Below are 72089 nucleotides of genomic sequence, written 5' to 3'. Positions count from 1 at the left end.
GTACCGAAGCCATCTTTGAAGTCACGTCTTCAGTCTTGAAGATGAAACCGTTTGTACAAGTGCCTAAGAAAACATAAGGAAAGTGCCATGTACTGAATCTACGAAGGAACACCGTAGAGAAACCATCTGGCATCTCACAGTCCTCTGTCATGAAAACGGAAGCTTGTGCAAATGTGTGTAAGAAAGAGACACATAAAGCTCCTGGAGCATGCAGGGGCGGCTGGCGGTGTTAGAAACACAGACAGAGAGACACTGGCCCTGTAGGTGAGAGCTGGGAAGCCAGGTGTGGGGCTCACATCCTGGACAGTGCAGGGTTGAGCAGCACCAACAGAAACAGAGTTAAAGTGGCCAGAACATCAGTGGAGAATGGTCCACAATCCATCTGTTCTGAGACAGAGGCTGAGATTCGGCCACTGCTGCTCTGACTCTCAGAAGAAGCACAGCAAACCACCAGGGAAAGCCGCCAGAGAAAAGAAGCCTGGAAAGACCGGCTCACAGTGTGCCCACCCCCATCCCCCTTCGCAGGGTACACAGAGACTCTACCCAAACAGGGTTGCCCAAGTATCGGCACGGCAGGCCCCTACGTCAGAAGGCAGGCTGAAAAATCAAGAAGCCCCCATACCTAAGATGCCTATAAAACAAGGGCGCACGGCCTGGGTCGTGGTCAATAATTTGGGCTCTGGACAACACCACAACCTCTCCTCATCTGAATGATGAGGAGAAGTCCCCCCCCCCCCCCAGCAAAGAAAAGACAATGAGTTTGTGGCCTCTGCCACAGAACTTATGGATATGGATATAACCAAATTATCAGAAATGGAATTCAGAGTAACAATGGTCAAGATGATTTGTAGACTTGAAAAAAATATTGACAAAATTGTTAATGAGAACATAGAATCTCTAAGGGCAGAAATGTGAGCGAATCTGGCAGAAATTAAAAATTCTAGGAGCCAAATGCAGTCAAAACTAGAGGCTCTGTTGGCCAGGGTGAATGAGGCAGAAGGACGTATCAGCGAATTGGAAAATGGGTTAGTAGAGGAAAAAGCTAAAAGAGAATCTGGACTCAAAAAAAATCCACACACAGGAATGTAGGTTACGGGAAATGACTGACTCAATAAAACGTTCCAGTGTCAGAATCATCGGCATTCCTGAGGACGTAGAGAAAAACAGAGGTCTAGAAGAGATATTTGAACAAATTGTAGCTGAAAACTTCCCTAATCTAGCAAGGGAAACAAACATTCGTGTCCAAGAGGCAGAGAGGACCCCTTCCAAGCTCAACCACGACAAACCCACGCCACGTCACGTCATAGTGCATTTCGCAAATATTAGATGCAAGGATACAGTATTGAAAGTGGCCAGGGCAAAGAAATTTCTCACGTACCAAGGCAAAGATATCAGAATTACGTCTGACCTCTCTACACAGACCTGGAATGAGATAAAGGGTTGGGGGGCATTTTTAAATCTCTTTCAGAGAAAAACATGCAGCCAAGGATCCTTTATCCAGCAAGGCTGTCATTCAGAATTCATGGAGAAATAAAGACCTTCCAGAATCGTGGTCATTGACCAATTTTTTTTAACCACAAAACCAGCCCTACAGGAGATATTAAGGGGGGGGGGGTTCTATAAAAGTAAAAAGGCCCCAGGAGTGATACAGAACATAAAGTCACAATCTATGGAAACAAAGACTTTACTGGCAATATGGCATCATTAAAATCACATCTCTCAATAATCCGTCTCAATGTAAATGGCCTAAATGCTCCCATAAAACACCACAGGGTTGCTGATTGGATAAAAAGACATGACCCATCCATTTGCTGTCTACAAACACTCATTTTGAACCTAAAGATACATTCAGACTAAAAGGATGGAATACCATCTTTCACGCCAATGGACCTGAAAAGAAAGCTGGGGTAGCAATTCTCATGTCAGACACATTGGATTTGAAACTAAAGACTATGGTTAGAGACACATAAGGGCACTATATTATTCTTAAAGGATGTATCCAACAAGTGGATATGACAATTATAAATATATATGCCCCCAACAGGGGAGCAGCAAGATACACAAGCCAACTCTTAACCAGAATAAAGAGATATATAGATAAAAATACATTAATAGTAGGAACCTCAACACTCCACTATCAGCAACAGACAGAGCACCGGAGCAGAAAACCAACATAGAAATAAGAGCTTTGAATGCCATGCTAGATGAGATAGACCTCATAGATATATATAGAACACTGTACCCCAGAACCAAAGAATACTCATTCTATTCTAATGCCCATGGAACATTCTCAAGAATAGACCACGTTCTGGGACACAAATCAGGTCTCAACTGATACCAAAAGATTGAAATTATCCCGTGCATATTCTCAGAGCACAACACTCTGAAATTGGAACTCAAAAACAAGGAAGATTTTGGAAAAAAACTCAAACACTTGGAAACTAAGAACCATCCTGCTCAGGAATGACCCAATGAACCAGGAAATCAAAAATATATTTAAACAATTTATGGAGACCAACGGGAATGAAAACACAATGGTCCAAAACCTATGGGATACTGCAAAGGCAGTCCTAATGGGGAAATACATAGCCATCCAAGCCAGTGAATAGATTGAGCCAGTGATAAACAACCTTCCAAATAACAAAACTCCAGGCCCGGACGGTTTTCCTGGGGAATTCTACCAATCATTCAAAGAAGAAATAATACCTATTCTCCTAAAGCTATTTCAAAAAATAGAAACAGAAGGAAAGCTACCAAACTCATTCTATGAGGCCAATATTACCTTGATCCGCAAAACAGGCAAAGACCCCCTCAAAAAGAAGAATTACAGACCAATTTCCCTAATGAATATAGATGCCAAAATCCTCAACCAGATTCTGGCTAATAGAATCCAACAGTACATTAAAACGATTATCCATCATGAACAAGTGGGATTCATCCCTGGGATGAAAGCGTGGTTCAATATTCGCAAATCGATCAGCGTGATACATCATATCAACAAGAAAAGACTCAGGAACCATATGATCCCCTCAACTGATCCAGAAAAAACATTTGACAAAATACAGCATCCTTTCCTGATTAAAACCCTTCAGAGTGTAGGAATAGAGGGTTCATTTCTCAATCTCATAAAAGCCATCTATGGAAAGGCTACAGAAAATATTCTCAATGGGGAAAAGCTGGAAGCCTTTCCCTTAAGATCAGGAACTCAACAAGGATGCCCACTCTCGCCACTATTATTCAACATAGTACTAGAAGTCCTTGCAACAGCAGACAACAAAAAGGGATAAAAGGTATCCAAATCAGCAAAGAAGTCAAAATGTCTCTCTTCACAGATGACATGATACTCTATATGGAAAACCCAATAGAATACACGCGCAAAATATGAGAAGTTATAGAGCAATTCAGTAATGGGGTGGGATAGAAAATCAATGCTCAGAAATCAGTTGCATTTCTATACACGAATAATGAGACTGAAGAAAGAGAAATTAGGGAATCCAGCCCATTTACAATAGCACCAAAAACCATATGTTACCTAGGAATTAACCAGAGACGTAAAGGACCTATATTCTAGAAACTATAAATCACTTTTGAAAGACATAGAGGAAGACACAAAGAGATGGAAAAATACTCCATGTTCATGGATCGGAAGAATTAACATAGTTAAAATGTCCATGCTACCCAGAGCAATCTACACTTTCAATGCTATCCCAATCAAAATACCGATGACATTTTTCAAAGAACTCGAAAACACAGCCCTTAAATTTGTATGGAACCAGAAAAGGCCCCGAATCGCCAAGGAATTGTTGAAAAGGAAAAACAAAGCTGGAGGCATCACAATGCCAGATTTCAAGCTGTACTACAAAGCTGTGATCACAAAGACAGCATGGTACTGGCACAAAAGCAGACACATAGACCAATGGAACAGAATAGAGAACCCAGAAATGGGCCCTCGACTCTGGGCAACTGATTTTTGACAAAGCAGGAAACAACATCCAGTGGAAAAAAGACAGTCTCTTCAATACATGGTGCTGGGGAAATTGGACAGCTACATGCAAAAGAATGAAATGTGACCACTCCCTAACACCATACACAAAGAGAAACTCTAAATGGATGAAAGACCTCAATGTGAGACAGAAATCCATCAAAATCCGAGAGAAGAGCATAGGCAGCAACCTCTATGACATCAGCCACAGCAACCTTTTTTATGACACATCTCCAAAGGCAAGAGAGACAAAAGATAAAATGAACTTGTGGGATTTCATCAATATAAAAACTGTTGCACAGCCAAGGAAACAGAAAACCAAAGAGGCAGCCCACGGAATGGGAGAATACATTTGCAAATGATACTACAGAGAAAAGACAGGTATCCAAGATCTACAAAGAAGTTCTCAAACTCAATACGTGAGAAACAAATAAACATCATAAAATGGGCAGAAGATATGAACTGACACTTTTCCAGTGAAGACATAGAAATGGCTAACAGACACTTTAAAAAATGTTCAAAATCATTAGCCATCAGGGAAATTCATATCAAAATCACACGGAGATACCAACTTAAGCCAGTTAGAATGACAAAAATTGACAAGGCAAGAAACAATTGTTAGAGAGGATGTGGAGAAAGGGGATCCCTCCTACATTGTTGGTGGGAATGCAAGTTGGTATTCTTTGGAAAAAGACTGGAGGTCCCTTAAAAGATTAAAAATAGAGCTACCCTGTGTCCAGCCATTGCACTACTGGGTATTTAAACCAAAGATACAGACGTAGTGAGGAGAAGGGCCATATGCACCCCAATGTTCATAGCAGGGCTGTTCACAATAGCTATATCGTGGAAGGAGCCAAGATGCCCTTCAACAGATGACTGGATTAAGAAGTTGTGGTCCAGGCAGGAGGGGTTAAGATGGCGGAGGAGTAGGGGACCCCTTTTTCAGCCGGTCCCCTGAGTCGAGCTGGATAGGTAACGGACCAGCCCAAATAACCACATTTTCAGCCGGAGACGCAGGAAGATATATCTGGATCTCTACAAATGAACATCTCCAGCGCTGAGTATTGAGGTACCAAGAGGGGAGCTGTAAACCGTGCACAGATATCGGAAGATAAATGGAAGGGGGAGGGAGCCGCCGCGTTTGGGCGCCGAAAAGCAGAAGCCACCTGCACGGGGGAGCGGGCGGACTCATGGAGGGCACCCGCGAGAGAGTGGACTGAGACCGGTGAACCGTGAACGCGCTCCACCAGGCATCTCCCGGAACACCGGAATCCCGGTGTGCTCACGGGATCCAGACTGAGACCGGGAGCTCCCGGAGCGCGCGCGGGGTGGCTGGCGGCTGGCAGGCCACCTGCACGGGGGAGCGGGCGGACTCGCGGTCGGCACCCGCGAAACAGCAGACTGAGACCCTGAACCGGGTGCGCGCGCCACCAGGCTTCTCACGAAACTCCGGAATCCTGGTGTGCTCACCGGGCATAGACTGAGACCAGGAGACCCGGGAGCGCCAGGGGCGGCCGGTGGCTGGCGGCATTAGAAACACAAAGGACAGAGATGCGCCGGCCCTGGAAGTGAGGGCAGGGACGCCGGGTTGGTGCGCACATCCCGGGACGCTGCAGGGTTGAGCAGCACCAACAGTAACAGAGATAAAGTGGCCAGAACATCAGTGGAGAACGGGCCGCAATCCCTCTGTTCTGTGACAATGCAGCCTCTGCTGCTCTGACTCTCAGAAGAGGCATAGCTGACCGCCAGGGAAAGCCGCCAGAGAACAAAAGCCTGGAAATACCAGCTCAGAGAGTGCCCATCCCCATCCCCCCTCGCGGGGGACACGGAGACTCTAACCAAACAGGGTTGCCTGAGTATGGGCGTGGCAGGTCCCTCCCCCAGAACACAGAAGGCAGGCTGAAAAATCAAGAAGCCCACAACCCCAGGCGCCTGGGTGGCGCAGTCATTGAGCGCCTGTCTCCGGCTTAGGGCGTGATCCCAGCGTTCCAGAAAGGAGTCCCTCATCCGGCTCCTCCGCTGGGAGCCTGCTTCTTCCTCTCTCACTCCCCTGCTTCTGTTCCGTTCTTGCTGACTGTCTGTCTCCCTCTCTCAGATAAGTAAATAAATAAAATCTTTAAAGAAGAAGCCCACATCTCTAAGATCCCTATAAAACAAGGGGCATGGCCTGGGACCCAGTCAATAATTTGGGCTCTGGAAAACCCCGCAACCTCTCCTCATCAGAATGACAAGAAGGAGAAGCCCCCCCCAACAAAGAAAAGACAGTGAGTCTCTGGCCTGTGCCACAGAAGTAACGGATATGGATGTAACCAAATTATCAGAAATGGAATTCAGAGTAACAATGGTCAAGATGAGTAGACTTGAAAAAAGTATTAAGGAAAATGTTACTGAGAATATAGAATCCCTAAGGGCATAAATGAGAGCGAATTTGACAGAAATTAAAAATTCTATGAGCCAAATGCAGGCAAAACTAGAGGCTCTGACGGCCAGGGTCACCAAAGCAGAGGAAAGGGTTAGTGAATTGGAGGATGGGTTAATAGAGGAAAAAATGAAAATAGAAGACGGTCTTAAAAAAATCCACGCCCACGAATGTTGGCTACGGGAGATTACTGACTCAACGAAACGATCCAATGTTAGAATCATCGGCATCCCCGAGGGGGTGGAGAAAAACAGAGGTCTAGAAGAGATATTTGAACAAATTGTAGCTGAAAACTTCCCTAATCTAGCAAGGGAAACAAACATTCGTGTCCAAGAGGCAGAGAGGACCCCTCCCAAGCTCAACCACGACAAACCTACGCCACGTCACGTCATAGTGCATTTCGCAAATATTAGATCCAAGGATATAGTATTGAAAGCGGCCAGGGCAAAGAAATTTCTCACGTACCAAGGCAAAGGCATCAGAATTACGTCAGACCTGTCTACACAGACCTGGAATGAGAGAAAGGGTTGGGGGAGCATTTTTAAAGCTCTTTCAGAGAAAAACATGCAGCCAAGGATCCTTTATCCAGCAAGGCTGTCATTCAGAATTGATGGAGAAATAAAGACATTTCAGAATCGACAGTCACTAACCAATTTCGTAACCACGAAACCAGCCCTACAGGAGATATTACGGGGGGTTCTATAAAAGTAAAAAGGCCCCAAGAGTGATACAAAACAGAAAGTCACAGCCAATACAAACAAAGACTTTACTGACAACATGGCAGCATTAAAAGCATATCTCTCAGTACTCAGTCTTAATATAAATGGTTTAAATTATTGCTTAAAGCGCCACAGGGTTGCAGATTGGCTAAAAAGAAATGACCCATCCATTTGCTGTCTACAAGAGACTCATTTCGAACCCAAAGATGCATTCAGACTGAGAGTAAGGGGATGGCGTACCATCTTTCTCGCAAATGGACCTCAAAAGAAAGCTGGGGTAGCAATTCTCATATCAGATAAACTGGATTTTAAACTACAGACTATAGTTAGAGACGCAGAAGGGCACTATATTATTCTTAAAGGAAGTATTCAACAAGTGGATATGACAATTATAAATATATATGCCCCCAACAGGGGAGCAGCAAGATACACAAGCCAACTCTTAACCAGAATAAAGAGACATATAAATAAAATACATTAATAGTAGGGGACCTCAACACTCCACTCTCAGAAATAGACAGAACACCCTGGGAAAAACTAAGCAAAGAATCAAAGGCTTTGAATGCCATACTCGACGAGTTGGACCTCTTAGATATATAGAGAACACTACACCCCAGAACCAAAGAATACTCATTCTATTCTAATGCCCATGGAACATTCTCAAGAATAGACCATGTTCTGGGACACAAAACAGGTCTCAGCCGATACCAAAAGATTGAAATTATCCCGTGCATATTCTCAGACCACAACGCTCTGAAATCGAAACTCAACCACAAGGAAAAATTTGGAAGAAACTCAAACACTTGGAGACTAAGAACCATTCTGCTCAGGAATGACTCGATAAACCAGGAAATCAAAAATCAAATTAAACAATTTATGGAGACCAATGAGAATGAAAATACAACAGTCCAAAACCTATGGGATACTACAAAGGCAGTCCTAAGGGGGAAATACATAGCCATCCAAGCCTCACTCAAAAGAATAGAAAAATCTAAAATGCAGTTTTTATATTCTCACCTCAAGAAGCTGGAACAGCAACAGAGGGACAGGCCTAATCCACGCACGAGGAAGCAGTTGACCAAAATTAGAGCTGAAATCAATCAAGCAGAAACCAGAAGTACAGTAGAGCAGATCAACAGGACTAGAAGCTGGTTCTTTGAGAGAATCAATAAAATTGACAGACCACTGGCAAGACTTATCCAAAAGAAAAGACAAAGGACGCAGATTATTAAAATTATGAATGAAAAAGGAGAGGTCACGATGAACACCATTGAAATTGGAAGGATTATTAGAAATTTTTATCAACAGCTATATGCCAATAAACTAAGCAATCTGGAAGAGATGGAATCCTTCCTGGAAACCTATAAACTACCAAGATTGAAACAGGAAGAAACTGATTTCTTAAACAGGCCAATTAATGATGAAGAAATTGAGTCAGTGATAAACAACCTTCCAAATAAGAAAACTCCAGGCCCGGACGGTTTTCCTGGGGAATTCTACCAACATTCAAAGAAGAAATAATACCTACTCTCCTAAAGCTATTTCAAAAAATAGAAACAGAAGGAAAGCTACCAAACTCATTCTATGAGACCAATATTACCTTGATCCCCAAACCAGGCAAAGACCCCCTCAAAAAGGAGAATTACAGACCGATTTCCCTAATGAATATGGACGCCAAAATCCTCAACAAGATACTTGCTAATAGAATCCAACAGTTCATTAAAAGGATTATCCACCACAATCAAGTGGGATTCATACCTGGGATGCAAGCGTGGTTCAATATTCGCAAATCAATCAGCGTGATTGATCGATATGGTGTATCAGCGTGATACATCATATCAACAAGAAAAGACTCAGGAACCATATGATCCTCTCAATCGATGCCGAAAAAGCATTTGACAAAATACAGCATCCTTTCCTGATTAAAACCCTTCAGAGTGTAGGAATAGAAGGTACATTTCTCAATCTCATAAAAGCCATCTATGAAAAGCCTACTGCAAATATTATTCTCAATGGGGAAAAGCTGGAAGCCTTTCCCTTAAGATCAGGAACACGACAAGGATGCCCACTCTCGCCACTATTATTCAACAAAGTACTAGAAGTCCTTGCAACAGCAATCAGACGACAAAAAGGGATCAAAGGTATTCAAATCGGCAAAGAAGAAGTCAAAATGTCTCTCTTTGCAGATGACATGATACTCTATATGGAAAACCCAAAAGAAGCCACTCCCAAACTATTAGAAGTTATAGAGCAATTCAGTAACGTGGCGGGATACAAAATCAATGCTCAGAAATCAGTTGCATTTCTGTACACGAATAACGAGAACGAAGAAAGAGAAATTAGGGAATCCATCCCATTTACAATAGCACCAAAAACCATACGTTACCTTGGAATTAACTTAACCAGAGACGTAAAGGACCTTTATTCTAGAAACTATAAATCATTCTTAAAAGACATTGAGGAAGACATAAAAAGATGGAAAGATATTCCATGCTCATGGATCGGAAGAATTAACATAGTTAAAATGTCCATGCTACCCAGAGCCATCTACACTTTCAATGCTATCCCGATCAAAATACTGAGGACATTTTTCAAAGAACTGGAACAAATAGTCCTTAAATTTGTATGGAACCAGAAAAGACCCCGAATCTCCAAGGAACTGATGAAAAGGAAAAACAAAGCTGGGGGCATCACAATGCCGGATTTCGAGCTGTACTACAAAGTTGTGATCACAAAGACAGCATGGTACTGGCACAAAAACAGACACATAGACCAATGAAACAGAATAGAGAGCCCAGAAAATGACCCTCGGCTCTTTGGGCAACTAATATTTGATAAAGCAGGAAAAAACATCCGGTGGGAAAAAGACAGTCTCTTCAATAAATGGTGCTGGGAAAATTGGACAGCTACATGCAAAAGAATGAAACTTGACCACTATCTCACACCATACACAAAAATAAACTCCAAATGGATGAAAGACCTCGATGTGAGACAGGAATCCATCAAAATCCTAGAGGAGAACATAGGCAGCAACCTCTACGACATCGGCCAAAGCAACCTTTTTCATGATACACCCCAAAAGGCAAGAGAAACAAAAGATACAATGAATTTATGGGACTTCATCAAGATTAAAAGTTTCTGCACAGCCAAGGAAACAGAAAAACTAAGAGGCAGCCCACGGAATGGGAGAATATATTTGCAAATGACACTACAGATAAAGGACTGGTATCCAAGATCTACAAAGAACTTCTCAAACTCAATACACGAGAAACAAATAAATCAAAAAATGGGCAGAAGATATGAACAGACACTTTTTCAATGAAGACATACAAATGGCTAACAGACACATGAAAAAATGTTCAAAATCATTAGCCATCAAGGAAATTCAAATCAAAACTTCACTGAGATACCACCTTACGCCAGTTAGAATGGCAAAAATAGACAAGGCAAGAAACAACAATTGTTGGAGAGGATGTGGAGAAAGGGGATCCCTCCTACATTGTTGGTGGGAATGCAAGTTGGTACAGCCACTCTGGAAAACAGTGTGGAGGTCCCTTAAAAAGTTAAAAATTGAGCTACCTTATGATCCAGCCATTGCACTACTGGGTGTTTACCCCAAAGATACAGACGTGGTGAAGAGAAGGGCCATATGCACCCCAATGTTCATAGCAGCAACGTCCACAATAGCTAAATCGTGGAAGGAGCCGAGATGCCCTTCAACAGATGACTGGATTAAGAAGTTGTGGTCCATATATACAATGGAATATTACTCAGCTATCAGAAAGAACGAGTTCTCAACATTTGCTACAACATGGACGGCACTGGAGGAGATAATGTTAAGTGAAATAAGTCAAGCAGAGAAAGACATCTATCATATGATTTCTCTCATCTATGGAACATAAGAACTAGAATGATCAGTAGGGGAAGAAAGGGATAAAGAAAGGGGGGGTAATCAGAAGGGGGAATGAAACATGAGAGACTATGGACTATGAGAAACAAACTGAGGACTTCAGAGGGGAGGGTGTGGGGGAATGGGATATGCCGGTGATGGGTAGTAAGGAGGGCACATATTGCATGGTGCACTGGGTGTTATACACAACTAATGAATCATCGAGCCTTACATCGAAAAGCGGGGATGTACTGTATGGTGACTAACATAATATAATAAAAAATCATTATAAAAAAAAAGTGTCTACGAATGCATAGGGAAAGGGTCACCTACTTTACTCAAGGAGAGAACACTCTATGTGAAAGCATCTTGCACCTCACATCTGGTGTCATGAAGTGGGAGCATTGTGCCAAACGGTGTCTGCAAGCATCAAGATAATGCCCTTCATTTAACGACGTAAGAACACTACACAGAAAGCATCTCTCAACTCACATCAGTCATGAGGAGGAAAGCCCTTCAAAAAGGTTGTGTGAAAACGAAAGGAAAGTGCCATCAGTCAATTCAGTGAACCATGTTTTTGTAGAGACAAGGCAACGTTGATCAGTGAAAACACCAGGGTTTACCAATACGTGTGTTGAAACTTAAGGAAACAGCCATAGACGTAATCTCAGGAAGAAGAGGGTATGGAAAGGGTTTTCCAAGTCCCATAAACTGTCGTGATGCAGGAAGCATGTGTCTGATTGGGAATAAAAGCATAAGGAAAGGGACGTGAACCAATCTTAGGAAAGAACATTGTACCAAAGCCATCTTTGAAGTCACGTCTTCGGTGGTGAAGATGAAACCATTTGTACAGGTGCCTAAGAAAACATAAGGAAAGTGCCATATACTGAATCAATGAAGGAACACCGTAGAGAAACCATCTGGCATCTCACAGTCCTCTGTCATGAAAATGGAAGCATGTGCAAAAGTGTGTAAGAAAGAGACACATAATGCTCCTGGAGCATTCAGGGGCCGCTGGTGGCTGGCGGTGTTAGAAACACAAAGGACAGAGACACACTGGCCCTGTAGGTGAGAGCTGGGATGCCAGGTGTGGGGCTCACATCCCGGACAGTGCAGGGCTGAGCAGCACCAACAGAAACAGAGTTAAAGTGGCTAGAACATCAGTGGAGAACTGTCCGCAATCCCTCTGAGACAGAGGATGAAATTTGGCCACTGTTGCTCTGGCTCTCAGCAGAGGCACAGCAAAACACCAGGGAAAGCCGCCAGAGAACAAAAGCCTGGAAATACCGAATTACTCTGTGCCCATCCCCATCCCCCCTTGCAGGGGACACAGAGACTATACCCAAACAGGGTTAACCTTAATATCGGCTTGGCAGGCCCCTCCCCCAGAAGGCAGGCTGAAAAATCAAGAAGCCCACATCCCTAAGATCCCCATAAAACAAGGGCTCATGGCCTGGGTCCCAGTCAATAATTTGGGCTCTGGACAAACCCACAACTTCTCATTAGAATGTCTAGAAGGAGAAATCCACCCCAGCAAAGAAAAGAAAATGAGTCTGTGGCTTCTGCCACAGAACTAATGGATATGGACATAACCAAATTATCAGAAATGGAATTCAGAGTAACAAAGGTGAAGATGGTGTGTAGACTTGAAAAAGTATTAACGAAAATATTGATGATAATATAGAATCTCTAAGGGCAGAAATGAGACCAAATCTGGCAGAAATTTAAGTAAAAAAATAACAAATAACGTACAGTATCTTTGCTCAGTGTAGAATTCCTATCGTAAGTGGTTGTGGCAACGTAAAGAACATGCCATAAACTAATCTGTAAGAAACAACAGTGTACAAGAACAAATTAGCCCTAACACCATCATTCGTGAACATGGAAGCATTAACGAAAATGGTCGTGGAAGCCTACGAAAGTGCAAAACACGTATCTCTGAGAGACAACACTATACAAGGAAAGACCAATGAACACCATCTTTCATGATTATGGAAGCATGAATGAAAAGGTTCTGGAATTACCAAGACTTTGCCCCATCCTTTAGGTAATAAACCACCGTGTACAGGAAAACACCTTCAACTCATATCAACCTCCTCAATAGTGATCCCAACTCAACACTGGGTGTGTTGGCCTAGGGAAATGTCCACATACTTAGAGATAAGAAACAACGGTGTCAGCATAATTCCCTTCAAGTCACATCAGACTTCCTGAAGATGGAAGGAGGAATCAAAGTGGTTATGGTACCGTTAGGAAAGGCCTTCGAACATAAAGCTGAGAAAAAACAGTGTACAGGAACCCTCTTACAACATACAGTATCTTTGGTTAATGTGGAATCTCTATCGTAAGTGGTTGTGGCATCGTAAAGAAAATCCTTAAGCTTTTTTATATGAAACAACAGTGTACAGGAACCCGCTTAGCCCTAACATCATCCTTCGTGAATATGGAAGCAGTAACCAAATTGGACGTGAAAGCCTGACTAAAGTGCCAAACACTTATCTCTGAGACACAACACTATACAAGGAAAGACCAATGAACATAATCCTTCACAAGTAAGGAAGAATTAATGAAAAGGTTCTGGAATCTCGGGGACTCTGCCCAATCCTTATTGCTAATGAACCACTGTGTACAGGAAGACACCTTCAACTCACATCAGCCTCCTCAACACTGATCCCGATTCAATTTTGGCTCTGTAGGCCTAGGTAAAGGTCCACATACTTATAGCTAAGAAACAATGGTGTCAGGATAATGCCCTTCAAGTTACATCAGCCTTCCTGAAGATGGAAGCAGGAATCTAGGTGGTTATAGTACCATTAGGAAAAGCCTACTGAAATATACCTGAGAAACCACAGTGTACAGGAAATATATTACAACGTACAATTTTTTGTAAGTGGTTCTGGCAACACAACTACAATGCCAAAAATTTATCTGTAAGAAACAACAGTGTACGGGAACCCACTTAGCCCTGACATCATTAATAATGAGTATGGAAGCATTCACCAACGTGGTCGTGGAGCCTTACGAAAGTGCCAAAAACTTATCTCTGAGACACAACAGTATACAAGGAAAGACCAATGATTTCTCAACATTTGCTGCAACATGGACGGTACTGGAGGAGGTAATGCTAAGTGAAATAAGTCAAGCAGAGAAAGACAATTATCATATTTTTTCTCTCAATTATGGAACATAAGAACTAGGAAGATCGGTAAGAGAAGAAAGGGATAAAAAGGGGGGGTAATGAGAAGGGGGAATAAAGCATGGCAGATAATGGACTCTGAGATAGAAACTGATTGTTTCAGAGGGGTGAGGGGTGAGGGAATGGGAGAGGCTGGTGATGGGCATTAAGGAGGGTACGTATTGTATGGTGCACTGGGTGTTATACGCAACTAATGAATCATTGAAATTTACATCAAAAACAAGGGATATACTGTATGGTGACTAACATAAAATAATTTAAAAAACACTAAAAAAAAGAAAATAGGGGGTTATGAATCACCAAAGGCACGCATACATATATCTAAGAAACAACAGTGTATAGGAAAGAACCCCTTACAATGGATATCAGCATTCACGCATATGGAAATATGATCCAAGGTGGAGGTGGAATTAGAGGGAAAGGACCACATACATATCCCAAGACAATACCACTTTAGAGAATAGCATTAACAATTAACATCATCTTTCATGAATATGGAAACATTAATGAAAAGTTTTTATTTTTTATTTTTATTTTTTAAAGATTTTATTTATTTATTTGACAGAGATAGAGACAACCAGCGAGAGAGGGAACACAAGTAGGGGGAGTGGGAGAGGAAGAAGCAAGCTCATAGCAGAGGAGCCTGATGTGGGGCTCGATCCCATAACGCCAGGATCACGCCCAGAGCCGAAGGCAGACGCTTAACCGCTGTGCTACCCAGGCGCCCCTAATGAAAAGTTTGTAAATCTTGAGGACCGTGCCCCAACCTTTTGGTAATATACCACCGTATACAGGAAAACACCTTCAACTAATATCAGCCTCCTCAACACTGATCCCTATTCAAGATTGGGTGTGTACGCCTAGGGAAAGGTCCACATAATTATAGCTAAGCAACAACAGTGTCAGGATAATGCCTTTCAAGTCACATCAGCCTTCCTAAAGACGAAAGCATCGGTCAAGGTCACTAGGGTACCCTCTGGTAAGGCCTACGAACATAAAGCTGAGAAACAACAGTGTACAGGAGCCATCTTACAACGTACAATATCTTTGGTTAATGTGGCATCCTTATCGTAAATGGTTGTGGCAATGTAATGAAAAGGCCATAAACTTATCTGTAAGAAACAACAGTGTACGGGAACCCACTTAGCCCTAATATCAAAATTCATGAATATGGAAGCATTAACCAAAATGGTTGTGGAAGCCTGACAAGAGTGCCAAAAACTTATCTCTGAGACGCAACACTATACAAGGAAAGACCAATGAACATCATCTTTCAAGAGTAAGGAAGATTTTACCATAGTGGTCTTGAAACATGAAATTTGTGCCCCATTCTTGTACGTAATAGATAGCAGTGTCTTTGAACCGTCCTCCAATTAAAGCAACCTCCTGCATAGGGATCCCTTCGCAAAATTGTGTTGCAGTCCTAGGGAAATGACCACACCCTTCTCTCTAGGAAACAACAGTGTCAGGATAATGTCTACCAATAATATCACTGATTAGAAATAGGGAAGCATGACTCAAAGTGGTTGTCGAAGCTTTAGGAAAGGTCTAAGTACATATCTGTAAGAAACAACAGTGTATAGGGACTGCCCTCAGCTAAAATCACCCTCATGATTATACAATCCTTCAGAAAATAGGGTGTGTATGAATCACCAAACCGCATACATATATCTAAGAAAAAACCGTGTAGAGGATAGAACCCCTTACAATGAACATCACCATTCACGAATATGGAAACATGAACCAAGGAGGAGGTAGAATCAGAAGAAAAGGACCACATACCTATCCCTTGACAACACCACTTTACAGAATAGCATTAACAATTAACAGCATCTTTCATGAATATGGAAGCATTAATGAACAGTTTCTTGAATCTTGAGGACTATTCCCCATCCTTATTGGTAATGAACCACCGTGTACAGGAAAACACCTTCAACTAACATCAGCCTAATCAATACTGATGCCTATTCAACATTGTGTGTGTAGGCCTAGGGAAATTTTCCCATACTTATAGCTAAGAAACAATGGTGTGAGGATAATGCCCTTCAAATCACATCAGCCTTCTGAAGATGGAAGCATGAATCAAGGTGGTTATGGTTCCATTGGGTAAGTCCTCCGAACATATAACTGAGAAACAACAGTGTACAGGAACCATCTTACAACATACAATATATTTGGTTAATGTGGACTCCCTATCATAAGTGATTGCAGCAACCTAACCAAAGTGCCATAAACTTATAGGTAAGAAAGAACATTGTACAGGAACCCACTTACCCATAATATCATCATTCATGAATATGGAAGCATTCATCAAATTGGTCACGGACGCCTGATGAAAATGAAAAACACTTATCTCTGAGACACAACACTATACAAGGAAAGACACAACACTATACATGGCTGCCATTTGGGACTCCAGAAAGCACTCTGAGACGGGGAAACCTCAGGGAACACCTGACCCAAGCCCAGACGAAACCAATTCCAGCAGATTCCTGGCCCCTAAACACTGTGCCAACAGTCTCCCCAACCCACTCTCCTCAGACCCGATAGGGTCGCAGAGCCAGCTGATTGAGATTTCCATCCTCCTAGGGCCTGACATTAACATTAGGTTGGGTTCTCAGGGTTTCACTCCTAGAGACACAGCACAAAGATATAGGTATTGGGGAAGCCTGAGCCCGATTGGGGCCAAAGCATGCCACACAGAAAGAAAGAGTGCCATCTGGGACTCTAGAGGCTATTAGGAGCAGGAGAAATCTGCATATCCCACACAGTCAATCCCGTCCAGCTCCCGCATTCAGGAGACCCTTGGATGAAAACCCTGAGCCTTCCTTTCTCCACAACCCACCTACTCAAATCAGGACACGGCAATGCTGAGTTCAAAACCAAGATATGGTCTTTCCCATGCTCCTGAGCCCTAAGCCAAATGCTCCGTTGGGTTCCCAGAGACCATTCCAAGAGCCAAGCACCAAACACACAGGGACTGGGGAAACCTGAGCCACATTGGTGAATCAGCATGCCACAGAGAGGGAAACCGTACCATTTGGACCTGCAGAGGAAGAGAAATAAGAATGCCTACCTGATCCAATCCCAGCGAGACACCACTTCCACAGACCCCCTGTGGGCAACTCCTGTGTCTGACATTCAACCCAAAGCACACCCTCCTCTTAGGCCCCTGGAATCTCACATCGGATGGCTCATCTGAACAGCCATACACCTAGACCCGTGCCCTTACTACACGTTGAGAAGTGTGAGGTCCATTCCGAGACATCTAGCTCCAAGGACCAGGGAATGGGGACTGCTGAGCAATGTCAGGACACAAAGCCTGCCACACAGAAGGAAAGGTTGTCATCTGGGACTCCAGAAAGCACTCTGAGAAGGAGAAACCTCAGGGAACACCTGACCAAAGCAAAGAGAAAATCACTTCCAGTGGATTCCTGACCCCTAAACACTGTGCCGACAGTCTCTCCAGCCCACTCTCCTGAGCCTCAACAGGGTGGCAGAGCCAGTCGATTGGGCTTTGCAGCCTCCTAGGGCGTGACACTCACCATAGCTTGGGTACTCAGGGGTCCACTCCTAGAGAGATGGCACAAAGATAGGGATTTGGGAAACCTGAGCCCTATCTGAGGCCTCAGCATGCCACACAGAAAGAAAACGTACCATCTGGGATGCAGAGGTATTCGGGGGCTGAAAAATCTGCATATCCCACTGAATCAATTCTAGCTGGCTCCCGCATTCAGGGTCCCCTTGGACCAAAACCCTGAGCCTTCCCTTCTCCACAACCCACCTACTCAAATCAGGACACAGCAATGGTGAGCTCAAAACCAGGAGATGGTCCCTCCCAGGCTCCTGAGCCCTAAGCCAAATGTTCCGTTGGCTTCCAAGAGGTCTTTCCAGGAGGCAAACACACAGCGACTGGGGAAACCTGAGTCATACCTGCAAATCAGCATGCCATGCAGATGGAAACTGTGCCATTTGGACCCACAGAAGGAATGCAGAGCAGAAGTTATGAATTCCCAGCTGTTCCAAACCCAACGAACCCCACATTCAAAGCCCCCCTGCCTGCAACTGCTGTGTTTCAGATGCAACCCAAATCATGCCCTACTCTTGGCCCCTGGAAGGTCGCATCTGCTGGCTGATCTTTAGGGTCATGCCCCTAGACCCACGCCTTAATTCTAGTTTGGGGTCTGTTAGGTTTATTCCCATACGCCTGACTCCAAAGCACAGGGATCAGGTACCACTGAGCAATGTTAGGCAGTAGCCTGCCACACAGAACTAAAATATGCCATTTGGGACTCCAGAAAGTTTTGCGAGAAGAAACCTAAGTGAACACCTGACCTAAGCCCAGCGAATCTCCACTTTCAGCGGAACTCTAGGCCCTCATCCGTGACACTGGCACTCTCCTCAGCCCCCAGGTCAGTTTGTTTAGAGCCGGTCAATCGGGCTTTCCATCCTCCCCTCCATGACAGTAATCATAGGTTGGATTCTGAGTAGTCCACTCCCAGAGGTCTGCCTCCAAAGATATGGAGATGAAGAAGCCTGAGTCATACCTAAGGCCTCAGTATGCCACCCAAAGCGAAACCGTTTTATTTGGGACTCCAGAAAGGAGGTCGAGGGGGAGAAATCCTAATTACTTCTGTACTTGATTACCTCGATCCCCCACATTCACTGGCTCATGGGCACAAACCCACTGCTTCACACTCACCCCAATCCATGCCATCAATCCCCGCCCCCACCGTGGAAATTCTGGACACATCCACCCTATTGGAACTCTCATTCTCCTATGCCTTACCCCTAACCCTAGATTTGGTGTGAGAGGTCCATTCTGAAAAGGCTGGAGTGGGAGACATGGATCCTGAGGGCGGACCTGTGGCCCCCCTCCAAGGCCGGGCATCATCCTTGCCTCACAGGGGATCCATGAAAGTGCTCTATCAGATGACTGATGGGGCTCCCTCCTGAAGAACTCAGACACAGAAAGGCAATTACAGATGCTCACATGTACATACAACATGGGGAAAGAAATTACTGAACACATAGATATGGAGAATAGATTTGTGGGTGCCTGATTCAGAGGAGGATGGGAAGGGTGAAGGTGGTCAAAGATACAGGTTTGTGTGTTAAAATCTGACAGCCATGGAATGTTCTGTGCAGCATGGAGACTAAAGTGAACCCCGCAGGATGGGGTACAGGTTCCCCAGCTCTTTGAAAGTACAGTACTCCTAGGAAACCTTTCAGAGCAGAAAGGGTGTAAAGAAGGAATGACCATTAATTAATATGGAAAAATTAGTGACCATGCTCAGACTCCTAAATTTACTTATTGTTGGCATTTCTCAGGACCCAGGACACAATTCCTAATGGATGCCGAAAATAAATGGAGAGAAAGCACAGCAGATGCTCACAAACAGAATTCAAAGCGCTGGTGGCTGGACACGGAGAGCGGTTTACAGGAAGGAGCTGGTTACGGTGCACACTGCGTCTGTCGTGCTTCTCCCCAAACAGATGCTGAATGCAAAGCTCACCGTTCAACTATTTTCATAAGGAACATCCTCTTCAGGTTTCTTCCCATTAGTGAAACCAGGTGATAACGGAGATCTTTCCAAAAAGCCAAGTGTCTTCCCATGAACTTTTAAAAAATGGGGAATACTTATACTTCACCGTTGCTGAGGGAGGAGATGTGAAAGCTTCTCCTGGAAACAAACCTCAGCAGATCCACCCAGAAAGGCACCTTCCTCAGCACGCCGAACGCGGACTACCTCCTACCCCCAGATACCTTCTCCTTCCCCTCGCTCAGGACAACCCACAACAGCTGGGAGCTACCCCAGTTCCTCCTTTCTCCCATCCTCAATATCTAAGCTGTCGGCAAATCCTGTGAGCTCCATCTTCAAGACGTACCCACCGTAGGACTCACCACTCCTTTCAAGGCCGCCTGTCTGGACCACACTGGAGCCCATCTCTTGCCTGAGTTCCTGGAAAAGAGTCATCATTGACCTCCCTTGCCCAACCTCAACCCTCTGTCATCTGCTCTCAACCCTGCAGCCAGGATGACCCAGTGAAACAGGGTCCCATGGGGTCACAGCCCTGCTATGGCTTTCTGTCACTCTGTCACCTTGATGATGCAAGTCCTAAGCTGTCGCCTGTGGTCACAGGGCCATCTTGTAGCTCATGGATGCACCTGGTATGCTCCTTCCCTGGGGCCTTTGCACATGCTTTCCATTCTGTTTAGAATGCTCTTCATGTGATATCACTGACCTTCCCTAGATCTTGACTCAAGCATCACCCTCCTAGTGAAGTACCACCTGACCCCTATGTGAATACCAAACACCATCCCCACCTTCCCTTCAGCACCCCCAGTCCTGTCTCCTCCTTTATATTTCCATAGCACTTATTTTAATCTCCAGTTCATCTTGGCAGGGAAGAAACTGAGGCATCAACTGATGGCTTCATCACCTACTGCTCCCAATTTCCTGGTCCAAAGTCCAGGGGAAAAGGTGCCCCAGGACTCTTACACAGCCAGGATGCCCGGGACGAGGGGGTCCATCCACCTCCTGCACCCTGAACACCATCAGGTAAGGGAGCCATATGAGGAATTCACCTGTACACGAAACCTGAAACCAGAAACCTTCCTCGATGACAGGTGAGCACACACATTCACTCCTCTTCCCTGAGGTGCTCATCCAAGAAACCTGAGCAGAGATGCTGCCCAGAGCCCAAATATCCCTCTGGCCAAAATCCTGGGAAACAGACATCTGATCTCAGCACCCTGCCAGGCTTGGATCCGCTCAGTGAGTCCTAAGACCCAGAGACTTCTTTCCACTCCAGCTTAATCCTTCTCACAGAGAAGCAAACTCCAGCCTCACAAACGTGCTCATCATTAGCTCTGGAATTCCCTGGGTTGTGTCTACACTGGCCCACACAGTGGTCCCATGCAGAACACTCCACAAATGTCCTAGGTTTACAAGCCACTTTCAAGCTGCCCTTAGAAAGGCAGAAACTGGCCCAATTAGGCAGACCAGCCAAGTGTCTCGATGTGCTGCAAACTCGGACAACATCCTCCCTGAACACCAATGCTTCCGAGTCCAAGCGTCCAAACTTCGCTCACTGGGCACTGAGAACCATGTAAGCATGAATACTGCTCTTTCGATTCACTGACCTCCCAGGCCTTCCAATCAGAACCAAGCTCCAGTCACCACTCTATTTTCCCTTCAGAGAGAGAGGTCAAATGATGGAATAAAACACTCCCTGTGTACAGCACACTTTTATCCACATAGAATTCCTTGGTCTTTCTCATTCGGGCAGCCCTACAAGACCCACACCAATGAGAGATACCACAAGTTCAATCATCACGTATATATTTGACCTTGTGTTCTTTCTTTTGATAATTTTATTTCAAAGTCAATGTCTCTCTTGCTTCTTAAAATAATAATAATAATTAATAATCATGATAATGATGATGATGATATGGTCACCTAAGGATTTGGATCTCCATTGCCCGATGGCATGGCTCTTGTCCAGATAAGGATGAAGACAAAACCTCAGCCCATAAAGCAAAGCCCACAACCTCAGGGATCCCAACACGCCTCATGGGTGAAGAGTTCCGATGCTACATGGACGTGTCTGAGTCCAAATGATACAGGCAAACTCCAGCATTCATTCTGTTTTCTTCATTAATTCCCCAGCTCAAGTCGCAAGTGACTCACCGGGTCAAGCTTCCAGAGCCCTGGATGGGTCTCCAGGTAAGCACCCCCACCCCGGGGGGGGGGGGACATGAACACCAACAAAGGATTCTTTTAATATTTCACAAGACTGTTTTCCCATTCTTTAATTAAACTGGGAAATAAAAACGCACAGATAGCCCCTTCTACTAGCCGGTCCGATTCACTTCACTGGTCGATATAAGAGCAGGAAATAAAAGAGTTACGGATTTTCTGAGGACCCATCATGTCCACCACTTCAGGTTTGAAACTTCACACACATGCAAGGAAAGAAGCTCCAGCAAACATCTCGGCCTGGCAACTCTGACTGCCTGAATTGGAGTGACAGGGACAAACGATGATTCCGTGTGTGCTGGCTGAGGCTGGTGGCCCTGAAGAAGGGACTCGGCCAGCTCTCCACCTGTGCCTCAACTGTCCTCAGCCAGGAACCAGCTCACAGCCCTCACCTGTCACAACGTTCACATGGGAGACCACAGCCACCCCAGGAGCGCGCCCTGCCCATACCCTGCTGCAGAATGCACTCAGCTCTCCTCTGGGACCCGTCACCTCTACCCAGACCTGGAACCCCCATCTGCTGCAAAGCTCCAGGATTCCCCCTCTTCTTCCACAATTACACTGGCCCAAGGCTTTCCTGAGAAAGGGAGAAGGCTACCTAATGAATGGTTCACACCTTCTTTCCCTTTCTTTCATATTTATCTCCACTTACCTTCCTACCTGTGCAAACTGTTAAGTGATGTATGCATGGAACATGAACGTGTTCTGAGATCTCAATCTTTCATTGCAGCCTTCTCAGGCCTCCTTATGCAATAAAATACCATATCCCTAGGACAGGGAGTTTTAAAATTATTATTTACAGAATAATAGAGCCCAAATCACCTCGTTTTTAGTTGCTCTTCAATAGGCAGAACAGTTTCTGTGTAAAAAGACTTTCCACAGATATGACCTCCCATCAATTTCTTTATTTTCTTTTTTAAATTTTTTTTTATTATGTTATGTTAGTCACCATACACTACATCCTTAGTTTTTGATGTAGTGTTCCATGATTCATTGTTTGCGTACAACACCCAGGGCTCCATGCAATACGTGCCCTCCTTAATACCCATCACCGGCCTATCCCAATCCCCCACCAAACCCCTCTGAAGCCCTCAGTTTGTTTCCCAGAGTCCATAGTCTGTCGTGGTTCATTCCCCCTTCTGTTTACCCCACCCTTCATTCTTCCCTTCCTTCTCCTACTGAGCTCCCTGCTATTTCTCCTGTTCCATGAATGAGTGAATCCGTATCAAAATTGCCTTTCTCTGCTTGACTTATTTCACCTTCCAGCAATCTCATAAGGAGGAAACAGAAACTCTGTGGGATAACCTGACTCACCGGCGTCAAGCAAGTAGTTCCAGAACTCAGCCCAGGGCTCCCGTCACCAGGCCCCTTGAAGCCACCAACATGACTCTATCCAAAAGAATTCCCAAAGACTCTCCTTCTGACTGCACCACCAAAGAAATGACAGAGAGAATATGGCACCTCAAAATATTGAGTTGATACATCTAGTAAAGCTAGATAGTCAAGCTTAACTTTTAAACAGGAAAAGGCTGCTTTAAATAATTTTGAATTTTCCCTCGACCCTCATTGTAATTCTTGGGATGAAAAGACTAATCAGTGATGAAACATCACCTTTGACAAATGACAAGACATCATCCATATCTGTATCTGACGACAAAAAGCCATCTAACCCTAAATGGTGGCCACTCACCCATATCGTAGGCCCAACTGAATAAACACTGTTAGATGTATATCTTAAAAATACACAAAGAGTAAATCTAACCTTCCCTTTCTAATGAAAGAGTGTTTCTAGGAAACAGCTGTTCAAAATACATTCATAAGCAGTCAATGAACAGAGAAAATGGGATCCCCTGCAAAGTGCTCTAAGTTCAGAAACTAAGTACCTCCTTCACCAAATTCAGAACACTGACACTATTACTAAAGTTTTACTTCATGGCTCAACTAGAGAAAAGAGAAAAGCCCAGGAGATAGTGGGTTAATGAGAGGTGTTACCTCCAGTCCTGACGTGGATATGACATTTCTCCAAATGGAACTGCCGCTTTCTCTGAATGCTGGTGTCCTGTGTCAAGCTGCCTCACTGACTCAGATGCAGACGTTCAAAACCTCGGGTCTCACGGAGCCAGAGAAGAGAAGTGTTGTCAGGTGGGGAGAAGGCGGCTCCTCGGACCTAAAGCCAGCATGCCTGCTGCAGTTTCTGGGAGAAGGGAAACACAGACTTGTCTTTTAGTAGTAATTATCTTCCAGCCCATTGCCACCATTCCCAGGGAACAGGCAGCACAATGCTGAAGTTGGGTAACGGCTCTGGGGTTTCCTAGTGCCACACATGTGCCTGAAGGAACAGGGAACACCCTGCTGAACTTGGGGACCTGCTCAAGGTCCATTACCTGCACTGTGTCAGGGGACAGGGGCACCGCACTGAAGTTGGGGACCGTGTGGTCCTTACTCTCGCTCTTGCTGGGGAACAAGTGAAACCCTGGAATGTCTGTGACCAATACCACAAAAGCTCTGCTGAGCAGGTGCCCTGGAGTCCATGGGTTTGCTATGTAAGGCCAGTTGACAGAGAGTAGGCAGAAGAGACTATCAAGGGAAAAAGAAAACTCAACTGAATCTCCAAATGAACTCCCTCCACATGCCCTTCCAGAACCCCACCTCTCACCTGGGGTGCCCCTACTCCCAGACCATGCCCCACACAGGCACACAGCATGCATTCACTCAGCCAGGAACTCCACACTTTGAATCTCTCAGAGCTCCCCTTCCCTGGTTCCCAGTCTGCATCTTAGGTCTGCTCTGGGTTTGCCCACAGAGACGTAGCTCCACCCCCATGGGGTGATTGGTTTGGGAGTGTGCGGTTTCCATCCCCTTGAATGCGGGGCAACCGGCCCCATGACTCACAACTCTGGGAGTGCAAGGGGTCCAAGACCTGCCTCCTTGGCTCAATGCCCAGCGCAGGCATGACTGTGATCACGGGCAGGGCCCCAAGCGCGCGCGCGCGCGCGCACACACACACACACACACACACACACACACACACACACACACACACACACTGCCCCTTCCGCGGACCCCTCTAGCTGCAGAACACCCTCAGAGCCCTGCCCCTTCCCTTCTGCACCAACCCTTCCTACAGGTGTGTGCCTGGATTCTGGCTAGGTCAGCTGCTCTCAGACTGTTCCAGCTTTGGGCTTTAGGAAATGGCAATGCTTTCATGCATGTCCAAGGCAATTTTAAGCCCCAAAAGGAATGCTCCAAGCGGGAATAGCTTTGCCTTCTTGTCTCACCCATGGAGTGGATAGTGCTTCTCAGACCTTCAAAGCATCCTTCTAGGATGAGCCCATTTGTGCTGGAATCTATATACACATGCTTGGTTCTGCAGGGTAGGGGCCAGGAGGAACAGCCGGCCTTCTGTGCTGTCACGGTTGTGAACCAGGAACATTTATTTTTCACTTGAAAAGAAAACATAGTGTTATTGTCAACACTAAAGGAAGGAACATTTTAAAACATTTTAGAGAGAAATGAAGAGAGTTTTATTCAAACCCAAGTCAGGTCAGATGCCTGGGAGACACAGTCTTCACAAAGAAGGGAGTGCTCCAGGGAAGGAACATTTAGGGCAGGGTTATATATTTGTTCTGTTTTGTGTTAGGTAAAGTTACCCATCACGATGAGGCAGAAGATTCCAGAAAGTGACAGACTTTTCTTATCTTTTCAGTATGTACAAGTCGGTATGACTTTAATCTTACGGGGGACAGAGAGGTTCTTTTGTGTTCTCACCTTGATGTTGGCAAGGGCATTTTTTTGTTCTCTTTTTTCTTTTTGAAACAGATGGACAATATGTGCTGGGGGCAGAAATAGGGCCCATGCTTTGAGGGTTTGCCCGGTCATTTTGAGCTGGGTGAAATGATAAAGGAGGGTTTCCCTAGGAGGTCAAGATCAGGGCCCACAGATGGTATGAGATAAAAATTACTCTTATCCTTATCACCACTACCAAATGGAGGAGCTTGAGATGAAAGCACCTTCCCCATAGCTCAGAGACATCAAAAGGACCCCTACAGAAGGTTACCTGCTCCATGGTCAACACAGGTAACAGAGGCGTTTACGGTCTCTGGACTCCTCCCTTGTCCTGCCCAAATCTCTGAAGCATAGAGATCATTTACAGTCAGAATTTTAGACATCTTAGAGATGTCTGGCACCATTCCCTTGGACTACAGAATACAACAGAATAGCTCACTGTCACAATACGAAAGTGCCCCTGGATACACTAAGTTCTTTCTCCGCAACTTTTGCCTCATGGAAATCGTAATCCTAACATAGAAACACTGCGATAGTTGGGAAGTAAATAATCAGAGGTAAGGGAATATTTTAGCAATCTTTAGAGGCATTGTCTCACTCTGTAGAAGAGGCTGAGTGTTTTCAAATAGTCTTTCCAACCTTTCCACCAAGAGCTTCCATCAATTAAAAAAGGATAGTTCTTTCAGGCACTTTAATATCAGAAAAATAGTATAGTATCTCTATTCTAAGGGATCTTTAAGTCTCTTACTCAAAGGTCCTCCACTGAGATAATTATCTTCATGGTCATGATGGGCAGAGGTGAAAAGGCAGCCGAATTCGTTCCATTTGGCCACACAACAAGAAAATCCTAATACTTCCTAGGTTTCCAGATCAACAAGACCAGAGGTAAGAGCGAAATGGTACCCTGTATGGAAGAACAAGGGTTTTGGAGTCAGTTTGGAGATCCCACTTAGGTTTCTGACACTAAAATCCTCTGTAATTCATATAATCTCTGAGCCCTTGTCTATCCATCTAGGAAATGGGACTCATTCTATATACACCCTAGTTGAGAAGTTTAAGAGGGAGAATGCTAAACAGAGCCACTATGCAATCTCCCAAGAGCAGGTGCTCAGGAGCCATAATTACCATTGGGTCTATTTCTTTTCCAGAGAAAAGAACACATGGTGAAACCGTTTTTTGAAAAGATGACTCACAAGATGATTTTTAAACCTTAAGGAAGGTCAAGAAGCTGCTATTGTGTCGTAATTCTCTCAGAAATCATGTTGATAGACTGGTGGGGACAATAGCACCATCATCACTAGGAGAGGGGAGCTCCCATCTCCATATGGCTATGTTGACTCCCTTAACTCAATGCCACCAAGAAGGAAAGCTGGAGGGAGGTGGTGGTGGGCCCAGGCCAAGGCTGTCAGGTGTGGCTGGCACATGCAGAACTCTGATAGGAGGCTTAACTCCTGTCTACGTTAGGATAGTCAGTGTTCTTCAGAGACAAAGGGCCATTGTGTGTGAGCCCTGATGTAGAAAAGGTGGCAAATATCCACTGCGATCCCCTCTCTGACCCTTAAGATATGCAGCAAAGTTACATTGAATTTTTAAACATAGAGGGACTGCCTGGTCTTCTTTTGATGAGGACTAGGGCTCTATTCCTTGGAGGCCTAAGAATAGAATCTAGTTATTTTCAGTATTTTAAAATGTAGACATGATTCATGGTCCAACATATCATCTGTTTGGGTAAATAGTCTATGACCGCTGGAAAATAATGTATTCTGCACTTATTATCGAATGTTCCATAGACGTCAATTAGGTCACATTTGTGACCGAGTTTTGTCTGCTCTATCAAATATTAAGAAAGGCATATTAAAATTTCCAAACAAAATTTCCAAAGAAAAGGAGGAAAGCCATTAGAAAAGGTTGTGTGAAAACGAAAAGAAAGTGCCATCAGTCAGTTCAGAGAACCAAGTTTGGGTAGAGAGACGGCAACATTGATCAGTGAAGAGAGCAGGGTTTCCCATTACATGTGTTGAACCTTAAGGGAACTGCCATAGATGTGAAAGAGCACCATCTAGAGACAACATTCCAAATCATATCTACGTTCATGAGGATGGGTGTATGTTCCAAAAGTGTGTATGAAAATGTAAGGAACATGCTGTATGCTCAGGTAAGGACACCCTTGGGAAAAGATCTTCCAATTCACATCTTCTGTAATGAAGAAGTACTTGCAGAAGTGCAAGTGAAAGCAGAAGGAGAGGTCCTATCTAAGTAGTTGTGAGAACCAACTCAGTGTTGATAGAAGGCAACATCAAACCAACATCAGGACCAATGAACACACCCAAGTTTTCCAAAAAGTGTGATGAACCTTAAGGGCAATTTTCACAAATCTCAGTCAGAACACCGAATAGACACCATTGTTCAAGTCAAATCTTCTCTTAGGAAGGTGGCAAGTTTTTCAAAAGTGTCCATGAATGCATAAGTAAGGTGTCACCTGCTTTACGCTAGGAGAGAACACTCTATATAAAAGCATCTTGCACCTCACATCTGGTGTCATGGATTGGGAGCATTGTGCAAAATGGGGTCTGCAAGCATCAAGATAATGCCCTTTGTTTAACTACTTAAGAACACTACACAGAAAGCATCTCTCAACTCACATCTGTCATGAGGAGGAAAGCCGTTTGAAAAGGTTTTGTGAAAAGGAAAAGAAAGTGCCATTATTTAATTCAGCGAACCAAGTTTGTGCAGGGACAGCAACATCGATTAGTGAAGGCACCAGTGTTTCCCAGTATGTGTGTTGAACATTAATTAAACTGCCATAGACGTAACTCTCAGTAAGAAGAGGGTATGGAAAGGGTCCTCCGAATCCTAACGTCTGTCACGATGATGGATGCATGTTTCCGAGTGGGAATAAAAGCATAAGGAAAGGGCCATTAACCAGTCTTTAAGAAAGAACAATGTGGCAGGATACAAAATCAATGCTCAGAAATCAGTTGCATTTCTATAAACAAATAATGCGACTGAAGAAAGAGAAATTAGGGAATCCATCCCATTTGCAAGAGCACCAAAAACCATATGTTACCTTTGCATTAAGTTAACCGAGACTTAAAGGATCTGTATTCTAAAACTACAAATCACTCTTGAAAGACATTGAGGAAGACAAGAAAAGATGGAATAATATTCCATGCTCATGGATCAGAAGAACTAACATAGTTAAAAAGTCCATGCTATCCAGAGCAATCTACACATTCAATGCTATCCTGATCAAAATACCGATGACATTTTTCAAAGAACTGGAACAAATAGTCCTTAAATTTGTATGGAACCAGAAAAGGCCCCAAATCTCCAAGGAACTGTTGATAAGGAAAAACAAAGCTGAGGGCATCATAATGCCGGATTTCGAGCTGTACTACAAAGCTGTGATCACAAAGACAGCATGTACAAGAACAGACACATAGACCAATGGAACAGAATAGAGAACCCAGAAATGGACCTTCAGCTCTTTGGGCAACTAATCTTTGATAAAGCAGGAAAAAAACATCCGGTGGGAAAAAGACAGTCTCTTCAATAAATGGCGCTGGGAAAATTGGACAGCTACATGCAAAAGAATGAAACATGACCACTCACTCACACCATACACAAAAATAAACTCCAAATGGATGAAAGACCTCGAAGTGAGACAGGAATCCATCAAAATCCTAGAGGAGAACATAGGCAGCAACCTCCACGACATCGGCCCAAGTAAACTTTTTCATGACACATATCCAAAGGCAAGAGAGACAGAAGATAAAACGAATTTGTGGGGCTTCATCAAGACAAAAAGCTTCTGCACTGCCAAGGAAACAGTAAAAAAAACTAAGCACCAGCCCACGGAATGGGAGAATTTATTTGTAAATGACATTATAGATAAAAGACTGGTATTCAAGATCTACAAAGAACTCCTCAAACTCAATACACAAGAAAAAAATAAGCAAATTATAATATGGGCAGAAGATGTGAACAGACACTTTTCCAATGAAGATGTACAAATGGCTAACAGACACATGAAAAAATGTTCAAAATCATTAGCCATCAGGGAAATTCAAATCAAAACCACACTGAGATAATACCTTATGCCAGTTAGAATGGCAAAAATTGACAAGGCAAGAAACAACAATTGTTGGAGAGGATGTGGAGAAAGGGGATCCCTCCCACTCTGTTGGTGGGAATGCAAGTTGGTATAGCCACTCTGGAAAACAGTGTGGAGGTCCCTTAAAAAGTTAAAAAGTGAGCTACCCTATGATCCAGCCATTGCACTACTGGGTATTTACCTCAAAGATACAGACGTGGTGAAGAGAAGGGCCATATGCACCCCAATGTTCATAGCAGCAATGTCCACAATAGCTAAATCGTGGAAGGAACCGACATGCCCTTCAAGAGATGACTGGAGTAAGAAGTTGTGGTCCATATATACAATGGCATATTACTCAGGTAACAGAAAGAAAGAGTTCTCAACATTTGCTGCAACATGGACGGCACTGGAGGAGATAACCCTAAGTGAAATAAGTCAAGCAGAGAAAGACAATTATCATATGATTTCTCTCATCTATGGAACATACGACCTCGGAAGATCGGTAGGGGAAGAAAGGGATAAAGAAAGGGGGGTAATCAGAAGGGGGAATGAAGCATGAGAGACCATGGACTCTGAGAAACAAACTGAGGGCTTCAGAGAGGATTGCGGTGGGGGATTGGGATAGACTGGTGATGGGTAGTAAGGAGGGCACGTATTGCATGGTGCCTTGGGTGTCATACGCAACTAATGAATCATCGAACTTTACATTGGAAACCCGGGATGTACTGTATGGTGACTAACATAATATTAAAAAAAAACTTAAAAAAAAATTGTATCAAAGCCATCTTTCAACTCATGTCTACGACTCACCCTGCCTCCCCACCGACATCGGGCCCGCTGGTGCGTCGCTGGTCATTCAGGGTGGGAGAACGGGCAGAGCCCTCAAGACTCCAGTGAATTTTGAAGGCCATCTGCGCCAAAACACTGGGGCCCACGCTGGAGCTTGCCAGCACCCTCACCTCGGCCCGCCCCTCCGCTCTGCGCTCTCCGCACAGCTGGCGGATCGGGCCTGCCAGCCTCCTGGGGGCTAACTCTAACCCTAGGTCGGCCCAAGAGAGGGGCCCCTCCAAAGGGGCCTGCTGCCACAACGCCAGGGATTGGGGACCCCCGAGCCACAGCACCAGACTCACCCTGCCGCACCGCTGGCACACGAGCCGCTAGGGGTACCGCCGTTCATTCAGGGCGGGAGAACGGGCAATGCTCACCATGCCCACGGCGACTTTCAAAGGCCCCCGGCACCAAAACGCTGGGGCCCACGCTCCGGTTTGCCAGCACGTTCACCTGGGCCTGTGCTCCACTTGGCGCACAGCCGGCGGTTCGGGCCTGCCAGCCTCCTGGGGGCTAACCCTGACCCTAGGTTGGCCCCCGAGAGGCCCCTCCCAAGGGGCCTGGCACCACAATGCCAGGGATTGGGGACCCCAGAGCCCCAGCGCGGGACTCACCCTGCTGCCCCTCCGCCACCCAAGCCACTAGGGGCGCCGCCGGTCATTCAGGGCGGGAGAAAGGGCAGGGCCCTCCGAGCCGCCCCCGACCTTCGAAGGCACCCGCACAAACAAGCTTGGGCTATTGCTCAGGCTCCCCAGCGCCCTCACCTCAGCCCAACACTCCGGGAGCCGCACAGCCGCGGATCGGGCCTGCTGGCCTCCTGGAGGCTAACCCTAACCCTAGGCCAGCCCCAGAGGGACCCATCCCAAGGAGCCTGGCGCTGCAACGCTGGGGATTGGGGACCCCCGAGCCCCAGCGCCGGACTCATCTTGCCGCCCCGCCATCACCCGGGCCGCTAGGGGCGCTGATCATTCATGGCGGGAGAACTGGCAGGGCCCTCCGAGGCCCGGCGACCTTCTAAGGCCCCCCCTGCCAAATGCTTGGGCCTACGCTTCCCTCGCCAGCGCCCTCACATCGGCTTGCCCCTCCGCTCGTGGAACAGCAGAGGGATCGGGCCTGCCGGCCTCCTGGGGGCTAAGCCTGACCCTAGGTCGGCCCCCAAGGGGCCCTTCCCAAGTGGCTTGGCGCCAAACGCAGGGGATTGGGGACCCCTGAGCTGCAGCGCCGGACTCACCCTGCCGCCAAGCCGACACCGGGCCTGCTGGGGCGTCGCCGGTCATTCACGGTGGGAGATCCGGCAGGGCCCTCAAGACTCCGGCGTCTTTCGAATGCCATCCGCGCCAAAACGCCGGGGCCGATGCTCACGCTCGACAGCGCCCTCAACTCGGCCCACCTCTCCGCTCACCGCACAGCCGGCGGATCGGGACTTCCGGCCTCCTGGGGGCTAACTCTAACCCTAGGTCGGCCCCAGAGGGTTCCCTCCAAGGGGCCTGGCGCCGCAACGCTGGGGATTGGGGATCCCCGAACCATAACGCCGGACTCACCCTGCTGCCCCGCTGCCACCCGGGCCGCTAGGGGCGCCGTCAGTCATTCAGGTCAGGAGAACGGGCAGGGCCCTCCGAGCCCCCAGTGACCTTCGAAGGCCCCCACAGCCAAAACGCTGGGGCCCACGCTCCTGCTCTCCAGCGACCTGACCTCGGCCCACCCCTCCACTCGCCGCACAGGCGGCGGATTGAGCCTGCCGCCTCCTGGAGGGTAACCCTAACCCTAGGTTTTCCCCCCGAGGGGCCCATCCTAGGGGCCTGGCGCCGCAACGCCTGGGATTGGGGATTCCGGAGCCACAGCGCTGGACTCACCATGCCGCCCCACCGCCACCTGGGCCCTTAGGGGCGCCACCGGTCATTCAGGGCAGGAGAACGGGTAAGGCCCAACTAGGCCCTGGAGACCTTCCAAGGCCCCCCATGCCAAAACGCTGGGTACTATGCTCCCGCTCGCCAGCGCTCTCACCTCAGCCCACTCCTCCGCTCGCTGCACAGCGGCAGATCGGGCCTGCTGGCTTCCTGGGTGCTAACACATACCCTAGGTCAGTCCCTGAGGGTCCACTCCCAAGGGGCGTGGCCCCGCAAGGCCTGGGATGGGGACCCCTGAGCCCCAGCAATGTACTCAACCTGCCGCTCCGCCACCACCCAGGCCACTTGGGGCGCCGCCGGTCATTTAGGGTGGGGGAACGGGCAGGGCCCTCCGAGCCCCCGGCGACGTTCGTAGGTCCCCCGCACCAAAACGCTGAGGCCCACGCTCCCGCTCTCCAGCGCCCTCACCTCCGCCCCCCCCCCCCCCCAGCTGCACAGCCGGCTGATCCAGCCTGCCAGGCTCCTCAGGGATAACCCTAACCCTAGGTGGGCCCCAGAGTGGCCTCTCCCAAGAGGCCTGGTGCCGCAACGCCAGGGATTGGGGACCCGCAAGCCGCAGCGCCGGGCTCACCCTGCCGCCCCGCCGCCACGCGGGCCGCTAGGGGCGCCGCCGGTCATTCCGGGCGGGATAACTGGTAGGGCCCTCCGAGCCCCTGGTGAAATACGAAGGCCCCCCACGCCAAAATGCTGGATACCACGCTACGGTTCGACTGCGCCCTACCACGGTCCATCCCTCCGCTCACCGCACAGCCGGCGGATCGGGTCTGCCGGCCTCCTGGGGGCTAACCTAACCTTAGGACAGTCCCCGAGGGGCCCCTCCCAAAGGGCCTGGCGCTGCAACGCTGGGGATTGGGGACCCCCGAGCCCCAGCGCCGGACTGACCCTGCCACCCCCGCCGCCACCCGGGGCGCTGGGGGCGTCGCCGGTCCTTCATGGCGGGAGAACGGGCAGGGCCCTCCGAGCCCCCTGTGACCTTCGAAGGCCCCCCAAGCCAAAATGTTGGGGCCCACGCTCCCACTCGCCAGCGACCTCATCTTGGCTCACCCCTCCATTCGCCGCAGAGCCGGTGGATTGAGCCTGCCGGCCTCCTGGGGGCTAACCCTAACCCTAGGTTGGCCCCCGAGGGGCCCCTCCCAAAGGGACTGCCACGGAACGCCAGGGATTGGGGACCCCCGAGTCGCAACGCTGGACTCACCCTTCCACCCCGCCAACACCGGGCCGCTAGGGCACCACCGATCATTCAGGGTGGGAGAAGAGGCAGGGCCCTCCCTGCCCCGGTGACCTTCGAAGGCCCCCAGCGCCAAAACGCTGGGGCCCACTCTCCCGCTCGTCAGCTCCCTGATCTTCGACCGCGCCTTCGCTCGCCACAGATGGCAGATCGTGCCTGCCAGGCTCCAGGGGCTAACTTTTACCTTAGGTCGGCCCCGGAAGGGCCCCTCCCAAGGGGCCTGGAGACGCAACGCCGGGCATTGGGGACCCCTGAGCCTCAGCGCCAGATTCACCCTGCTGCCCCGCCGCCACTCAGGCCGCTAGGGGCGCCTCCAGTCATTCAGGGCGGGAGGAGGGGCAGGGCCCTTCGAGCCCCCAGCGACGTTTGAAGGCCTCCCACTTCAAAACGCTTGGGCCCACACTCTCTCGCTAGCGCCCTCACCTTGGCCCGCCCCTCCGCTTGCTGCACAGCCGGCAGATCAGGCCTGCCAACCTCCTGGGGGCTAACCCTAACCCTAGGTCGGCCCCCGAGGCGTCCCTCCCAAGGGACCTGGCGCCACAACGCCGGGGATTGGGGACGACCGAGCCCCAGCGTCGGACTCACCCTGCAGCCCCGCCGCCACTCAGGCCGCTAGGGGTGCTGCCTTTCATTCAGGGCGGGAGAACAGGCAGGGCCCTCCGAGGCCCCGGTGATCTTCAAAGGCCCGTTGTGCCAAAACGCCAGGGCCCACGCTTTCGCTTGCCAGCGCCTTAACCTCGGCCCGCCCCTCCGTTCGCGGCCTAGCCGGAGTATTGGGCCTGACGGCCTCCTGGGAACTAACTCTAACCCTTGGTCAGCCCCCGAGGGGCCCCTCCCAAGGGGCCTGGCACCGAACTCAGGGGATTGGGGACCCCCGAGCTGCAGCGCGGGAATCACCCTGCCTCCAAGCCCACACCGGGCCCGCTGGGGCGTCGCCAGTCATTCAGGGTTGGTAAACAGGCAGGGCCCTCGAGACTCTGGCGACTTTCGAAGGTCATCCGCACCAAAACGCTGGGTCCCAAGCTCGCGCTCACCAGTGCCCTCAACTCGGCCCGCCCCTCCGCTCACTGCAGAGTTGGTGGATCCGGCCTACCGGCATCCTGGGGGTAACTCTAACCCTACGTTGGCCCCAGAGGGGCCCATCTGAAGGGGCCTGCCGCCACAACGCCGGGGATTGGGGACCCCCAAGCCTCAGCACCGGAATTACCCTGCCGCCCCGCCGCCACCCAGGCTGCTAGGGCTGCCGTCGTTCATTCAGGGTGGGAAAATGGGCAGGGCCCTCCGAGCCCTCGGTGAACTTCGATAGCAGCCGCGCTAAAACGCTGGGGCCCACGCTCCTGCTCGCCAGCGCCCTCACCTCGGCCCGCCCCTCCGCTCCCCGCACAGCAGCGGATCGGGCCTGCCAGCCTCCTGGGGGCTAACCCTAACCCTCGATCGGCCCACGAGGGGTCCCTCCCAAGGGGCCTGGCGCCGCAACGCCGGGGATTGGGGACCACCGACTCGCAACGCTGGACTCACTCTTATGCCCCGCCGACACCCGGGCCCCTAGGGTGCCGCTGATCGTTCAGGGCGGGAGAATGGGCAGGGCCCTCTGAGCCCTCGGTGACTTTCGATAGCAGCCTGTGCCAAAACGCTGGGGCCCACGCTCCCGCTCGCCAGCGCCCTCACCTCGGCCCGCCCATCCGCTCGCCGCACAGCAGCGGATCGGGCCTGCCGGCCTTCTGGGGGCTAACCCTAACCCTAGGTCGGCCCCCAAGTGGCCCCTTCCAAGGGGCCTGGCGCCACAACGCTGGGGATTTGCGACCCCCAAGCCCCAGTGCCGGACTTACCCTGCCGCCCCGCAACCACCCGGGCCGCCAGTGGCGCCACTGGTCATTCAGGGTGGAGGACCGTGCAGGGCGATCCGAGCCCCCAGCGTCCTTCAAAGGGCCCCCACGCCAAAACGCTTGGGCCCAGGCTCCCGCTCACCAGCGCCCTCACCAGGGCCCCGCCCCTCCGCTCGACGCACAGTGGGCAGATAGGGCCTGCCGGCCTTCTGGGGGCTAAACCTAACCCTAGGTCAGCCCCCGAGGGGCCCCTCCCAAAGGGCCTGCACCACAAAGCCGGGGATTGGCGACCCCCGCGCCCCAGCACCAGACTCACCCTGCCGCCCTGCTGCCACCTGGGCCGCTAGGGGCGCCACCAGTCATTCAGGGCGGAGAAACAGGCAGGGCCCTCCGAGACGCTGGCAAACTCTGAATGCCCCTGAGTCAAAATGCTTTGGCCCATGCTCCCACTCGCCAGCGCCCTCACCTCGGCCCGCCCCTCCGCTCACTGCACAGCTGGCGGATCGTGCCTGTCATCCTCCTGGGGGCAATCCCTAACCCTAGTTTGGCCCCCGAGGGGCCCCTCTCAAGGGGACTGGCGCTGAACGCTGGGGATTGGGGACCCCCGAGCCTCAGCACCGAACTCACCCTGCTGCCCCGCTGACACCCGAGCCGCTAGGGGTACTGCCATTCATTCAGGGTGGGAGAACGGGCAGGGCCCTCCGAGCCACCGATGACCTTCGAAGGCCCCCCACGCCAAAACGCTGAGACCCACGCTCCCATCGCCAGCGCCCTCACCTCAGCCCTTCCCACCGCTCACCGCAGAGCTGGCAGATCAGGCCTGCTGGCCTCCTGGGGTCTAACCCTAACCCTAACTCTAAACCTAAACCCTAAACCCTAACCTTAACCCTAACCCCTAAACCTAACCCTACCCTCAACCCTACACCTTCCCCTAAACCTACCCATAACCCGTACCCTAACCCTAACCCGTACCCTAACCCTTACCCTAACCCTAAACCGTACCCTAACCTGTACCCTAACCCGTATTCTAACCGTAACACATACCCTATCCTGTACCCTAACCCTAACACGTACCCTAACCCAAACCCATACCCTAACACTATCCCTAAACCGTCCCCTAACTCGTACCCTAACCCTAAACCCTAAACCCTGAACCTAACCCGTACCCTAACCCTAACCCGTACGCTAACCTGTAGCCTAACACTACCCGTATACTAACCCTAACCCTAAACCCTAACCCTAACCAGTACCCTGCCTTAACACTAACCTGCAGCCTATCCCGTACCTTAACCCTTACCCTAACCCGTACCCTAACCCTAACCCGGACCCTAACCCATACCCTAACCCGAACCCTAACCCTAACTAGTAACTTAACCTGTACCCTAACCCATACCCTAACCCTAAACCGTACCCTAAACCTAACCCGTTCCCTAAACCGTACCCTAACCCTAACCCTAACCTAAACCTAACCCGTATCCTAACCCATACCCTAAACCACACCCAAACCCAAACCCGTACCCTATCCCTAACACAAAACGTAACCCTAACGATAACCCATACCCTAACCCTAACCCATACCCTAATCCATACCCTCACCCTAACCTGTACCCTAACCCTAATCCTAAACCGTAACCTAACCCGTACCGTAACCCTAACCCATACCCTAACCTTAACCCATATCCTAATCCTAACCTGCACCCTAAACCGTACCCTAACCCGTCCCTAAACTGTACCCTAACGCGTACCCTAACCTGTACCCAAACCCTAACCCATACCCTAACCCGTACCCTAACCCTAACCCGTACACTAAACCCAAACCCTAAACCCTAACCCGTACCCTAAACCCTAATCCGTACCGTAACCCATAACCCCTAACCTGTAACCCCTAAAGCCAACCCTAACCCGTAACCTCACCTTACCCTAACCCTAACCCCTACCCTCACCCGAACACTAACTGTAACCCGTACACTAACCCTAACCCGTACCCTAATCTGTACCCTAACCCCGGGGATTGGGTACACCTGAGCCCCACCACGGGACTCAGCCTGCCACCCCTCAGGAAACCATGCCCCTTGGGACGCCGCAGAGCATCCCGTGCAGAATTAGTAGGGCCCCCCTGAGCCCCCAGCAATCCTCGGCGGCCCCCTACACCCCAACTCTGAGGCCCACGCTCATCCCGCCCCGCGCCTTCCCTTCAGCCTGCCACCAAGCTCGTCGCAGAGCTGGCAGATCAGTCCTGCCCGGTTCCTGGGGCCTAGTCCTGACCCTAGGTCGGCTAGGGAGGGCCCCTCCCCCGGGGCCCGGTGCCGCAGCCCCGGGGACTGGGGACACCTGAGCCCCACAGCAGGACAAAGCCTGCGACCCCCGCAGGAAACCGTGCCCCTTGGGAGGCTGTAGAGCATTCAGGGTGGGAGAACCGGGAGGGCCCCCAGAGCCCCCGGAGAACTTCAGCGATCCCTAAGCCCCAACCTTGATGCCCATGCTCACCCCAGCCCGTACCCTCACCTCAACCCGTGGCAGAGCTCGCCACATAGCAGGCAGATCTGGCCTGCGGGGTTCCTGGGCCCCAACCCTAACTCTAGTTCATCTGTGGAGGGGCCCCTCCCCAGGAGCCTGGAGCCGCAGCCGCGGGGAGTCGGGACACCTGAGCCCCACCGCAGGACTCAGTCTGCCACCTTGCAGGAAACCGTGCCCCTTGGGAGGCCATAGAGCATTCAGGGCGGGAGAACCAGGAGGGCCCCCCTGAGCCCCCAGCGAACTTTGGCGGCCTCCCGCACCCCAACCCTGAGGCCCACGCTCACCCTCCCCACACCCTCACCTCAGCCTGTGTAGCTCACCATACAGCCAGCAGATCGGGCCTGCGGGGCTCCTGGGGCCTAACCCTAACCCTAGGTCAGCCGCGGGTTTGGCGGCCTCCCCAGGAGCCTTACACCGCAGCCCCGGGGAATTGGGATACCTGTGCCCCGCCTCAGGACTCAGCTTGCCAGTCCACAGGAAACCGTGCCCCTTGGGGCGCTACAGAGCATACAGGGCACGAGAACTTGGGGAGGCCCCCGGAGCCCGTCCCCACCTTTGGCAACCCCCGTGCCCCAACCCTGAGGCCCATGCTCACCCTCCCCCATGGCCTCATCTCAGCCCTCCACGGAGCTCGCCGCACAGCTTGCTAGATTGGCCCTGCCGGGCCCCTGGACCCTAACCCTTACCCTAGTTTGGCCACAGAGGGGCCCCTCCCCAGGATCCTGGCGCCCAACTCCGGGGGATTGGGGACACCCAAGCCCCACCGTAGGACTCAGCCTGCAGCCCACAGGAAACTGTACCGTTTTGGGGCACAATAGAGCATTCAGGGCAAGAGAACTGGGACACCCCCTCAGAGCCCCTGCTGGTGAACCCCGACCTTTGTGAGCCCTTCCGGATCAAACCCCAAGGCTCACACTCACCCGCCCTTGTGCCCTCATCTCAGTCGGCCTGGGAGTTCTCTGAGCACTGGGCAGTTCGCACCTGCTGTCTCTTGAGGCCTAACCTAACCCTGGGTCTTCTGCTGAGGGTCCCCTCCCCGTTTGCCTGCCTCCAAGGTACCAGGCATTGGGCTCACCTCTGCACGACTAGAGGACTCAGCCTGCCCCACTGCAGGAAACTGTCCGTTTGGGGCTGCAGAAAGGATTCATAGCAGGAAAATCGGAGGGCCCCCCTCAGCCCATCCCAGGGAACCCCCACTTTCAGAGATCTCCCCGGATCCAATTAGTAGCTTCACACTGACCTTTAAACTTGCTCTCCATGGAGATCTTTTGAAATTCTCCACAATTCCAACCGATGGCATCATCCAGCTTCAGTGCCTTACCCAGCTTTAGGTCTTGAGATGGATTAAAATGGGAAGTCATTTCACTGATGACGATGTACTGGTGACCAAAAGATACATGCATAAATGCTTCATATCACTTGGCTTCAGGGAAATGCAAATCTAAACCCCTATAGATGCCATATCACACGAGGCCGAATATCTAAAAATAAGAAGACATGAAACTATACATGTTGGAGAGGATGTGGAGAAACAGGAACCCTCTTACATCCCTGTGCGAATGCAGTCCGGTACAGCCACTCTGGAAAATGGTACGGAGTTTCCTCAAGACGTTATAAATAAAGCTACCCTATGTCCCAGCAATTGCACTACTGGGGATTTACCCCAAAGAGACAGAGGTAGTGAAGACGGGACACATGCACCCCAGTGTTCATAGCAGCAATATCCATAATAGACAAGCTGTGGAAAGAGTGCAGATGACCATGGACAGATGAATGGATAAAGAAGATGTGGATCATATATATAATGGAATATTACTCAGCCATCAGAAAGGATGAATACTTACCATCACACCGACCTGGGTGGAGCTGGAGGGTATTATGCTGAGTGGAATAAGCCAATGAAAGAAAGACAATGATCATATGCTTTCACTCCTATGTGGAATATCAGAAACGGGGAAGAAGACCATAGGGAGGGAAAATAGAAAGGGAAGTCATCAGAGGGAGAAAACCCATGATAGACTCTTAACTATCGCAACAAACTGATGATTGCTGGAGGAGAAGTTGGGGGGGGGGGTAACTGGGTGAGTGGCATTAAGGAGGTCACACGATACAATGAGCACTGGGTGTTCCACATGACTGGTAATTTATTGAAGACTACATCTGAAACTAATGATGTACTGTAAGTTGGCTAATTGAATTTAAATTAAAGAATAAAAGACCTCGAATAAACAATCCTAAACATTTGTATGGAACCACTAAAGATACTGAACAGCCAGTGCAATGTGGAAAAGAAAAACAAAGCTGGAGGACTCACAATTTCAGATTTCAGGTTATACGACAAAGCTGCAGTCATCCTAACAAGAGAGTACGGCACAAAAATAGACACAGCGACCAAAGGAACAGGATACAAGTTCAGACAGAAACCCACAATTATGTGGTCCATGAATCTTCCACAAAGCAAGCAACGATATCAAAAGGGAAAAGGACAGTCTCTACAACAAATGGTGTTGGGAAAACTAGACAGCTATGCACAAAAGAATGAAATTAGACTGCTTTCTTACACAATACAGACAAACACAAAACAGTTTCAAGACCTCAATATGAGACCTAAATCCACAAAAATTCTACAGGAGGGAAGACAGTAACTTCTTGACATGGACCATACCAACGTTTTTCTAGACTGTCTCCTGAGGCAAAGGAAATGAAAGCAAAAATAAACTATTGGGAATAGAGCAAAATAAAAAGTTTCCACATGGCAGAAGAACAATGAAAACGTAAAAATAATAAGACATCCTACTCAAAGGGAGAAGATGTTTGCAAAGATCATATGCAATAAAAGGATAGTGTCCAAAACATAGAAATGATACTACTCGACCCCCAAAAAACAAATAATTCAGTTAAAAAATAGGCAGAAGACATGAACAGACATTTCTCCAAAGAAGAAATACAAATGGCCAACAGTCCCGTGAAAAGATGTTCACCATCACCCATCATCAGGAAAATGTAAATCCAAAGGACAATGAGGTATTACCTCACACCTGTCAGAATGGCTAACATCAAAAGCACAAGAAAGAGCAGGCGTTGGGAGGATGTGGATAAAGGAGAATCCTCGTGAACTGTGGGTGGGAATGCAAACTGTGGTGGCCACCGTGGAAAACAGTATGAAGGTTCCTCAAAAAATTAAATATAGAACTACCCTACGATCCAACAATCACACTACTGGTATTTGCCCATAGACTATGAAAACAGCAACTTAAAAGGATACGCGCACCCCTATGTTTCTTGCACCATTATTTACAATATCACAATATGGAAGCAACCCAAGTGTCTGTAGAAAAATTGACAAATGAGATGATAGATGTGTGTATTCACACACACATACACACACACACACACACACACACACACACACACACACACACACACAATGGAGTATTACTAGGCTTGAAAGAAACCTTGCCATTTGCAGCCACATGGATGGAGTTAGAGAGTATTATCCTAACTGAAATCAGTCAGTCAGGGAAAGACAAATCCCATATGATGTCACTCTTATAGGGAACTTAGAAAACAAACAAAACTAAATAAATAAAAGAGAAAAAGGAGACACACCAAAATACAAACTCTTAACAAGAGAGAACAAACGGATGGTTACCAGAGAGGAGGAGGTGGATAGAGGGATGAGTGGAATAGATGAAGCAGATTAAGAGGACACTTTTCTGGATGACCACTGAGTAATATATAGAATTACTGAATCACTCTCTTGTACACCTGAAACAAATGTAACACTGTATGTTAGCTCTACTGGAATTAAAATAAATTTTTTAAAAAGATATTTCTTTCAGGAACCTCTTTGAAAAAGCTTTTCCTCTGCAATGTGCATAAGCCCTACTTGGGAGGATTCACTCTACAATAATTATTCATTCTATGCCTCGAATTCAGATTTCACTGAGTTCTTACTGTGGATCCCAGCCCACGGGAGCCACGGTCCTTTTCTGTCCAGGCTCAGCACCTATGCCTTCAAGATTGGAAGTAGAGACACATGTCACTTCACAGTCCAGAAAGCTATTATTGTTTCTGTTTCAGTGTGAGAGAGTCACAGACTTTGGGACAGGTTTCAGAGCAGGTTTATTATGGATCCTGGATCTCTACTTCAATGTTCATTACCTGGATCCATTTGGCTAATAGGTTCCCTGTGGATGGACTTGCTTCCAAGCACATACATGGAAGATGCAAAGGTGAGTGGGCTTGGTGCGGGACAGGAAGAAGACCAAAATCAGACAAGGGTCCGACCCCTCCCCTGATCCAGGAACTGCTACAGGAGAGGGTATGGGAGGTAGAATCCATGCGAAACTCCAAGGTCACCAGCTGAACACAGGAGGCATAGGTCAAGGGATCTGGAGATGCAGGGGTTGAAGGCTGCTCTGAGCTACCTCTGGGAGGAAGGGAGGGAAGGAATGGGGAGACACTGCCTGCCCCTGGCCTATGCCAGCTGCCCACTGCTCCGACACGCATCAGTCTACACAGCTGACACACAGCCTGGGCTCAGGATGGGCTGGCTCGGGTCCCTCAATCCTCAGTGGGACAGCTGGCCCCAGGGCTCAGAGACAGGCTGAGGGAGATGAGAGGGAAAGCTGCCCCACCCAGGTCATCCCCTCCTTGAGCAGACAGCCCTTCAGAACTGCTAAAAAAAAAAAACCCACTAACGGCGTTGAAAGACCTGCCATGGATGAACTAAGGCATAGAGATATGTAAAATAACATCCACTTTTAAGTTCAGAGCTGTCATCTCAGGAAGTGGGGAGAGCTTCCCTGAAGAAGACTGAGGGGAGGGCAGGCCATGCTGAAAAGGGAGACATGGCTCTCCTGATTGGGGACCTGCAGCCCCCTTCCAGGGCAGGACATCATCCTCGCATCACACGAGATCCATGGAAGTGTTCCATCAGGGCCAGATGTTTGTCTCGAGAAGGCTACCCTGGCATCGGACTGCACAGGGCACCAGGGACGAGGGTCAGATGGAGGACGGACAATACCCCGGAGGTCATGGGGCAAGAGCAGAGGCACACGACCTTGAAGATGATGATGAAAAGCAGGAGGTGGCAGCATGGAGCCGGCCCAAAAGTGCCATGGGAGCAGTGCCCACAGCTACACTGACTGGGGGCCTTCTGTGCCAGGAGTGGCTGACATCAGTGGGCTCCAGACTAGTCCTGACCACAAGTCTAGGAAGTGTGCACCACCCCCGGCCTCCTCTCCCCTTGCAGCTGCTAGGAATCACGGTCACAGACCCTGGTCGGCTTTCGTGGAAACCAAGCAGTGGCTCCCCCGCATGCTGCACCTCTGGTGGTGGTCCAGTGCGACCCTCGTGCCTGGCCAGACACTGATGTCTACCTGTCTCCACACAAATCCACAGACAGGAGGGTGTCCCTGAATTCCACAGCACCTGATGAAACAGATCCACGGAACCCAACACCCAGTGGGTCACTCGGGACCTCACCTATGAGGTCATGGAGCTCACCATACCCTATTTCCGTCACTTCCCACAGAAAGCCTGGTTCTGATCCCCCACAATACCATACATCCTGGTTGCTGACCTGGGGTCATGCCATGAACCCACATGGCACCTTTCTTTTAGAGAAGCCTATACCTACACCTCCTAGAAAATATTTCTAATGAAGTACAAGCCCATCAGGACTACGGTGTGAACGGTAGCACACAGCCTGCATGGTAGTAGTCAGTAATTCTAACAAGGGTTAACCCCACCCCCCGTCTCACAAAACCTTCCTCCGTCCCCACGGAACTCATGGTCTACCCTCAGAAAACCCTCCAGGAAACAAACCTTTCATCTGAATGCTCTCTTCACCTTCTGCTACAAATCTTGTCCAACCACAATGATATGAAACTAGAAATCAGTCTCAAGAAAAAAATGGGACAGTCAAAAACAGGTGGAGATTGGGGGGCCTGGGTGGCTCAGTCATTAAGGATCTGCCTTCAGCTCAGGTCGTGATCCCAGGAGCCTGGGATCTAGCCCCGAATCAGGCTCCTTGCTCAGTGGGAAGCCCGCTTCTCCCTCTCCCACCCCCCTGCTTGCGTTCCCTCTCTCGCTGTCTCACTCTCTGCCAGATACTTAAATAATCTTAAAAAAATATGTGGAGATTTAACAACATGCTACTGAACAACCAACAGTCAAAGAAGAAATCAAAAAAAATTTAGAAGTACCTTGACACTGATGAAAAAGACAACCTACAAAAACTTATGGGATGCAGCAAAAGTAGCTCTACGGGGGGGACGTTCATAGAAATTCAAGTCTTCATCAATCCATGAGAATGCTCTCCAATAAACAACCTGATTTCTGTGGTAAAGAAGTAGAAAAAAAAAAAACCAGCAAACAAAGCCCCAAATTAGTAGAAATAAGGAAATAACAAAAAGGAATGCATAAATAAATCCAACAGAGACTAAAAAGACAAAAAAAAAAAAAAAACACACAATGAAAATGAGAGCTGCCTTTTTTGGAAAGATAAACAAAACTGACAAACTTAGCTAGACTCACCAAGAAAGACAGAGGACTCGAATGCAATCAGGAAAGAAAGATAATGGATTCCTGTCTCATATCAAAATCAAAAGAACTCTTCCACCTTGGACACAACAACTTCTTGCAAGCCACGTCTCTAAAGGCAAAGGAAATAAAAGCAAAAATGAACTATTGGCACTTCATCAAGATAAAAAGTTTCTGCACGGCAAAGCAAACGATCAACAAAACAAAAAGGCAACCTATGGAATCGAAGAAGATATCTGCAAATGATATTACAGATAAAGGGCTGGTATCCAAGATCTATAAAGAACTCCTCAAACTCGACACCCAAAAAATGGGCAGAAGACACAAAGAGATACTTGTCCAGAGAAGACATACAAATGGCCAACAGACACATGAAAAAATGCTCCACATCACTTGCCATCAGGCAAATACAAATCAAAACTACAATGAGATACCACCTTACACCAGTTAGAATGGTTAAAATTAACAAGGCAGGGGGCACCTGGGTGGCACAGCGGTTAAGCGTCTGCCTTCGGCTCAGGGCGTGATCCCGGCATTATGGGATGGAGCCCCACATCAGGCTCCTCCGCTATGAGCCTGCTTCTTCCTCTCCCACTCCCCCTGCTTGTGTTCCCTCTCTCGCTGGCTGTCTCTATCTCTGTGGAATAAATAAATAAAATCTTGAGAAGAAATTAACAAGACAGGAAATAAAAAAAAGTCAGAGAGGATGTGGAGAAAGGGGAGCCCTCTAACACTACTCGTGAGAATTCAAGCTGGTACAGCCACTTTTGAAAACAATATGGAGATTCCTCAAGACGTTGAACACAGAGCTATCCTACGACCCACCAACTGCACTACTGGGTATTTACCCCATAGACACAGAGTAATGAAAAGAAGGGGCACCTGTATCCCAATGTTCATAGCAGCAATGTCCCTAATAGCCAAACTGTGGAAGGAGCCAAGATGTCCTTCAGCAGATGAATGGACAAAGAAGATGTGGTTCATCTATACAATGGAATATTACTCAGTCATCAGAAAGGATGAATACCCACCATTTGCACCAACGTGGATGGACCAGGAGGGGATTATGCTAAGTGAAATTAAGTCAAGCAGAGAAAGACAATTATCATATCGTTTCACTCCTATGTGGAATGGAAGGAATAGCATGGAGGACATTAGGAGAAGGAAGGGAAAAGTGAAGGTGGGGAATGAGAGGGGGAGATGAACCATGAGAGACTATTGACACTGGGAAACAAACTGAAGGTTGCAGAAAGGGAGGGGTAGGGGAATGGGTTATCCTGGTGATGGGTATTAAGGAGGGCACGTGTCATAATGAGCACTAGGTGTTATATGCAAACAATGAATCCTGGAACACTACATCAAAAACAAATGAAGTACTGTAGGGTGACTAACATAATTTTAAAAAAAGAGAAAGATATGAAATCCATACAGGAAAACTGTCACTATTTGCAAATGACATGAAATCCCAAAGGATTCCACCAAAAAAAAAAAAAAAAAAACTGTTAGAATAAACAAATTCAAGAAAGCTGCAGGATATAAAGTCAATATACAGAGACCTGTTGTCTTTATTTTTTTTCAGATTTTATTTATTTATTTGACAGAAAGAGAAAAAGCACGAGCCGGGGGAGTGTCAGAAAGACGGAGAAGCAGGCCCTCGCTAAGCGGGGAGCCCAACACGGGGCTCGATCCCAGAACTCTGGGATCATGACCTGAGCAGAAGGCAGACGCTTCACCTATGGAGCCACCCAGATGACCCAACTTCTTGCATTTCTGTATACTGATGACACACTTTCGCAAAGAGAAATTAAAAAAGCAATGCCATTTACAATTGCATCAAAAAAAAAAAAATCTAGGAATAAAAGTAACCAACAATGAGAAAGACATAGTACACTCAACACATGGCAGAAAAGAAATGAAAAACATGTGTGTCGAGGGGGGGCAGAATGTATGGGTCAAAGATTTGGAAGGCAACACAAACAAATGGAAGCATACGCCATGCTCCTTAACTGGAAGAGTTAATTATGTGAACATGTCCATCGTACCCAAAGCAATCGACAGATGTGATGAAATCCCCATCTGAATTCCAGTGGCATTATTCGAGGAAATAGAAAACAGTCCTCAAACTTGTATGGAATCACAAAAGACCCCAAATACCCAAAGCAACCTGGAGAAAGAAAGGTGCAGTCAACACACTCCTGGATTTCAAGCTAGATTACAAAGCTGTTGTCATCAAAACAGGATGGTACTGGCAGAAACACAGACACCAGGTCAGTGGAACAGAACAGAAAGCTCAGAAACTTACCCACACGTAGATGACCCTAACTTACGACACAGCAGCAGAAGATATGCCATGAGGGAAGGACTGTGTCTTCAGTGAGCGGTAACAGGCCAACTGGACACTAAATGCAGAAGAATATAACTGGGTCACTTTCTTACACCACACACAAAATTTTTAACGGATGAATGATTTGAACATAAGACCCGAATCCATAAACCTCCAAGAAGACACAGGTACTAAGTCTCTCGACATTGGTTTTGGCAAGGAGTCTTCAGATCGGACACCAAATGCAAAGGCAACAAAAGCAAAAATAAACAAGTGGAACAACATCAAACTGAAATCTTCCACACGGCAAAAGAAACCATCAAAAACTTAAAAGGCCACTGACCCAATAAGAAAAAAGTATCTGCGAATCATATGTGTGAGAAGAGGCTAATATCCAAAATGCACACAACACTCATACAAATCAAAACAAAACAAACTGTATAAAAAATGGGGTGAATATGTGAATAGATACTGTCCAAAGATGGCACACAGGTGCCAACAGACAGAAAAAGTTGTTCGACATCACTAATCATCGTCAGGGAAACATCAGTCAAACCCACAATCGGCTATCCCCTCACAACTGTTGGAACAGCAATTGTCCCAGAGACAGACACCAGGTGGGGTCAAGGGTGTGCAGACGAGGAGACACTGTGCGCTGTTGGTGGGAATGGAAATTGGTGCAGCCACTGTGACAAACGGTATGGAGGTTCCTGAAAAAATAAATACAACTACCACATGACCCAGTAATGGCTCTACTGAGTATTGATTTGGAGAACACAAAAATACTGCCTCAAAAAGACAGATGCACTCCCACGTTCACTGCAGCATTATTCACAATAACCAGACATGGAAACACAGACCTTGGGGGCCTTATGCCAAGTAACTCAGACACAGAAAGACAAATACCAGATGCTCTCATGTACATTCCACGTGGAATAAACAAATACTGAACGCATAGATACTGAGAGCAGATTGGTAGGTGCCAGATTCGGGGATGGGGTGGTAGAAACGGGTGACGGTGGTCCAAGTCTCAATGTTTGAGTGAGAAAATCCGACAGTCATGAAATGTTCTGTCCAGCATGGAGACTAAAACTAACCCCGCAGCATGGGGTATAGGTTTCCCTGCTCTTTGAAAGTACAGGGCTTCTGAGAAACCTTGCACAGCAGAAATGGTGTAAAGAAGGAATGACCATTCATTTACACGGAAAAATTGGACAGTGTGCTCAGACTCCAAGATTCCTTCTCTTTGGCTTTTCTTAGGCCTCAGGACACAAGTTTCTAACGGAGGCCCAGCATAAATGAAGATAAAGCACAGCAGAGGCTCACAGACACAATTCAAAGTGCTGGTGGCTGGATGCGGAGAGCGGTTCCCAGCGGAAGGAGCTGGTTGGGGTGCACGCCGCCTCTGTCGTGCTTCTCCCCAAAACAGATGCTGAACGCGATTCTCACTGTTCACCTTTTTTCATAAGAGGGAAATCCTCTTTAGGTCTCTTCCTCTCACTGAAGCTGGGTAATAACGTAGTTCTTTCAAGAAAGCCAAGTGTCTTACTGTGAACGTTTAAAAGCTGGGGGATACTTGTACTTGAGCATTGCTGAGGGAGGAGATGTGAAAGGTTCTCCCAGACACAAACCTCAGCAGATCCACCGGGAAAGGCACCTTCCTCAGCATGCGGAACACGGACTACCTCCTTACCCCAGAAACCCTCTCCTTCCCCTCGATCAGGACAACCCACAACAGCTGGGAGTTACCCCAATTCCTCCGTTCTCCTGCTCCTAATATCTAACTCATCAGCAAATCCTGTGAGCTCCATCTTCAAAATGGACCCAGAATAGGTCTAACCACTCCATCCAAGGCCACCTGTCTGGTCCACAGTGCCTGAGTTCCTGGAAAAGCTTCGTCATTGACCTGCCTTGCCATCTTCAACCCTCTGTCATCTGTTCTCAACGCTGTAGCCACGATGGCCTGGTGAAACAGGGTCTCATGGGGTTATAGCCCTGGAATGGCTTTCTGTCGCCCTCTGTCACCTCCCTGAGGTCATGTCCTAAGCTGTCCCCTGTGGCCACAGGGCCTTCTTGCTGCTCCTGGACATATCTGGAATTCTCCTGCCCCAGAGCCTTTGCACATGCTTTCCCTTCTGTTTAGAATGCTCTTGATGTGTTCTCACTCGCCTTCTGAGAAGTCTGAATTGGAGTGACAGGGACAGAAGGTGAGGCTGTGTGTGTTGGGTGAGGCTGGTGGCCCAGAAAAAGGTTTTCTGCCAGCTCTCCACCTGTGCCTCACTTGTCCTCAGCCAGGAACTTGCACACAGCCCTCACCTGTCACAACTCTCACACAGGAGACCCACAGCCACCCCTGGAGCCCACCCTGCCCACACCCTGCTGCAGAATGCATTCAGCTCTCCTCTGGGACCCCTGTCAGCTTTACCCAGACCTGGAACTCCCCCGTCTCCTGCAAAGCTCCCAGATACCCCCTCTTCTTGCAAAATCACACTGGCGCAAGGCTTTCATGAGAAAGCTATAATGCTAACTAATGAAAGGTTCACACCTACTTTCCCCTTCTGTTGCCTTTCTCTCCTTCTGTCCTACCTGTGCAAACTGTAACATATCAGTGGAACATGAACATGCTCTGAGATCTGAATCTTTCATTGCAGCTTTCTGAGGACTCCTTATGTGATAAGAAACTAGTGTATCTTACAACAGGGTGTTTTACAACTATCATCTATAGACCAGTACAGCCCAAATCACTACAATTTTACCTCACTCTTCATGAAGCAGAACACTTTTTCCTTTCTTCTTTTACTTAAATTCCAGTTAGTTCACATGCCATGGAATATTCGCTTCAGGGGTAGGATTTAGTGATTCCTCACCTGCATACAGTACCCAGTGCTCATCACAAGCGCCCTCCTTAATACCCCTCACCCATTTAACTCTTCCCCCCACGCCCCTGTCCTGCAGCAACACTCAGTTTGTTCTCCAAGGTTGAGTCTATTTCCTTGTTTGCCTTTCTCATCACCCCTCAACTCTGTTCATCTGTTTTCTTTCTGAAATTCCACAAGCGTGAGAGCATAGGATATTTGTCTTTCCTCACTAATTTTGCTTAGCTTAATACACTCTAGATCCATCCACATCCTTGCAAATGGTAAGATTTCATTCTTTTTGAAGCTGGGTCATATTCCCATATATATATATATATATATATATATATATATATATATATATATATATATATATATATATATATACGTATCCCACATCTGCTTTATCCATTCATCAGTGCATGGACTTTGGGATTCTCTCCATAGTTTGGCTACTGTGGACATTGTTGCTATAAACATCATGGTGCATGTACCCCCTTCGAATGTGCATTTTTGTATCTTTTGGGTAAGCACCTAGGAGAGCAATTGCTGGATCATGTGGTTGTTCAATGTTTAACTTTTTGAGGAACCCCCACACTGTTTCCCAGACTGTCTGCACCACTCTGCATTCCCACCAACAGGATGGGAGGGTCCCCCTTTAAGCAGAACATTATCTGCTGGCAATTTCATAAGAGGAAACAAAACCTCTGCGAGGTGCACCCAGGGTCAGGCAAGCAGTTGCAGAATTCACCCCAAGGCTCCTGACGCCAAGCCCCTTGAAGCCACCAGCATGCCACTATCCAAAAGAATTCCCAGACTCTCCTTCTGACTCCACCACCAAAGAAACTACAGACAGAATATGGCACCTCAAAATATCGAGATAACAGTAAAACTAGAAAGTCAAGCTCAACTTTTAAACAGGAACAGGCCCATTTGGATAATTTTGAATTTTCCCTCCACCCTAATTTTAACTCTTCTGATGAATAAACTAATCAATGATGAAACATCACCTTTGTCAAATGACATCATCCAAGTCTGTATCAGATGAAAAAAAGCCATCTAACTCTAGATGCTGGCCACTCAACCATATCTTAGGCCCAATTGAATAAACATTGTTAGATGAAGGAACAAATTAGATGTTACAAACAGGCACAGAGTGAATCTCACCTTCCCTTTCTAATAAAAGAGGGTTCCTAGGAAACAGATAGTCAAAATACATTTGTAAGCAATAAATGGACAGAGAAATTGTGATCCCCTGCAAAGTTCTACCTGCAGGGAAACTAAGTAATTCTTGCACCAAACCCAGAATGCTGACAGCTACTTCAATTTTACTTTGTGGCTCAACTAGAGAAAAGAGAAAAGCCCAGGAGGTTTTGAGATAATGAGAGGTTTTACCTCCAGTCCTGACATAGATAGGACATTATGCCAAAATAGCTGTGTTTTCTCTGAACACTGGCGTCCTGTGACAAGCTGCCTCCCTGACTCAGATGCTGACGTTCAAAACCTCGGGTCTCATGGAGCCAGAGCAGAGAAGTGCTGTCAGCTGGGGAGAAGAAGGCACCTCTGACCTAAAGCCTGCACACCTGCTTCGGTTTCTGGACGAAGGGGCAACACATACTTGTTGTTTAGCAGTAATTATCTTCATTCTCAATAGACCAATGACCTTGCCTTTTCTGGAAAGCAGACTTACTCTTCTAAAGAAACCCTCAATTCGTCTATTCCCAATGCAACTAGAGTGGGGTCTGGTTTACGCCCGCCTCCAGGCCCCCACCTGGAGGATTTTCCTGCATGATTCTAACAGCCAATTACCACTAACTCGGGGGCACACGGGGCATAATGCTGAAGTTGGGGGATGGCTCTGGGGCTTGCTACTGCCACACCTGTGCCTGGGGGACCAGGGCACACCCTGCTGAACTCGGGGTACTGCTCAAGATGCATCACCTGCACTGTGTCAGAGAACCGGGGGACACCCCACTGAAGGTGGGGATTCTGTGAGGTCCTTACCCGCACTCTTCCCGGGGAACAGGGGAAACCCTGAAATTCTGCAACCCATCCCACAAAAGCTCAGGTGAGTGGGCGCCCTGGAGTTCACGGGTATGGGGAATAAGGCCAGTTGAGGACATGGGGCGGAAGAGACTTTAAAGGGAAAAAGAAAACTCACCAGAGTCCCCACAATGAACCCTCTCCACGTGCCCTTCCAGAACCCTGCCTCCCACCTGGGGCGCACCCTACGCCCCGACCCCCACCCCGGGGCATGCTGCTCACTCACCAGCCCGGACCTCCGCAGGGCAACTCTCTCTCTCCCAGTGCCCCTTCTTCTGCCCCAGGTCTGCAACCCGCTGCAACTCTGGGACCGCCCACAGAGACGTAGCTCCACCCCCAAGCGGTGATTGGTCGGGGAGGGTGGTGCCCTAGCCCCTTGGATGCCGGGCAACCCGCCCTCAAGCCCCTGGAACCCTGAAAGTGCAGGGGGTCCAAGAGGCGCCTCCTCTACTCAACACCCAGCACAGGCATGGGTGGGGTCGTGGGCCGGGCTCCCCCCGCACACCTGGCCCCTTCCAGGGACCCCTCTAGCTGCAGACCACCCTCAGCGTCCTGCCCCTTCCCTTTCTGCACCAGCCCTCCCTGCTGGGGTGTGCCTGGTTCTGGGCAAGGTCAGTGGCTCTCAGACCCTCCAAGGCTTGGGCTTTAGGACATGCAATGATTTCATGCATTTTCAGTATGTACATGTCAGTATGACTTTAATCTTATGGGAGCCAAAGAGGTTCTTTATTTTTTCTTATCTTCATGTTGGCATTTTTGGTTATTGTTTTCTTCTCGAAACAGATGTACAACATGTGCTTGGGGCAGAAATAGGGCCCATGCTTTGAGGTTTTGCCCAGTCATTTTGAGCCGGGTAAAATGTTAAAGGATAACTTCCCTGGGAGCCCAGGATCAGGGCCCACAGATGATATAAGATAAACATTACTTTTATCATTATAATTGCTCCTAAATGGAGGAATTTGAGACAAAAGCACCTTTCACAAGAGTACCAAGAAATCAAAATGATGCCCACAGAAGGCTACCTGCTCCATGGTCAGCACAGGTAACAGAAGTGTTCACAGTCTCTGGACTCCTGCCCTTCTCCTGCCCAAATCTCTGAAGCACACAGACCACTTAAAATCAGAATTGTAGAACTGCTAGACACCTTAGAGATGTCTGGCACCATTCCCTTGGACTACAGTATAAAACACAGTAGCTCATTGTCACAAACTAATTTCAACATGAAGTGCCCCCTGGATGCACTAAGTTCTTTCTCTGCAAATGTTGACTAATGTAAGTCACAGTCATACCAGTTAAACACTACGATGGCTGGGAAGTCATCGTCGGTAAGGGAATATTTTAGCCGTGTTTATAAGCATTGGCTCACTTTGTAGAAGAGGCTGAGCTGAGTGTTTTTAAATACTATTTCAGGTACAAGAGAGGAGTTAAGATGGCGGAGGAGTAGGGGACCCCTTTTTCACAGGTCCCCTGAGTCGAGCTGGATAGGTACCAGACCAGCCTAAACAACCAGGGAATCAGCCTGAGACGCAGGAAGATACATCTGGATCTCTACAAATGAACATCTCCAGCGCTGAGTATTGAGGTACGAAGCGGGGAGCCGTGAAACCGGGCACAGATATCGGAAGATAAACGGAAGGGGGAGGGAGCCGCCGCGTTCGGGCGCCGGGAAGCGGCAGCCACCTGCAGGGGGGGGGGAGCGGGCGGACTCACAGAGGGCACCCGCGAGAGAGCGGACTGAGACCGGTGAGCCGGGAGCGCGCGCCACCAGGCATCTCGCGGAACCCGGGAATCCCGTGTGCTCACGGGATCCAGACTGAGACCGGGAGCTCCCGGAGCGCATGCGGGGCAGCTGGCAGCTGGCAGGCCACCTGCACGGGGGAGCGGGCGGACTCACGGTCGGCACCCGCGAAACAGCAGACTGAGACCCTGAACCGGGTGCGCGCGCCACCAGGCTTCTCACGGAATTCCTGAATCCCGGTGTGCTCACGGGATCCAGACTGAGACCAGGAGCTTCTGGAGCGCGCGCAGGGCGGCTGGCGGTTGGCGGGCCACCTGCACTGGGGAGCGGGCGGACTCACGGTCGGCACCCACGAAACAGCAGACTGAGACCCTGAACCGGGTGCGCGCGCCACCAGGCTTCTCACGGAACTCCGGAATCCTGGTGTGCTCACGGGATCCAGACTGAGACCGGGAGATCCGGGAGCGCGCGGGGGGCGGCTGGCGGCTGGCGGCATTAGAAACACAAAGGACAGAGACACGCCTGCCCTGGAAGTGAGGGCAGGGACGCCGGGTGTGGGGCGCACATCCCGGGATGCTACAGGGTTGAGCAGCACCAACAGTAACGGAGTTAAAGTGGCCAGAACATCGGTGGAGAATGGGCCGCAATCCCTCTGTTCTGTGACAATTCAGCCTCTGCTGCTCTGACTCTCAGAAGAGGCACAGCAGACCGCCAGAGAAAGCCGCCAGGGAACAAAAGCCTGGAAATACCGGCTCACAGCGTGCCCACCCCCATCCCCCCTCGCAGGGAACACGGAAACTCTACCCAAACAGGGTTGCCTGAGTATGGGCCTGGCAAAATACAAACTCTTAACAATAGAGAACAAACGGATGGTTACCGGAGAGGAGGAGGTGCATAGAGGGATGAGTGAAATAGATGAAGCGGATTAAGAGGACACTTTTCTGGATGACCACTGAGTAATATATAGAATTACTGAATCACTCTCTTGTACACCTGAAACAAATGTAACACTGTATGTTAGCTCTACTGGAATTAAAATAAATTTTTTAAAAAGATTTTTCTTTCAGGAACCTCTTTGAAAAAGCTTTTCCTCTGCAATGTGCATAAGCCCTACTTGGGAGGATTCACTCTACAATAATTATTCATTCTATGCCTCGAATTCAGATTTCACTGAGTTCTTACTGTGGATCCCAGCCCACGGGAGCCATGGTCCTTTTCTGTCCAGGCTCAGCACCTATGCCTTCAAGATTGGAAGTAGAGACACATGTCACTTCACAGTCCAGAAAGCTATTATTGTTTCTGTTTCAGTGTGAGAGAGTCACAGACTTTGGGACAGGTTTCAGAGCAGGTTTATTATGGATCCTGGATCTCTACTTCAATGTTCATTACCTGGATCCATTTGGCTAATAGGTTCCCTGTGGATGGACTTGCTTCCAAGCACATACATGGAAGATGCAAAGGTGAGTGGGCTTGGTGCGGGACAGGAAGAAGACCAAAATCAGACAAGGGTCCGACCCCTCCCCTGATCCAGGAACTGCTACAGGAGAGGGTATGGGAGGTAGAATCCAAGCGAAACTCCAAGGTCACCAGCTGAACACAGGAGGCATAGGTCAAGGGATCTGGAGATGCAGGGGTTGAAGGCTGCTCTGAGCTACCTCTGGGAGGAAGGGAGGGAAGGAATGGGGAGACACTGCCTGCCCCTGGCCTATGCCAGCTGCCCACCGCTCCGACACGCATCCGTCTACACAGCTGACACACAGCCTGGGCTCAGGATGGGCTGGCTCGGGTCCCTCAATCCTCAGTGGGACAGCTGGCCCCAGGGCTCAGAGACAGGCTGAGGGAGATGAGAGGGAAAGCTGCCCCACCCAGGTCATCCCCTCCTTGAGCAGACAGCCCTTCAGAACTGCTAAAAAAAAAAAAAAAAAAACCCACTAACGGCGTTGAAAGACATGCCATGGATGAACTAAGGCATAGAGATATGTAAAATAACATCCACTTTTAAGTTCAGAGCTGTCATCTCAGGAAGTGGGGAGAGCTTCCCTGAAGAAGACTGAGGGGAGGGCAGGCCATGCTGAAAAGGGAGACATGGCTGTCCTGATTGGGGACCTGCAGCCCCCTTCCAGGGCAGGACATCATCCTCGCATCACACGAGATCCATGGAAGTGTTCCATCAGGGCCAGATATTTGTCTCGAGAAGGCTACCCTGGCATCGGACTGCACAGGGCACCAGGGACGAGGGCCAGATGGAGGACGGACAATACCCCGGAGGCCGTGGGGCAAGAGCAGAGGCACACGACCTTGAAGATGATGATGAAAAGCAGGAGGTGGCAGCATGGAGCCGGCCCGAAAGTGCCATGGGAGCAGTGCCCACAGCTACACTGACTGGGGGCCTTCTGTGCCAGGAGTGGCTGACATCAGTGGGCTCCAGACTAGTCCTGACCACAAGTCTAGGAAGTGTGCACCACCCCCGGCCTCCTCTCCCCTTGCAGCTGCTAGGAATCACGGTCACAGACCCTGGTCAGCTTTCGTGGAAACCAAGCAGTGGCTCCCCCGCGTGCTGCACCTCTGGTGGTGGTCCAGTGCGACCCTCGTGCCTGGCCAGACACTGATGTCTACCTGTCTCCACACAAATCCACAGACAGGAGGGTGTCCCTGAATTCCACAGCACCTGATGAAACAGATCCACGGAACCCAACACCCAGTGGGTCACTCGGGACCTCACCTATGAGGTCATGGAGCTCACCATACCCTATTTCCGTCACTTCCCACAGAAAGCCTGGTTCTGATCCCCCACAATACCATACATCCTGGTTGCTGACCTGGGGTCATGCCATGAACCCACATGGCACCTTTCTTTTAGAGAAGCCTATGCCTACACCTCCTAGAAAATATTTCTAATGAAGTACAAGCCCATCAGGACTACGGTGTGAACGGTAGCACACAGCCTGCATGGTAGTAGTCAGTAATTCTAACAAGGGTTAACCCCACCCCCCGTCTCACAAAACCTTCCTCCGTCCCCACGGAACTCATGGTCTGCCCTCAGAAAACCCTCCAGGAAACAAACCTTTCATCTGAATGCTCTCTTCACCTTCTGCTACAAATCTTGTCCAACCACAATGATATGAAACTAGAAATCAGTCTCAAGAAAAAAATGGGACAGTCAAAAACAGGTGGAGATTGGGGGGCCTGGGTGGCTCAGTCATTAAGGATCTGCCTTCAGCTCAGGTCGTGATCCCAGGAGCCTGGGATCTAGCCCCGAATCAGGCTCCTTGCTCAGTGGGAAGCCCGCTTCTCCCTCTCCCACCCCCCTGCTTGCGTTCCCTCTCTCGCTGTCTCACTCTCTGCCAGATACTTAAATAATCTTAAAAAAATATGTGGAGATTTAACAACATGCTACTGAACAACCAACAGTCAAAGAAGAAATCAAAAAAAATTTAGAAGTACCTTGACACTGATGAAAAAGACAACCTACAAAAACTTATGGGATGCAGCAAAAGTAGCTCTACGGGGGGGAAGTTCATAGAAATTCAAGTCTTCATCAATCCATGAGAATGCTCTCCAATAAACAACCTGATTTCTGTGGTAAAGAAGTAGAAAAAAAAAAAACCAGCAAACAAAGCCCCAAATTAGTAGAAATAAGGAAATAACAAAAAGGAATGCATAAATAAATCCAACAGAGACTAAAAAGACAAAAAAAAAAAAACACACAATGAAAATGAGAGCTGCCTTTTTTGGAAAGATAAACAAAACTGACAAACTTAGCTAGACTCACCAAGAAAGAGAGAGGACTCGAATGCAATCAGGAAAGAAAGATAATGGATTCCTGTCTCATATCAAAATCAAAAGAACTCTTCCACCTTGGACACAACAACTTCTTGCAAGCCACGTCTCTAAAGGCAAAGGAAATAAAAGCAAAAATGAACTATTGGCACTTCATCAAGATAAAAAGTTTCTGCACGGCAAAGCAAACGATCAACAAAACAAAAAGGCAACCTATGGAATCGAAGAAGATATCTGCAAATGATATTACAGATAAAGGGCTGGTATCCAAGATCTATAAAGAACTCCTCAAACTCGACACCCAAAAAATGGGCAGAAGACACAAAGAGATACTTGTCCAGAGAAGACATACAAATGGCCAACAGACACATGAAAAAATGCTCCACATCACTTGCCATCAGGCAAATACAAATCAAAACTACAATGAGATACCACCTTACACCAGTTAGAATGGTTAAAATTAACAAGGCAGGGGGCACCTGGGTGGCACAGCGGTTAAGCGTCTGCCTTCGGCTCAGGGCGTGATCCCGGCATTATGGGATGGAGCCCCACATCAGGCTCCTCCGCTATGAGCCTGCTTCTTCCTCTCCCACTCCCCCTGCTTGTGTTCCCTCTCTCGGTGGCTGTATCTCTGTCGAATAAATAAATAAAATCTTAAAAAAAAAAAAAGATTAAAAGTTTCTGCACAGCAAGGAAACAGTCAGAAAAACCAAGAGGCAGCCCACGGAATGGGAGAAGATATTTGCAAATGACACTACAGATAAAGGACTGGTATCCAAGATCTACAAAGAACTTCTCAAACTCAATACATGAGAAACAAATAAATCAAAAAATGGGCAGAAGATATGAACAGACACTTTTTCAATGAAGACATACAAATGGCTAACAGACACATGAAAAAATGTTCAAAATCATTAGCCATCAAGGAAATTCAAATCAAAACTTCACTGAGATACCACCTTACGCCAGTTAGAATGGCAAAAATAGACAAGGCAAGAAACAACAACTGTTGGAGAGGATGTGGAGAAAGGGGATCCCTCCCACACTGTTGGTGGGAATGCAAGTTGGTACAGCCACTCTGGAAAACAGTGTGGAGGTCCCTTAAAATGTTAAAAATTGAGCTTCCCTATGATCCAGCCATTGCACTACTGGGTGTTTACCCCAAAGATACAGACGTGGTGAAGAGAAGGGCCATATGCACCCCAATGTTCATAGCAGCAATGTCCACAATAGCTAAATCGTGGAAGGAGCCGAGATGCCCTTCAACAGATGACTGGATTAAGAAGTTGTGGTCAATATATACAATGGAATATTACTCAGCTATCAGAAAGAACGAGTTCTCAACATTTGCTACAACATGGATGGCACTGGAGGAGATAATGCTAAGTGAAATAAGTCAAACAGAGAAAGACAACTATCATATGATTTCTCTCATCTATGGAACAAAAGAACTAGGAAGATCGGTAGGAGAAGAAAGGGATAAAGAAAGGGGGGGTAACCAGAAGGGGGAATGAAACATGAGAGACTATGGACTTCGAGAAAGAAACTGAGGGCCTCAGAGGGGAGGGGGCGTGGGGGAATGGGATAGACCGGTGATGGGTAATAAGGAGGGCACGTATTGTATGGTGCACTGAGTGTTATACACAACTAATGAATCATTGAGCCTTACATCGGAAACCGGGGATGTACTGTATGGTGACTAACATAATATAATAAAAAATCATTAAAAAAAATTCTCTGATAGCTTTTCAACATTTTTCAACAGTCATTTTAAAATTTTGAACAAATCTGCCTCTTGTTATTACTCTTGGAAGAGATGATCCTATAGGACTTTTCTTCCTTTGATATGAAGAATATTTCATAATATTATAAACTATTATCAAATCTAAAAATTAAATTTTTATAAGTACATGTATACTTGTGTTTAAGATGGAAATAGGAAAGTATAGCCATCATTAGTTATGTAAATAACTCCTGTCTATACATATAGATGTATGGATATAAAGATATCTTACAATTTTTAAAATAAGGTATCATGGACTTGCTTTGTTATTTTTATGATTGTTGAATACATGCCTCACTGTACCCTCACAAGTCAGTTATTTATATGCGCACACTGAAACTGACTCACCCAAGATCACACAGCTAGATTACTTACTAAACTGGGTTGCAATAAAGCAACATTTAGGCCGTGTGATAGATCATTTTTTTGTATGTAAATTTACTCCTTAGGCATGATCTTTTGTTTTGTGATTAAACTTCCAAAGGGCATTTTTGACATTCACATTACCTTATTTCAAGTGGAAATTAATTTCCCCTTGACAAGTGTTGTGAGTTTCAAAATATCCCTGTGCACATGTTTGCTGAGAAGGTTATTTATATTACAAATGTTTGCGTCAAAGATATCTAAGCTTTTATTATGCACACATATCTTTATATACATAGTACTCATTATAAGTTTATGAGATTAGTGTTCTGTAGTGACTTTTGGAAACTAGTCTACCGCTTTATGATTATGCTGTGTGTTTCACATCCTATTTAAATGTTATTTTGGCCTTTAATTTTTAACCTTGTAAGTTTCATTACCGTGTTATACAATTTCATCTGAATAACCACGCCAAAAAAAAAAAAAAAATTAGAGCTCTTCAGCTCTAAATTCATGTGACTGAAAGTAGCTCTCCTCGTCTTTGTTATTATGATCAGCACATTGAAACTCGAGGCAAAGTTGTTGATGGGCAGAGATCCTGAGGGCGGGAACTGCAGGCAGCTCCGTGGCTGGAGGAAAGCATCTGAACGCAGGCCCTGGCACTTCTGCAGAGCAAGTTTCTTCATTCCAAATCTGTGGAATAGACCAAAAACCCGAAGCATCTGGCAGGATATGTGGCAGCTGGAAAATCCCCTAACCACATATTTTAAAGCCCATAAGATGCTTGTGGTTTAACACGTATATGTCGTTATTCTAACATTCACTAAAATAAAATGCTATTACACATTACTGAATACTATTGATTTTCTCTTATATCAGGATAATTTCGGCTGTCTTAATTCCCTCAGATAATATCTTAGAACTCACTTGTGTGCTAAATGGTAACCCAGAGATTAATTTACATTTTTCTTTTTAGTGAAGATATAAATGAATTAAAACTTTAGAAAAAATAACCCAAGGCCCTCAAGTACTGATTATCCCCCTTGCTTTAACCTGAATTCTCCTTTTATTAAGAAAGATTCACTATTCAAGGAACATTTTATCTTCATTCATAAAATGGAGTCTTTCATTTCTGGGGACTCATGACAAATGAACAAATGAAGGGACAGATGAAGACTCATTAAGGGACTTGTTTGAATTTAAATGGGGAAAAGATTTCCAATAGGTAAATTAAATATGCAGATATATGTGCATATATGTATATGCATATACTTGCCTGTGGTTTTCTTCAGTAAGTTAATTTATAGCTTTTTTTTTTTTTACTTTAAGGAATAGGAAATGGGTGTTTATATGAATGGGGCTTAATCTTTGCAGGAGTTCCAGGATGTCTCCATTGCTTTTCACTTAAGAAAACATATCCAGCCTTTGCCTGCCTAAATCAGGATATTTCCATTAGAAGAAGGAGGAGGAGGGGAAGAAGAAGGAGGAGAACCACCTCGCCAGGTCCAGTGTGATGCCTTGTTTTACATTAAGTGTTATAGAAATCTTTACAAATGTGTGCAGCTGTTTCCCTTCAGTCAATGATAGTATTTATTCGGAGACCTCCTGCAATTTCATGGCTGATGACTCCTGTTGCCATAAACCATTCAGAGGGAAAGGAAAACCCAATGAGTAATCACTGTGCACTGAAAATGTCATTGTAAAAGTAAGGTGGCAGAGACAAGGCCTCTAGAGTTGAACTCTGAAGACCCAAACCAACTCTAATCAATCTGTTAGATTTTGTTACTCAAACTTGGGAGCATTTTTATGCCACTTGAGCCATTTAATATTATTTTAAATTGAATGCCTTTACTTTAACATGAAATACAAATTAACCATTGTTAACTCCATAAGATATTTTTTTATCCCCTTTCCCTTCCATTGGCTATATAACAGTGATTATAGTCAGTTCTGTAAAATGCCTTGTTTTCTTCATTTTTATTAGAAAAACTAAATTAATAAACTTGAAACTTTTCATTAAAAGAAGTTCTTAAAAATTTAGTATCTTAATGTTCAAAATAAGTAACTAAAGGGTAGCATAAGAAAATTTTTAAAAAAGGGATAATCCTTGATATATAATGTGTGTGCATACATACACAAAGATGATAGATAGATAGATGATAGATAGTCATAACATTATTAAAGCAACATTTTCTACCCTGGGATATATTTTCAAAAGAAAATAGAAACATATGCACCTAATTTTATTTATATGGTAATTTTTCACTTTTTTATATTAGGTGAAAGGTAATAGGTTTTTTTTTTGTAGAGTTTTTTCAAAAGAAATAGTTAAGGGGCACCTGGGTGGCTCAGTTGGTTAAGCATCTGCTTTAAGCTCAGGTCATGATCCTGGAGTCCCAGGATCGAGCCCTGCATCAGTCTCTCTGCTCATCAGGGAGTCTGCTTCACCCTCTCCCACTCCCGCTGCTCATGTTCTCTCTTTCTCTCTCTCTCACTCTCTCTCAAATAAATAAAATCTTTTAAAAAATAAAAATAAAGTAAAAAAAATAGTTAAAACCCATGTTAAGAAATCCCCTTTCTTTTAATATGAAAGTGACTTTTTATTTTATTCTATTTTAATTCAATATAGTTAACATACAGTGTTATATTAGTTTCAGGTGTACAATATAGTGATTCAACAATTCCATACATTACTCAGTGCTCATTGTGATAAATGTACTCTTAATCCTTGTCACCTATTTCACCCATCCCCCCACCCAACTCCCTTCTGATAACCATCAGTTTGTTCCCTGTAGTTAAGAGTCTGTTTTTGGTTAGTTACTTTTTTCCTTTGTTTTGTTTCTTAAATTCCACATATGGGTGAAATCATATGGTATTTGTCTTTCTCTGTCTGACTTATTGCACTTAGCATTATACTCTCTAGATCCATTCATGTTGCAAATGGCAAGATTTCATTCTTTTCTATGGCTGAGTAATATTCCATTGTATATATATCCCACTTCTTTATCTATTCATCTAGTGTTGGACACTTTACGATATTTGGCTATTGTAAATAATGCTGCAGTAAACATAGGGGTACATATATCTAGCCGAATTGGTGGTTTTGTATTACTGCATCATATGGTACTTCTATTTTTAATTTTTTGAGTAACCTCCCATGTCTTCTGCCCATTTTTAATTGGATTATTTGTTTTTTTGGTGTTGAGTTGTATCAGTTCTTTATATATTTTGGATACTAGCCCGTTGTTGATTATGTCATTTGTAAATATCTTCTCCCAGTCATTAGATTGTCTTTTAGTTTTGTTGGTCATTTCCTTTGCATTTCATTTTGATGTAGTTCCAATAGTTTATTTTTGCTTTTATTTCCCTTGCCTTAGGAGAAATATCTAGAAAATGTTGCTATGGCCAGTGTTAGAGAAATCACTGCTTGTGCTTTCTTCTAGAATTTTTATGTTTCAGGTTTCACATTTAGGTCTTTAACCCATTTTGAGTTTATTTTTGTGTACCAAGTAAAAAAGTGGTCCAGTTTCATTCTTTTGCATAGAGATTTCCCGACATCATTTGTTGAAGAGACTCTCTTTTACCCTTTGCATATTCTTGCCTCCTTTGTCAAAGATTAATTGACCATATAATTACAGGTTTATTTCTGGGCTCTCTATTCTGTTCCATTGATCTATGTGTTTATTTTTATGCTGATACCATACTGTTTTGACTACTACAATTTTGTAGTATAACTTGAAATCTGGGATTGTGATACTTCCTCTTTGTTTTTCTTTTTCATGATTGCTTTGGCTATTCAGGGTCTTTTGTGGTTCCATACAAATTTTAGGTTGGTTTGTTCTACTTCTGTAAAAAATGCTGTTGGTATTTTTATAGGGTTTGCATTTAATGTGTAGATTTCTTTGGGTAGTATGGACATTTAAACAATATTTGTCCTTCCAATTCATGAACATGGAATATCTTTCCGTTTGTGTTGTCTTTGATATCTTTTATCAATGTTTTCTAGTTTTCAGAGTATAGACTTTCATCACTTTGGTTAAGTTTATTCCTAGATATATTTTTTAAAGATTTACTTATTTATTTGCAAGAGAGAGAGCACAAACAAGGGGGAGGAGCAGAGGTAGAGGGAGAAGCAGGCTCCTCACTGAGCAAGAAGCCCGATGTGGGCCTCCATCCCAGGACCCTGGGATCATGACCTGAGCCAAAGACAGACACTTAACTGACTGAGCCACCCAGGGGTCCCTAGTTCTAGATATTTTATTATTTTTGGTGCAATTGTAAATGGGATTATTTTCTCAATCTCTCTTTCTGCTGCTTTATTGTGTATAGAAATGTAATGGATTTTTGTATATTGATTTTTATATCCTGTGATCTTACTGAATTCCTTTATTAGTCCAATAGATTTTTGGTAGTCTTTTGGGTTTTCTGTATGTGGTATCATAAGACATTCCTTTCTTCTGAGAGGAACTGAAATAATCATCATACTTGTGTTTTCTATAGCTAAATCATTCCTTAGTTCTATTTTCTCTCACACAAAGCATTGGGTTATTTTCCTTAGAGAAGATAGGTTTTTTGTTTTGTCTTAGTTTCATTATTAAGCAATTGAGAGAATCACTTGTATTCTCTGTATCTCAGTCATCAGATGGATCTTCTCAGAAGATGATTATTCCCCAAAGGTGGTGCATGGTTACAGAGATGTTAAGGAGTGAAGGGACCATACCTTCTATTTTTTGTAACTCCCAGAATTTCCAGTTCAGATTCCTGTATCTAAAGAGAGTGCAATTTCAAAGCATCCCAATGATATTGTGCTAACTAGCTTTTTGTGCTGTTTTAACTTCAACTAGTGCTTATTAGGTCTGTAGGAAGCTCTATTTTTAAAAACGACCTTTTGCCATTCCAGTATGAACTTCCCCAGATGGAGTTCTTCATCCCCTCTCAAAAATAATCATACTTACTTCTCTATTGTTGTTGATAGTTCCATTTGTCTCTCCTTCTCTGCAACATCATTTCATTTATTTATCGATAACCTAATATTTCAGGTCCAGTTTGCAGTTTTGAAAACACAAAGATGAATGGGCCATATTCTCTGACTTTAAGGAATTCATGGAATAGTCAGAACCAAAACACATGGTCAAAATCCAATACTGTAAGGATGATGGCATGTGTAGATCAAGGGGTATGATGGGAACAAGGATGCAGAATACAAACTAAGATTTGAATAATCAGGAATTGCTAAGTAAAATCACCAGTTGTGTTTTAAAGAATGAAGAGTAATTATTCAAGTAAGGCAGAAGGAGGAGATAGGGCATTCTAAACTAAGGATAAAGCTTTTCTTTCTCTTTTTTTTAATGAACATGAAGTACAGAGCTTGTATCGAGTATAAAAAATTGCACATATAACTAGTGTATCAAATCCATCCTCCTTGGAGTGAAAGTATACATGACCCTGATCCTCCTCTTATTATTCTTTATATTCATTTGATGAAGCTAATCATTTCTCTTTTCTCCAGCTGAAACTCAGATGGAGTTTCCCTCATGATTTTTCCAGTCAGTTCCTTCAGTCAATTATTAAAATGCCCAGTCCCATAAAATAGTCAAGATTACTAGTTGATTTAAAGTTAAAATTTCCCTTTCCCATCTTTTTCTTCCAGTTGAAGAAGGGGATGTGGAAGTATCTTCTCTTTTGCACATAATATAGGAAGATTGGAGTTAACTCAAAGGATATGTAGAGTCATTGAAAATACCTGATCTTAGTATAGTTATATTTCAGTTTGTAACTATGCTTTGTTTAGAGAATGGATTTAAAGAAATAAGACCAGAGGAAGAAGAGAACAAAGGAGATTTTCCCCCCAATTACCCATGATAGATCTAGTAGTGATGCAGAAGAAAGAAAAGGGAAACTAAGAAAGTAAAATCTGTGTTCACTGGGTGATTGTTTAGATGTGAGTGGAGAAGAAAAATGTGAGTTCAAAGGTAAATCTCAGTTTCCATATTGGATGGGATGGGTGGAATCTGTTGTTTCTGTGGAGGTATACAGAAGGTGGAGTTTTAGACAAGATGTTAAGCTCAGTTTTAAATGTGTTGACTTCAAGGTGCATATGAGACAAAGTGAAGATGGCCATTGGACCCTTGTATCTATTACAGAAGTCTCAAGTAGAGAATGATTATGGTTGAAAACTTTACTATAGATAGTTATAAATGTAGATATAAGTACATGGAGTATACATATACATAAGATCTATGTATCTATACTTTTTTCTAGAATTTCCATTTGGTTCTTCAACGAACATTTCAGTTTATCTGCTAAGATTTATGTGTTTAATCATTATGTGTGTATTTTAATTTACATACTGAGCCTAGTTATTATAAATGCTTTTAAAATCTTGTCTGCTAATTACATATGGATCATCTCAGAAACCCCAGTGATTGCTTGTTATTGCTGAAATAGTTTGAGAAATTACTCATATGATAGAATTTATCATTTAAAGTCTATAATTTAGTGGTTTTTAGTATATTTATAGAGTTGTTCATTGATTGCCTTTTATTCTGAGTATTAGTTACATTTTAAGGTTTCTTTGTATAGCTAATAATATGGGATTATATCCAACATTGTGAATGATACCTTACAGAGACACTGGATTCTGATATATTCTATATCTGTATGTATAGACATACACACACACACACACACACACACACACACACATATGGCTAAAGTGATAGTTAAATCCACAGAATGGGAAAAACAAGTAGTCAAGGAAAGAAGACACACCTGGGCAATGCCAATGTGTATAATGAGTGGTCTACACAAAGAAGACAGAATTACAAATATCATATACGTTTGCTAAAACTTATTGTAAGTGCATTCATCCTTCCAGAAATTAAAAGAAAATGCAATATAAATAAATTAAAAACAAAAAACAAAAAAACTTCCTTTTAAAAAAATGTCCATGACTGCCTGATAAATCTGGATTACTCCTTTTTTTGGTTGGGGGGGGGCAGTGAAGGGAGTGTTGGTAACTATGTTGTGATCAACATCTTTTCATTCTCTGCTCCCTGCTTAGCCATTTAGGATGCAGGGTTTCTGCCAGAGTTATAATGCAGGTGTTCTCTAGCACATTATCATTCCATGATTATGTATACAGACCTTAGATTTACCTCTGTTTCTGGAACTCTCTGTCATTAGGAATATAAGTTTATCACTTTGACCTTTATCTGTGATGGAGTTTTGTTGAAATCCCCACCATAAATCATACTGGTGTTAACTATTTGTTTTAAAGTCTTTAGGGCCATTATTTTATAAATGGAAATTGAAAGCATCTTTATCTCAATTAAATGAGGTACACATTTTTGTATATGAGAAGAGATATTTAAAGTCACCTAACAGAAATCTTTGAGTAAGATTGGGATAAGTCAACTACTTTTCTGGTTGAGTAAGTATTGTCAGCTTTATTGTTACTACTAAGAATTTTATCAGCTTAGAACTTGAATTTTGATTTTAACCATGTTTTCAGAAGCAATTTATATCTTTTCTCCTATAATTTTTTGAATGAATTATTGTAAAATGAAGTATTTACTGATTGAGCTATAATAATGGCATCTACTATTTATATAGCACTTACGATAATTTTGTTCAAGTATTTAAGGAATAAAATACCAAATTTAACAATAAATACAGAAATATTGAAGTTCACTTTTATCCATATCAGGTATAGAAGATCTGGGGTGGATGGATAGATAGATAGATGATAGATAGATAGGCAGATAGGCATAAATGAAACAATGAGAGAACCAGTCTATTTCTCAAACTGGTAAGTAGTATTTCCAGACCACAGTGTTATAACTGACTGAAAACTGGTACTAAGGAGAAGACTAAGACCTTATTATTGTATTTTTTCCAACTGTATTGAGATATAATTGACATATAACATTGTATAAGGTTAAGATGTACAAGGTGATTATTTGAACACATATTTTGTGAAATGACTACTATAATAAAGTTAGTTAACACCTCCATTATCTCACATAATTACCATTTTGTTTTTGTGGTGAGAACACTTAAGATCTACTCTCTTAGCAACTTTGAAGTGTATAACACAGTATTGCTAACTGTAGTCATCATTAGATGCCCAGAATTTATTAATCTTATAACTAGAAGTCTGTACTCCTTGACCAACTCTTCCCATTTCCCATCCTGTGGCAACCACCATTCTATTCTCTGATTCTGAATTTGGCTTTTTCAGATTACACATATGAGTATTTGTTTTTCCCTGTCTGATTTATTTTACTTAGCATAATGTCCTCAAAGTCCATATAGGTTGTCATACATGGCCAGATTTCTTTCCTTTTTATGTTTGCATAATATTCCACATTGATCAGTTTATATGGAATATATATATATTCCATATATATGTATATATATATATATTCCATATATATGTATATTTGCTATTTTTCTATCCATTCATCTATTTATATGGAATATATATGGAATATATAAATATATATATGTATATTTGCTATTTTTCTATCCATTCATCTCTCATTGCTCTAGGCTGTTTCTATATCTTGGTTATTGTAAATAAGGATGCTATGAACACAGGAGTGCAAATATCTCTTTAAGATAGAGATTTCATTTCCTTTGGCTGCATGCCAGAAGTGGAATTGCTGGATCATATGGTAGTTCTATTTCTAGTTTTTTGAGGAAACTCTAAACTGTTTCCCATAGTGTTTGAACCGATTTACATTCCTGCCAACAGTGTATGGGGGGCTTCCCTTTCCTTCACATCCTCACCAACACTTGTTACCTCTTTTCTTTTTGATGACAGCCATTCTAACAGATGTGAAGTAATATCTCATTGTGGTTTTGATTTGCATTTCCCTGATGATTAGTGATTTTTTTCCACGTAACTCTTGGCCATTTCCTCAATTATATGTTAACCCAATAGAAAGACAAAGCTAATGTATGAAATGAAAGACAATTTCTGTTAAACTCTGTGGAAACAACTATAAGAACAACAGAAGACTAGACTTCATTTTTACTGAAAATCTAATTGCTGAGAGCTTTCACATGCATTCTCTTATTTAATCTTCACAAGAATGCTCTGTGGCGACATTATTAAGGCCATTTTGTAGGTGAGAAACTAAGAAACCTGTGCTAATTCACAAACATGACTCAAATCCAGATTTATCTCATTCAAAAGCCTGTGATCTTTCCATTATTCCAGGGAAGTAGTGGTGAAGGACGTATAGTTTCTTTGCTCTGTTTTTCACATGAAAGTAGATTCTGCATGCTAATTCTGTTTTGTATCAGTGGAGCTCCTTTAGGTGGCATTATTTTACATTTGTAAAGGTTAAAGTAATCCGGTTTTTCCGGGGCGGGGGGGGGGGGGGGGGGGGGAGGAAACTTTTCTCTTTCCAAGGATGGGTGATAACACTCTCAATTTAACCCAGAAGTAGTAGACCAGGAAGGTTTTACACAACACAACTTCCCAGCTTTGCCAACCATGGATATCTTTAGGAAAGTTAAGTCAAGATTTAGACCTCAAATATATAATCCCACTATGAAGTTTCAGACTTCTAATATGAGGTTTCAGAATTTCTAATACATGTTCAAGCAAACGCAGATATCTCTATTTTTTCCTTGCAGAAAACAAAATTGTGATGGTCATAAAAACAGACTGCGTTATGCACTTTTTATTCCACTCATAGAATCTAATAATATGCTAAGAGAGTAAAAGTTATGGTAGTTGCTAAATAAGTCTGGAGGCAAGAGCCTCACCACTATCTAACCAAATAAGTATTTTACATTAAAGATCTTCAAGCCAGGCAGGAACTGTAGACAATCATGAAATGCTATTGGTGAGAAACGTAGGCCTGTCTCATATGTCTAAACTTGGAGTTATCTTTCTCACCCAAATATATGTAGTTATTTTCCATATTTTTCTTTTCAAACTATTGTTACCATCAAAACATACTGAATATATACAGAGCTTGGTAGCCTCGCCAGAAGTGCTGCAAACGATGAAGAGTTCAAAGTTTCAAGAGGTGGTTTATACCATTGAAAGGTGTTAATAATTTTTAGAGCAAACTAGGCCTGAAGACATCTCAGATCACACTACGTGGTAACTTCAGTATCCCCTAAAAATAGTGATGGAGCCAATCTCAGGGGACATTCAAGATTTGCCTCATTTGTAAATACTATCTGGACTATGTGTTTAGAGTGAATAAGAGATTGATGTTTACAGACTTCTGTTAGATGCCTCTCCAACTAGATTATACTGCTTATTATCATCACCCTTAAGATGTTTTTAAGTCAACTTTTAGAGAAAAACTGATCCATTTGTTCAACACATATATATTTTTTAAATTTTTATTGAAATTCCAGTTAACATACGGTGTAATATTAGTTTCAGGTGTACAATTTAGTGAGTCAACACTTACATACAACACCTGGTGCTTATCCCCAGGGCATGTCTTAATCCCCATCACCTGTGTAATGCATTCCTGCACCCTCAACACATATTTTTGAGCACTATGAAATAAACCTTAATCTCAGTGCAAGAGATACCACAGAGAACAAGATACACAAAGTTCACAGTCTCATAGGGTTTATGTTCTCATGTAATACCCATGTCTGCATCGTGTCTTCACTGAAAGTCAGTATTTATTTTTATTGACTGATATTATAAATATCTTTAACAAAATATATCAAGTGAATTATAATGAAAGAAAATTAACTTTTGTCACCTCATTGGTATATGATATTGATCAATGAATAAGTGAATTAATTATTTTCATCAAATATGACTGTTATTAACATAGTTCTACTTTCATTTTAGGTTTGGAGTACGAGTCAAAATTTACATCCATGCTGGATTTTACTAAAACTATAACCTCATTTGTGGCAATTAGTTTCATGTAACATCCAGGTTCTACTAAAGGACATTCTGGAAGGTATTCTGACAAAGAGTGGAGCATTACTTGTTTTCATCTGACCGCTAATAATCAAATTCCAGCCAGTCTACAAACTTTGGTCAAAAGTAAGTGTCACTTAATTGTCTAATAAATTATTTTCTATGGTGTTTCTTCCCCTTATAGTTGTTTTTTTTTCCTCACTATGAACTTTCCCCGCTTTTCAGTTTTTCCTTATCTTAGTAGTCAAGTTAGTGTTATAGGAAGGGTGTATTTCTTAACTGCAACCCAAAAGACTAAAAATAAGACTGACAGTGGAATTCTTAATAGAAATTTTTTTTAAAAATGGCAATTATCATTTTAAACAAAATAATTTAAAATATATAATTCTATGCCCACTGAGAATATCCTTCAAAGTAAAGGTGAAATAAAGACATGTCCACAAAATTATAGTGAAGAGAATTCACTAGTAGTAGATAGATACTAAAAGGAAGTCTTCAAGAAGGAAAATACTCCTAGAAATAAATACAGAAAAGAGTAAAAGTGCTAAAAAAACTAAAGAATGGAAAAACATGTTATTTCAGCAGTATCCAAAAGAAGTCTTATGTAGTTATGCCAATGTCAAATAGGGAATATTTTAAGGCAAGAAGTATCACTAGAAATAAAGAGAGAGCAAAAAAATAAATAGAAGAAAAACATTTCATAATGAAAAAGGTCAATCTGCCAAGAAGATTTAATAATTCTAAAATTGTGTGCATCCAACAATATAAGTTCCAAATATATACAGAACAAAGTGGCAAAAGTAAAAGGTGGAGTGCAAAAACCCACAATGAAGAAGATTTTAACACACATTTCTCATAACTAAGTCCAAGCAGGAAAAAAATTCAATAAGCACATAGAAGATCTATAGAAGTTATTAAGATATTTACCTAATTGATATATATGAAGTGCTGCAGAACAAAATAGATGAATGCACAGATTCTCTTGACATTCACATGAACATTTATCAAAGAGTATTGTAAAAAAATTTTATATAGACTGGAGTAAAAAGAAAATCTCAACAAATGTTAAAGTACTAGATAATTCAGAAAGTCCTTTGATCACAATGTAGTTAAACTGGAATTCAGTCATAAAAGATGACTAGAATATGTCCTTATATTTGAAAATAAAACTATATATTACTAAATAATCCACAGATCAAGCGTTATACAGTAAAGCTATATATTACTAAATAATCCACAGACAATATTTTGAACTGAATTACAATTTTTTAAAAATCTAGTATTGCCTGCAGAGGCAGGCAAAATTGTTTAGACAGAAGGTATTACATTAAATGTATATATACAAAAAAGAAAGGCTAAAAATGATTATTCTAAAGGAGTTAGATAATATCAATTCTAAGAAAATGGAAAAAAAACATAAAGAGCAGAAATTAAAATTTAAAATCTATGGAACACTAAATAGTCAATAAAAGTATTAAACAGCCAAAAGTTGATTTCTCTATAAATTATAGACTAATAGATTTGATACACTCCTAATAAGATCTACTAAGAGGGGCATCTGTGTGGCTCGGTCAGTTAAGCTTC

At 45.5% G+C, this 72089-nt stretch overlaps 1 long non-coding RNA gene across 1 annotated transcript; it reads right to left on the bottom strand.

The window, feature by feature from the left end:
* Positions 1 to 24009: 24009 nt before the first annotated feature.
* On the bottom strand, positions 24010 to 39537 carry LOC130544474 (uncharacterized). The gene is made up of 3 exons (XR_008960761.1): positions 39397 to 39537; positions 25247 to 25411; positions 24010 to 24162 (listed from the first exon to the last, which is right to left on the bottom strand). It is a non-coding gene; the product is annotated as an uncharacterized LOC130544474 (long non-coding RNA).
* Between the last annotated feature and the right edge of the window lie 32552 nt (positions 39538 to 72089).

This window comes from Ursus arctos, unplaced genomic scaffold, assembly GCF_023065955.2.
Source record: "Ursus arctos isolate Adak ecotype North America unplaced genomic scaffold, UrsArc2.0 scaffold_21, whole genome shotgun sequence".
Classification (NCBI taxonomy): Eukaryota; Metazoa; Chordata; class Mammalia; order Carnivora; family Ursidae; genus Ursus; species Ursus arctos.
Note: the sequence above shows the minus strand (reverse complement) of the source record. Positions and strands in the feature narration are given on the sequence as shown.